This window comes from Aethina tumida, chromosome 5 (assembly GCF_024364675.1).
Source record: "Aethina tumida isolate Nest 87 chromosome 5, icAetTumi1.1, whole genome shotgun sequence".
Classification (NCBI taxonomy): domain Eukaryota; kingdom Metazoa; phylum Arthropoda; class Insecta; order Coleoptera; family Nitidulidae; genus Aethina; species Aethina tumida.
In genome coordinates this window covers 4,603,492-4,675,580 of record NC_065439.1, presented here as the reverse complement: position 1 = coordinate 4,675,580, position 72,089 = coordinate 4,603,492, and the positions used below count along the sequence as shown (strand labels likewise).

Below are 72,089 nucleotides of genomic sequence, written 5' to 3'. Positions count from 1 at the left end.
GTATCTGAAAACACTGGTTGATGAATATCTCAAAAATTGTAAATAAGAAAGTGGACGATTAGCTAAAGCCATGACGATACTTCAATAGTCCGTTTCGGTAAAAGAAACCTGATACCCCTTTGTATTTTTATTCGTAACATGTGTAACATGACGCTCAACTGGTTGAATGGAAGTAGAACGAAAAATATCTACAGACCGACCTACTCTCTTCTCTGGCAACTGAGACACTTCTGATTGACGATCCTCTGATTTCTTTGGTGGATTTAACCTCTCTATTAACTTAGCCTTCTACACGTTTGACTCTGAACCACCTCCCTAAGCTGTGACACCATCTCATCTTGTATTCCACGACTCTCTCGAGTGTCCAAGAAACCATGATAGGACTCTATGACTGCATGATCATCATGTTGAGAATCAGCCATACTAACTAGAACATGTAATAACAAAAAGGGAAAGCAGGAACTATCCTTAATTACTCAATATACATATTAATTATTTGTAGAAAACCTCAACTATACAGTTCTTTTAAAACACATCCTCCTATCACAACAACAATCTGTGCTCCTGACAAAAATCAATTAATCTTGAAAATAATTGTTAATCGTGGTCACAGCACCAATCTGTAATGGTACCAACAGGGGTACCCTTATAATTTACTGTATCTAATAATGATGAATCATAACTTGTTTCATGAAGGCAATTTTCATTTTGAACTGTTCTGAAAAGATGGTCAATCTAAAGCGAAAGTCTCGCTTTATCAGCACGTATCCTTCTATGTCCACACTAACAAAGCTCTTACACTTTCTTACACTTTTATTATCCACTTTGTATAGAATATCTTTTATTGACAATTTAACACTATGTATGTCTCCGAGGAAGTCAGATTCGAAGGTCGGTTTCAACGTTGTATCAACACATTTCACGTTATTCATTTTACCTTTGACCTCTTTAATTATTAACAGTAAATTAAGTCCAATTACGGAATGCGGTGGTAATTAGCAAAATATTTTGTTTCTGTCACCTAGAGTCTCCCACTTTGACCCTAAATAAGCGGCCTCTCAAGTACGATGGCACGAGTCCGACCATACCAGAGCTAAACCCAGCCTTCGTCATCTTCCAGAGCAGGCCGTCATGCCAAACCCTGTCAAATGCGCTGGCCAGGTCCAGGAACATCGCCCCCGTGCTTGTTCCCTCATTCCTTCCCTTCAGCATGTGCTCCACCACCTTGACAAGTTGCAGTTCCGTTGATAATCCTTTTCCAAATTCGAACTGTTCTGGTTGGATCAGATTCACTCTGTCCAGTTCCCTTTCCAGTCTTATTATTTTATTTTTTTATTAACCGCATTAACCACTTAAGGGTTATTAGCGAATATGTATATGTATATACAGTTATACATTTGAATATCTTTTAGGTATTAGGGGGCTGGCATCTTTGTCAGTCCCACGTCTTCTGGTTCAGCATACCCCGTATATGCAAATATACGTTCCTTTCCCCCATGTATGATTTATCATACATGGTAACCACAATGGCCATGATCTCTCTTTGTCCCCCAAACAAAAAAAAAGTCAGTTAGATGCGGGTATATTTGGTTTAACATGTCCAGTAGGTATTCAGTGCTATTTGTATATTGTTTAGAACAGCTTAGGGGGTCCGTTGAACCTTTAGCATTTTCAAGAAAATCTAGAATTTGCTTGTAATTTAAAATGAATTTTCCTTTATTTATAAAGGTTTTCGCAGCTTCAAGCATTTTCTCCAGTTCGCTCTCTTTTTTTGGCTTTCTATTTATTGTTTGGGGTTTAATAAATGGGATTTGAGAATATTCATTGTTGTGAGATGATTCTTGAATAGGAGGTGTAAGTATTGAGTCAATTGATCTTTTTGATTTTTGTGGACATGTTTATATTGGGTGAATTGGTGGCAGCTATTGGGGCTTCTTCAGCCTTGCTATCTTTGGAGTTATTTGGGGAGGTTATTGATTTAATCTTTGCTGTTTGCTGATTTTCTGTTTCTGGTTCTGTAGTTTCCATTTGTGTGTTTATATTCGGAATTGTCTGATAGACGTTTTTGGTGCAGCAGCTTGCGTTGTGTCCAGGTTCTTTGCAATTGCGACACGACTGTGTATCAGTTGACAGGAATATTCTGTATGGTGTGTTCTCAAAAGAAATTAGAATTGATTCTGGGAGATTGTTAGATCCTTCTGCTGCGATGAATACTTGCCTATGGAAGCTGAGTATGTGGTTATACTCAGGATTAGAGATACCGGCTTTTAAGCAGCTAAATGATGACAGTAGTTTGATTCCCATATTTTTTAATTCTCTTTCTAGTATGTTGTGTGGTATTGATGGGCAAACATTGGAGTGGACTAGCCTTTCAGAAGGCGTTATTAGTCTTCTTCCTTGTAGAGTAGTATTGTTGACGATGATTGTTTGTATTTCATTTATGAATAGATCTACGGTTGCCTTGTTAGCAAGATACATACATATTCTGCCGTTTGGATTTTGGAACCCAGTGCAACCACATAATCTTCTAGTTTAAAATTTTCCTGTACGTTGAATACGATTGCCTGATGTTGGGATGGATGGTTTGATTTATTTTGTTGTGCAACGGTTGAATAGGATGTTGTGGTAGGTGGATTGTATGTGGTGTTCATTTTGTTAATTTTGAATATTTTAAGTATGGGACTGGTGTAGGATCTTCTCTTTCCAGTATTGTTTTCGTGATTTTTTCGGTTATCTTTGCCAGAGTAGGGAGCAGTGACATTGGTTCATAATTTGTCCTAAAGACAGGATCCTTTCCGGATTTGTGGATCATCTAGATCTCCGGGTAGTGTCTCATCCGAAACACATCATTAATGAGAGCCACCAATCTCCTTATCGTGCTGCCTGGTAATTTTTTGTGGGCTACGTTAGATATATTCCCGGGGGAGAAGGTATCCTCCAGGGGCCTATAACCCAAGCCCTACAAGTCCTAGAATTGTAAGAATATATTTTATTCTTGTAGCTTTTTCGTAACATAACTCAACTTGTAACTACCCGTGCGGCACCAATAATTACGGAAGAATTTTTACATATGTGTACTTAATCTGTAATACAAAATCAAAACAACCCTGGTTAAATATTCAATACTGCGACTGTTTCCGTACCGTAAACACATATCTGTCTTTAATATGTGGTCAAGTGATTCAGAAAGTGACTATGAAGATCTGTCTAGAATATATCGGCTTAATATAAGGAATGACTTCACTTTTATTACTGATATTGAATTCAACGAACGGTTTTGCCAGAGCCGCTACCAATTTGAAAATCTTCTTCGGGATATTGGATCAATGCTACAAAATAGAACAATGTGATTGTATGGAAGACATTAATTGCTCTGGACTCTGCCATAGTGGGTGTGCAACACAAATCATACAATTGTAACAGGTCTACAAGTTACAAGTAATGTGGCTTTAGCTACAAGTTCTACTTAATTCGGTATCACAAAGCAAATCGCTAAAATTGTGGAAACTAAATAATTTTGTACACATGTACTATGTAATGCAGATGATTCTGTTAATTTGTTTTAATTTGCAATCTATAAAAAGACAAACCAAAATAATTATTTTAAATATTAACTTATTATTTTTTTAATAAAAATGTATCCCTATAAAAAATAAAATAAATAAAAACAATCTAAGAACAATTAAATAAGATGTTCTTGTATGCTAATGCCACGTTTACACTCAGTCCAAGTTGGAAGGAAAGTGAAAACATACCTGCGCCTTTAATACTTGCGGAGACAGAACAAAGAGATCCCCACCAATCAGTGGGCCGGCCCACATACATCTTTCTTTGTTGTTTCAATCTTCGAGTAACATTTTAATAGTTTATGTATAACCTATTATTTATATTAACTTGCGACTTGTTTTGAATGTAAAATGAAATTTTTACCAAAGATTAGAGAAAATAAGGATATTCTCTTCGGAGCATTCTCAGACAAATTAAAAAAGCAGGATAAAGTGCAAAAATGGAAGGAAATCGAGACGATTGCCCAAAGTATTTGTTTACTTCCTACGGATAAAGATTGGACCTACGTAAGGGATACGATATGGCAGTATTTGAAAAAACTGCCATGGTGAGTACTAGTGTAATTTGCATTTGTTGTTATTGACTTGTTTCTAGGTTAAAATTGATAATGCGAAGAAGACTGGGACTGGTGGAATGGGCATGTTAACCGAAGTTGATAAAATTGTTTTAGAAATCATAGGGAAAGAATCTCCTGTAATTTGCGCGCTTGGAGTTCCTGAGTCGTTTGAAGAACTTCAGGAGCAGTCATGTGAAACAGCCTTTGAGAGTGACACTAAAAGTTCACTGCAGATCTAATATCAAAAATTAAAAAATTATAAAACTAAATTGGAAATTCTAAAATTAGAAAGAGAATTAAAACTGCCCATGTCCGAATTTGCAATTAGCTTACAACATAATTGTGAAACTGAAAATAAAAATAATTAATAATTATTCTTGTGTTATTTTTCTGAATAAAAAACTTATTAATTTATAATATAAAATTTTGTATTTTATAAAAGGTAATAAATTTTTAATACACGTTTTAATTTCAATAAAGTTAATTTCTTCCAAAAAAATTGATAAGTTCTAGTATCTAGCTTGGGCCCCGACAAGAGGTGCATCATCATCGAGATTTTCATAATTTTCTTCATTTAGGGCATCTTGGGAATGCCCCCGAAGTTACACTCGTTTTCTAAAATTGATATTTTGTTTATAATGTTGATATTTAACTAGATTTGTTCGTTAATTTTTTGACCAATAGCTATGCAGTATTTAAATATGGCGCGGGCTTCTATCCGAAGTGCCAGGATGATGGAATGGAACTAATGAATAAAATGGTTTAAAATTTTTAGGTAAGTTATTTCTTATATTTCTTAATAGATAAAATCATACTCGGATACTATGCTTTGTAATTCAATAATTTAGTACTTAAGATGTTTACTTTACATTACAATCACATTAGAAATAAAATAACCTCAAATTTGAATAAGATGCTTTATATATTAATATACTTTTTCTTATCTGTTGAATAAATTATTGTTATTTTGTAGGTTAAATAGTCTACCGGACCATTGATTTAACTAGAATAGACTCGGCACTTTTTAGGTATGTTAATCTTATATATATTATTAAAAGTGTAAAAATATAGAATTTTTTTCTGATTTTATTTTATAATTTTATCAAATTCAGCCATGAGTTCTCAGCCTCAATATCTGTCTGGTTTCTGTGTCAAAATGTATATATATATATATATATATATATATATATATATATATATATATATATATATATATATATATATATAATATATATAATATTAAATTTCAATATATATTATAGTGATGTTCATAATCCTAATTTTAAAAATAAATCGATATTTAAGCCACCTTCCGATTCTAAATTAAATTTGGTTTGGCGTTCAATTTGTCAATTTGTAATATTAATCCTTCTAGAAGACTATTTCTCTCCATCAGATTTCACTATAACAAAAAAATTCGTCGCCTTAAACCTAAAACAGTTTCTTTGCCACCATTACTTTTTCATTCTCATATTCCTTCCACTTCCAGGGAACTTAATTTTAATGTTTTTGAAAATTCATTGTCTAATTTGAATTCTAGTCGATCTATTTCTTTCACTTCCAGAGATCTTAATTTTAATGTGTTTGAAAGTGTATTGTCTAATTTGAATTCTAATTCGAATTAATTATTTTTATGTTGTTTGTTGATGGAGAAATTTATTGTGTTGTATTTGTATTTATTTATTTATTTTTGTTATATATAATATGTAGTATACAGAAGACTGATGTATTTTTTATAATGTACAATAAATAATTTGTAATAAAAATGTTTTAATTCCATAGCTTGTTTTATTTTTCATAATTCACCCTATAATATACCAATTAATTTGAATTAGAAACTATTCCCGCCAATTTTGTCAAATGTCAAATACAGAAAACTATAAAGGCAACATCTTTTGAATAATTTGAATACTACAAATCAATTTATCGTCCAGTGTTGTTTGTCATTTTTAGTAAGAGATTGGTACCTTTTGGGTGTTCTGTGATTTTACTGTTACCCAAAAGCCGTTTAAACAAATTAATCTCAACCCACAACAGGTTATGGGCCCAGATAAATACGATCCGGTTTATTTGAGACCAACATCGTAAAATTGTCGACCGTAATTCGACGATTTATTCTCAATAATTTGGGTAAGAAAAAGTTAAGACATAACCTCATTTTTTTTGTACTCATTGTGGCAACATAACTATGTCCACAAGTACGATCCAAAGGGAAAATTTCGGCAATTAGAAATTTGCAATGCAAGACAGATGATGATACCAAGGCCAAAGCGAAAATCATTTTGTCAATCGACCCGATAAATTGCGTGAACATACAAGGTGCTACTACATCCAAAGGGGCCTGGGACAAATTGCAGAACGCATTCGAAGATTCAGGATTAACCCGTAGGGTAAGACTTCTCCATACTTTAATCACTACTCAATTGATCAATATGTTACACAATAATAACTATCGCAAATAAACTGAACGGTCCCACATTCGAAGTCGAAGACGAATGGGTTGGGATACTATTGCTTGCTGGTTTGCCTGAAGAATATCGGGCTATGATCATGGGAATTGAGAGCTCGAGGATTGCAATTACCGCGGATTCGATAAATCTAACAAACCTCGCTGTTTTAATATAAACAAATTTGGACACATTATTAAATTTTGCCGCAATAAGAAGAGATTTGGACCGAACCAAGATGGAAGACAATCGACCCTTTTTAGCCTGCTTTGCACACATTACTCATGAGCAGGATCTATTATAGGAGAATACTCGACCCTGCACAACCGAAATTTTCACAGCAAATAAAGCAACGATGAAGGCGACAAAGGGAGATGCAATAATTCCCATAATAATTCAAAAACAAAGTTTTGAAATCTTTGCTCGAGATGTTTTGTATATACAATGATTCTGCAAATTTACTTTCTGATAGCAGAATTGTCAACCGAAGGAACAAAGTTGAATTGTCAAGAGGCTGCAAGATAACAATCACTGAAGGAAAACTTATGGCAACAGGCAAAGAAGTGGGAAATTTGTGGCACCTTCGTTTGGGTCACATGAGTCGTAAAAACATGGAACTTCTTTGCCGAGGACTTGCAACTGGCTGCCTTTTCCGTAGGCCGGGGAGTACACTATGCGAGTGTTAAAGTATGCAATAAAATAGAATCAAGTCAGAGCATCAAAACAAACAAACTTTAACTGACAAATGAAGGTGACCGAGGTTACCTTAGAGAACAAGTAAACAGTTTAATTTAGTTTCAGAGAAGAAGTTCAAAAGCTCAGTAGTAGCATCTTTTTGTTGATTCATCTGTTGTATTCTAATCAGTTTGACTACACAAATACTTTCATTCATATTCTCTGAGCGAGGACTGCATCAAGGATAAACAACAGAGAGCCATTTTTAAAAAAAATAAAAGTGGTATTACTAAGATAATTAAAGAGTTTAAAATTCTTAATGAGAATCAAAATGGGAGAATGAATTAGAAGATTTTTTAAAAAAAACAAGGTGTCAAATATCAATTAACTATGGCATATTCTCCTCCACAAAATAGCGTCGTTGAGAAGATGAATAGAAGGATTGTTGAAAAGGTCAGAGCCATGCTGTTCAATGCTGGACTTACAAAGAAATATTGGGCCCAGGCCGTAGCCACAGCAGTTTACCACATCAACAGGACGCCGACGAATAATGTTTCGAAAACGACGCCTGAAGAAGCGTGGAATGGATCGGAACCTGATATCAGCCATCTTTGAATTTTTGGTTGCAAAGCAATGGCTTATGTTCCGTAAAAAAAAACGTCTCAAATGGGACTCGAAATACACTTTTGAGGGGAACTGCGAAAATATGAAAGCATATCGTTTGCTAGATAAAAAAACGAAACAATGAAGAGAGGGAAGAAAAAACGATTGACAGCGAAGACCATAAAGATTTCGAAAAAGCAAGCGGGGTTGCAGAGGAATTTCCTGAAATGGAAATCGAACATCAACAATTGAGACGTTCGGCAAGACTCCCAAAAGAAAGGTTTTCGAGGATTTTGTGCCCTTTACAGAAAAAAACAACCTTGTGGAACCAATAGATGTTCAAGAAACTTTATCACGGCCAGACTCAGATTGTTGGAAAAAAGCTACGCAAGAAGAATATGATGCCATGATTAAGAATGAAACATGGACTCTGGTTGATCCCCCTCTGAGAAGAAAGTTTTAAATACGAAATGGGTATTCAAAGTCAAAACTGGAAACAACAATGAAAAGAAATTCAAGGCTCGACTTGTAACCAAAGGATGTTTCCAAATTGAAGGAATTGACTTTCAAGAACTTTATGCCCCCGTAGTCAGGACCAACACAATAGACGTTCTTCACTTAGCAGTCAAAACGAACTTGGAGATGTTGGTGCGCAATGTTTTGTGAAATGATACTCTGGCTGCTCCATAAAAATGTCCTCATCCAAATCACCATTGAGGAACGCAGTGGTCACATCGATGTGCTCCATTTCCAGATCAAGTTGAGCTGCCAGAAAAAACAATTAATTTCACTACAGGTGCATAAGTTTGAGTAAAGTCCCTGCCCGAAATCTGAGTAAACTCTTTTACGACCAGTCCGGCCTTACACCGTGAGTCTCCATATATTCCTCTCCCAATTTTGTATACTCATTTACATTTAACAATATTTGTATTGGATGAGTTCCATTTTTTATGATCTGATCTTGTGCATGCATCCTCATAACCAATAGGGTCTCCTGTGGTATTAACAGTGTTGGAGTGATATTTATTAGGTAAATTGCTGTGTTCATAGCCTCTGCCAAATATTTTTTACTCAGACCAGAATCAAAAAGCATACATTTCACCCTCTCTGACAAACTTCCATTTGTTCTCTCAGCCACACCATTTTGTTGGGGTGTAAACGGAACTGTGAGCTGATGACGTATACACCATGATCTGATAGAATCTATTCAAATTGTTTACTCGCATACTCGCCATCATTGTCAGACCCCTGAGACATTTTATGGTCTTACCGGTTTGATTTTCTACCAAGATTTTAAATAGTTTAAATTTATCAAAAACTTCATCTTTGGTTTTCAGTATATAACCAAAAGTTATTCTGGTAAAGTTACTTCCATAGGACTTTGAACATCTGAGTGGATTAATGGCAACACTTCTCCAGCCCTTTTGCCTAACTTTGGAAATGGAGCTACCGTTTGCTTGCCTTTTAAGGATACCACACATGGAGCACCAGAATCTATAACCCATCCTGTTTACGGCGCCCTCGCGACCATAGCAGAAGTCGCTATCATGGTAGACTTTGAAGTAGTAGTGGTCCTCGACTGTTGGCGAGAAAAACACGGCCATCCACCGCCGCCTCCTCTTGGGCCGCCTCTATTGCCGTCATTTGTCGACTGTGCCTTCTTCCGCTAGGCACATTCTGGACGGTGATGACCTCGTTTCTTGCATTCGTAGCACTCGATGTTTTTGTCCATCTTCGGCATTGTTTTCTTCCTCCTCCCTCCTGTCTTGATTAGGAGAGTTGTGCCGCCGGACTCGGCGAACCCTTGACTCTTCTCCTGTCAGCCTTGTTGAGGAGGGCAAGTTTCACCTCCTCTGAAGAAATCTTTTCAATCTCCTTTTTAGAACGATTGAGTGGGAACATTATTAGTTCAAATGAACCGGTGGTTGCCCAGCTTTACGGCCACAAACCCATATTCTAAACATACCAACTACTATAGCGCCTCCATACCAAGAAGAACACCATTCCAACTCGAACTCACCAAAAAATAGCGGTTCATCGCCTCCAAAATAGCAAGTTCCTCAGCCGCATTCATATCAATCACCCCCCTAAGCTTCTTACAAACTACTACAAAATCAACATCCTCCCTCACTACTAGTTTTCTCTCACCCTCATCATTAACTTTTAAAACGATCTCTCTTTTAATATTAAACTTCTTCGGTACAACCCAATTATTTTCTACACTTTTAACAGTAACATCTTTCTTATTTGACATATTACTAAATAATACCTCTTCCTTTATAACTTTCTTATCTTCTATCTTCTTCATTTTCTCATTATTGACAATAAATTCCTCCCTCTTAAAATTACCCTCACCCTTCTGTTTTCTCAATGTAGATGATTTATCTACCTGTGCAGATTTCTTTTTCAACTACTTTCTTATTTTCTATTCTACCACTAATTTTATCCAAATTTTTCTTACCCCACCAAACATCCAAAATATTCAACAATTCCTCTTTCTGTTCAGCTTTCCCTTCTAATTTCTCCTCCAATTTACTAATTCTGAATGCTAACTTTGTAACGTTGTCACCAATACTTTTTACCGCTTTCAAAACACACGATTGATCACTAGTATTGAACTGTATTTTACCATTATTTTTCCTTGATACAGCATATTCAATTTTCTCCTTACAATCCAAAATGAGATCTAACCATACATCACTATTCTTCTTATCATCTCCAAGCTCCAAATTGACATCATTTACTTTGACATCCTTTTCATCTTTGCCGACTACGTTGCCAACAACAATTTTTTCCATCGGAATATTACTAACCTTTTTAGTTTTAAAATAAAACGCCTCATCCCAATCTATATCACTTTCCTGCGAATTCAATTCTACCCACGAAGTCGAATCTTTATCATCCATAACACTAAATGACATTTATAGGTTATTTAAAGTACTAATATTGTATTTTCTTCTGAGAAACTTCTTCTGAACAACCTTTAACTGGTTTTTCAGCTTCCCTGAACTGTTAACTAGTCTATACACAGCTCCAACACATTAAAAGCCTCCTATAACAATAAGAAACGCAATATTTTAACGGAGCAAAATTAACGCATACATCATATTGACATTGAGATAGTAACAGTCTCCATCCCTGAAGGGGAGGTCTCTTGGAGGGATAGTTGGACAACACTTACCGTGTCATCGGGGACAAAGGAGTCCAGACGCCGCTGGAGACTGACGACTAATGCCACCTACTCCCTAAAAGCATCTTCTAGCTCGCGGATCCTGCTTTTGAGCTGGGATTTCTTTGTCGACCGGGCTGGCGAAGCCGGCGGAGAGTCACTAGGGAGCCGGGCCCGAAGCAGACGGAGAGCACTTTATACTTTAAACAACAAGTGTAAATGACGATCTCTGTTGTGTAAATTATATTAAAATTATTATATTATTGGGTATATTATAGGTACATAATTTGTTGTCAAACATAAGGTTTATAACCTGTTGCTCCACAAACATTGGGGTTGTTAATTTGACAATTATTTCATGTATCCAACAAAAACGAGGTGGTTTGTTTGCTGTGATATCAGTACAGGTATGACTAGGGTATTATCAGGTTCTATATTTTTTCCTATATCTCGTAGAATCTTAAATACTCCCTCACAATTCGTACTCGATTGTAGACCAATCGGGGAAGATCGGAGATCTTCCTGGGAATGGATTGAAATTGCGGTTGGATCCGTTAACTTCCCACTGCCACTGGTTTGTGGAGTGATACTGAGCTCCAGGACTACGACAAGGAGGATCCATCCTGGGGCTCCAAATTCGTATTGACCTATCAGTAAATACTTCAAATTTGCTTTCATCTCTAAACATCATATTATTCCACATTTCATGCCACAATTCTCTTCTATTATGGTTGGTTGGTACCGCTAGAGTCTATAATTAGTCGGCGGCCAGATACTGTCTGTATCTCATGCATGCTCTTTATTTTAAAATTTTCAATCTCATTCAACATATATAAAAGTCCACAGAAGTAAAAACAAAAGGTATGACAAATAAGTATAAGCAAGTAAGATATGCAAACATTTATCCACCTTTACGTCGTCCTGTTTCCGTTGGTCACTATGCTGCTTCATTAATCGTGTCATTACTCAGTAAACGCCATATCCCATTAATAGGCAACATCTTATGATAAGCACTCATTTATCCACCTAGTCCATTTCGCCGCCAATAAGGACTAACAAATCCAAATTTGTTCATCGTCAGGTTTCCCTCACCAATAGGTTTTGAATCAGCTAAACCAAACTTCATAGCCAAACGCTTCAAATAGCCCTCTTGAGAAATAAATATATCATGATTCTTGCGATTGCGTCGAATTTCCATTCCAACAAAGCAACCATTATCGGCAATTGTGATATCAAACTGATCTTCATACAATTGATTACATCATTAATTGCTTCCTTCGACTGAAACATTAGCAACCCATCATCTACGTATAGAGCTAACAAAACTTCCTTTTCGAGAATTTCACCATGGTAACACATCTGTCGGCCAAACTAGGTTTAAACGAATACTTTGTCAGAAAGTCATTAAATCGTTTATTCCACTGACCATTTACTTTTAATTAGTTTTTGGCCACTTACAGGTTTTACCACCTGCCAAGTATCATTTTTTTGAAGTGGCGCTAGCTCTCCTTTTATAGCTATCTTCCATTTATCAGGATCAGATGCAGTCTTGACTTCTTCAAAAGTTATTGGTTCATGCATTTCAAATACATCAACCATGTTTGCCTCTAACTCGTAACGATTTGGTACCATCCTTCACATCCAACAAACATTCGCTTTTTGGTTTTTGCATCAAACTTCACGTGCGTTTTAGAACTGGAACATGTTCGTAAGTTACTGATTCAAACACTCTCATGTGCATGGGATCTTAACGGACGTTTAAATGGTCGCCGCTTGGACCCTCAGGTAATTTGATGTCTTTCATTAATCCAAGTTTGGCTGTCACTCTCATGACAGTCAGACTAATATGGCCAAGTCACTCGTGCCATTTATTTATTAAAATAATATTTTTAAAATAATATTTTTAATAAAAAACTCAGACTATTTAATATACATTTTTTATTTTTTCATTTTTAAACATTTAGTAAAAGCTTTAATTGCTAAATTGTCTAAATTCTTATACCTACTGTCTTTTCGGTATAATAAATTATTTATAATTTTTATACAACAAAATAAACAAATATTTATTACAATTTTATAAAAAAACAATTTTAAATTTTTATGCTTCGCACAAAATAAGGTTTCAACTTCTGAATTTCTTGTTTGAACACATTTTAATACAATTTTATTTAAATTAATTTTATGAATGATGCTTGGAAGGATGTTAAAAACTACAGAAGAAATATTGTGAAAAATATTCGTAAACTCACTTGTTGGTTCAGAAAGCAATCTACGAAGATAATGTTTTCGCCTAATGAGCCTATTTTGCGGAAGATTTTTTTAGTTACCATTAACTTTCTGCAATTAACATGATAGTTTTTTAAATATTTTTTAATAACGGCACCAGCTACATAATGGGGTATTTTAAACTATCCAATGCCCCAGTCGATAAGTCCTCCTCACAGTTAAAACTTGTGGAGTGTGATGACATAAAATTGATTACTATTAAGGCTTTGGTTGAGGAGATAAAGGAGGTGCAAGTTGGATTGACATTTCTCACTCCATGACTTCTTATTTGACCGAAGAAGTTTTCAAGAGGGTCTTGGTTAAAAGACCTGGGACTAACGAATTTAAATCCCATGTTTAATAACTTTTTGGGCAAATATAAAAAGCCACGAAGTGTAAAATGCCAGTTTTTAGTGATGGTATGACAATTTGATGGGAAGGAGAGGAATTAAAATACATTGAATTTACAATTGAAAGGGATTGTTGCCAAAACATGAAATGTCTAGATTTGAATGTCACCACACTTCTTAAATCTTTTTCTACAGGAGAATTTATCGCACTGCCATTAACACTATCAAAGAGTTGGTCAAAAAATAGTAAAAGATCTGATGTTTCTGTTGCCTTAGGGTCCACAAAATATTGAGAAGTTGGTGTTAGTTCCTTACTGATTTCAGCTCTAATTTTTAGAGCTGTAGCAACACTTGTGAACAGTTTTTTACCCTCATTTTTTTATTTTGTGAAGACATGTTCGTCTGTCAACTTTGAAAACTGTCTAAAATTCCCCATTTTCTGATCAATTTTATAAATATCTATAATATGTGACCAAGAAGCAACTTTATCCAACCCATCTTGCTTAAAATATAATAATTTCATAGTTATAAAATTAAAATAAACCGATAAATAAAACGGAAGCTAACACAAACAACACAAATAACACAATAGAGAGGGGAAAATCCTTAAAAAACGCACTTTTGATGGAAGTAAGCAATGCTGAACAAAGATTGTCCAAACCCACTCTAACGACAGAGAGAAAAGAGAGTTTTTGATTGGTGGAAATTTAAATGATTGTAATGGACACTCCCGATAGATAGCAGTAAAAATTCATGAACCATTTTACCCATTAGAATTTCCTAGCCCTGAGCATAGTTAGTCGTATACAGCCGACCAATCTTGTAAGAGAGACAATATACCGTTTTACTGAGTACCTTGCATTTTCATTTTATGTCGCCTTATAAGCAGCCATATTATAATAGGTTATGGGTCCAGCACACATATAAGGTCGATTGTGGATGAAACAATCAGAACTCGATATGACTATCTGTGGGACAAGAATTGAATTTCTATCCAAAGAAAATTTCTACATGCGGCGGATTCAGGTCGAGCCGTTACTTACTAAAATCGATGTCTGGGGTTTTGTTAATGGTGAAGTACCAAAGCCAGTTATATGTCAGGGTGACACAAAAAGCGAATCAGCACTCAAAACATGGATGTCCAACGATAAGAAGGTAAAAGTGGACATAATTCTATCCATAAGCCCATCGGAACTCAAGAGTATCAAAGGATGCGAGATATCCAGAGATGTATGGCTTAAATTGGAGTCAATCCATTCTTCAAAGGGACCGACTCGTAAGGCTACTCTATTGAAACAATTAACAATGCAAGGTACTCAGTAAAACGGTATATTGACTATCTTACAAGATTGGTCGGCTGGATGTGACTAACTATGCTCATACGACTCAACTCTGTTTCTACGACTACACTCCGCTTTTGTTTTCTATTCTCCGTTGTCATCACAACCGTAATACACGATGTCTAGATATTCTAACATCTTCTCTCAGCGTGTATTAGAGATCCCAAGTATCAAGACTTTGCATGCCTTGGCATGGGTAGAGCTTTCGTGAAAATGTCTGCAACCATATCTTGCGTGGGTATGTATGTAATTTTCACCCTTCCATTCTGCACAGATTCTCGAACAAAATGATATATCAATATGTTTCGTTCGATTATGAACTCGTGAACTCTCTGACAACGATTTTGTCCCAATATCATCGCAAAATATTGTTTTGTTACTTAGGCTATCAAAACCTATTTCCTTTAGGAATTGACTTAAGTAAACGCTTTGCTTTACTGCTTCTGTCAATACCATGCATTCGGTTTCGGTGCTGGACGTTGCCACAGTAGCTTTGTTTCTTTGCCTTCCAGCTAATGGCAGTTCCATTCACTAAGAATACGTACCCAGTGTAGGATTTTCTGTCTGTCAAGTCACTTCTCCAATCTGCATCCACATAACCTGTCAATTTCTGTTGTCCTTTTTAAGTATCTTTGACCTTCAATTTCTCAGCTAATTCTCTCTTAATTTGATTAAACAGTTTATCAGAGTTTGTCGTCGTCTACGTACACTGTGATCAGAATTATCTTTCCATCCCCCTTTGCTTGGAACACGCATCCGTCCGAGGTTGTCTGTAATAATCCTATTTCTTCTACAACCTCTGTTAATTTCTTGTACCACAATCTCCCATATTGTTTTAGCCCATAAATTGCCTTTTGGATTTTGCATTCGCAGTTTCCATCCTTTAATGCTTCAAGAATTTCTATTGCTCTTTGATGGGTAATGGAGTCTTTAGTAAACTTTATAACTTCTTTAATATATTCGTCTAACCTCTCCGAGCATTGCACATACAGTTCTTCATCGATATCACTGTTGAGATACGCTGTCTTTACGTCCAACAAACAGAATTGCAAAATTTCCAAACGTAACAGGATGCATTGACTGTACCCACGTCCCTATATAAAACCCAGGGGGACCCCATGCAGAACTCTTTCGCAACAGAAAACGCACTTTTTCGATTAACGTCCAAATAGTAGGTGGACCTAATTTGGAGGTTTACAATATTGTCGCTCGGTATCAATTAAGTTACCACGACAGTCACATTTTTAATAGGAGTTATGTTAAAGGTATGTTTCAGAGAAGAGAACACCCTGGGTATTTATTGGGAGACGGGGGGATATCCTTGTTTACCGTATCTGTTGACGCTCTCTCTCCCAAAAAATTAGGTAACAAAATATTGACGTTTTGCTCTATTATTGTTGCATGTGCAGTCTTGTATAATATAGCAATTATTCATCAGCGTGATGTTATTGACGATTTGGATGACATGAATGATATACATAATGATGATATAGACGTCAGAGAATATGCAAGGAAGTGCAGTAATTTATACAACCAATTATTTGAAACACAAAAGATGAATCAAAAAAAAGACAGCTGCTACTGAGTTCTTGAGCTGTTTCTCTCAAACTAAACTCTCACTGTTTTTGATCACCAAGGTAACCTCGGTCGCCTTCATTTGTTAGTTGTTGTTGTTTTAACATACTTAATTCTATTTTATTGTTTATATTAACAAGACGTACCTATGACCGTACCAAACGATGGTTTAGGTAATTTATTTAGACAAAATGTTGTAAATAATTACTTTAACTAGAACTTTTAATTCTAGTGAATTAAAATAATTTGTTCAATCAATTACTTAGAAAATAAAATACATATTAATTTTAAATTTTATTTTGGTAATTTACTAATTTTTATCTAGCCTACGTTTTGCCTCCTACAAAGTTAACCTCGTCTTCTCCATTCTAAACGTTGCCTCCTCTAGTAACATTTTTTTTATATTTTTTGCTTCCTGAAAACTGTATGAGGCCTCCTCTGCTTTTGTCTTTGTCTCCTCCAACCTGTACTTGGCCTCGCTCAACCGTACTTTATTTAATTCTTGAAGTTCTTCATTCTCCAGTACAATGATCTTCATTCGTTCATTTGTTAAAAGTTGATAACATTTTGGGTTCTCCGCGTTTCAGGAACTGAAAAAACAATTTATTTAAAATTTACCCAAAAACAATGAATTTATTAATAAATTACCTCTATGTTTCCTACTGTATGATCCAACACCACTGCCCGTTGATGTTTCACACTCCTTGGAAACTTCTCTGCAAGTTGTCCCATCTTCTATATAATTTAATGATTAAATATAAATAATTTACATACCATACGAAATTTGACTTAAAACTAAGCCATCGGAATCATATGGATTTGAAATTTCGAAATCCATATGAGAGGAGATTGTCAATTTCTGGCTGAGGTTTCGGAGACAATGATGCTCCTCCACCGCCTGTAGCCATTAATTCCCTCCTTTCCTCCGCCAATTCACTCTTTCATTTCCTCTTAACTTTTCTTGTTCAATTTTTGCCCATGCCTTTTTTTCTTTCAATATTAAATTGATCGGTTTTTTTATCCTCAATAATGGGATGACTCACCAAAATCTGGAGAAACAGATCTTTGTCGTGAACTGAATATTTCGTTTACATTTTAAAACTTTATTTTTTATAATTTACACTGCTTAGATGTTAATTTCTCAAAAATTGAGAGACAGAATATAATTAATTTTGGCCGACTGATTCAAGGGGGTTTATATTTAATAAATCCACCCCAAAGTTGATTTTCTTTATTGATGATTTGGAGTGTTTGATTCACGCAGCCATTTTAACTGTCTTAATTGCAAAAAGGCCGACACATTTTTCGGGGTCATTGTCTATGCTCTCATTGGCTGCTGGCCACGTGCTCTTGTACAGCTGTACCGGCAGTACTTCGTATACAACGTATAATATTTTTCTCTGTTGTTGTGAGCACATGTTATAAAAATTTATTTAAATTGTTCGTGTGTATTAATTATAACAATTATTAGTTACAGAATGTATGGTAAAAATGTATTACAGCGGCCTAAGATTAAGTTGGCAATTCTGGAACCTCGAAATTGGACTTAACGTTGCCGCTGTGAATTTTTATATTTTCATTCAATATTTCATTTCTAACCTGTGTTCGTGTTTGGTATTATATTAAATTTGTTGGTAAGTAAAAAATTAATTTAATTATATATTATATTATTAATCTTATTTCAACTATTTCCGATTGTGCTATAGCTTTAGTTTAGTATTTTTAAGTATTCATATTTTTATTTTAATTATAATATTAGCTATGAATAATAATTTTGATATGAAATTGTTTAGATTTGAATATAATGGCGCCAACAGAAATTGTTGACGAAGTCCTCACTATTGAGGAAATTAAAATTGAAAATCATAGTTTAATCATAGGTTTAATAAAAAAACAGTTCACTTGCGATGTGTGTGACATTCCTGTCTCTTAACAAATATTCAGGTGGAATAGACGGTTTTCGGTGGAAATGCCGATTATGTACAACCCGAAAATCGATAAGGTAAAACTGGATTTTTTTTACTGAATCTTATTGTAAATTATTAATAATTTTTATTTAGATATGGCTCATTTTTTGCTAACAGCAAACTTAGTTTGCTGCAATCAATGATTATCATTTATTGTTGGAGCATAGGAATGCCACACGAAGACAATAAGAGGGAGGCACACCTTGGATCAAATTCCACCCACACGATAGTGGACTGGTGTTCGTTTTGCCGGGAAATTTGTGACGTAGATCTCATAAATAATCCGGATGTTATTGGGGGTTTTGATGAGGAAACACTCGAACCCAAAACGGTGGAAATTGATTAATCTAAGTTTTTCCACCGCAAATATAATAGAGGTCGGTGGATTGACGGAAAGAGAGGGGGTATTTGGAGGAATTGAAAGAGGGACAGGGAAATGCTTCTTTGTTGAAATTCCTGATAGGACAACTGCAACCCTCCACGAAATGATTCAGAGGTTTGAATGTATTTCTGATTAGGGCTTTGGAAATAGCTTAAAATTGATGAATGCATGCTCATTTCCAAATAAATCGCAGATTTTCCATGGAACTTTCTCGATTTATAAGGAAAATTGCACTGTAGTTACTATTTTTAGACAAAACAAAACAATTTATGATAAGTGATGTTTTAAACAAATATAAATATTGAGTTTATTTTATTATTATCTTACAGAATACCTTTTGAGTTATTTTTATTTATAGTTTCCTTTTTAAAATTAAAAGTGTCATGATTTAATAGGTATATTTTACCTGGATCCCATATAATATTAGATGGATGGAGGGCATACAATGGGGTAGATACAAGCAGGGATGAGATCTACACTCATGATATAATCATTTATGTGAGAAATTTTGTGGATCCTGACGATGCCACCATCTATACACAAAACATCGAAAACATGTGGATGAGGGCAAATAGAAAGTTACGCCGCCAATTTGGAACATCAGAAACCTTGTTTGTTTCCCACCTCCATGAATTTGTGTGGCGGAATAAATATAGAAGAAGTGGAAATCTTTTTAGTTCAATTTTAGTTTGCCTTAGGACACAATATATTTTTAATAAGAGTGTTTTATTTTATATTTATTTTATGAAAATATTTTTCTATATTATATGCCTATTTTTTAAAATTTTATTAAAAACCCACATTTTCATTTCTTATATTTTTCTAAATGTTCTATTTTTATTCGTAATGAGAAACTTGTGTTGGTCAATTGAAAAAAATCAGAAATTTTTAGAGAAAAATTAATTTTAAATTTGAACAATACTTAATATAAATAAATCTCGTAAACTTTCAGTAAAAATCGATAATAAATATAATCTGTGATGGTAAAATTGGTACGTTTACATATTTGATTTTTTTTTTTAATCAAAATTTTTCTAAAATTATTGAAAATATAAATTTAAAAAAAATTAGGTGACGTTATAATGTACATTTTCTGCTCGTCGGAATGTCACAAAATATCTCACTAAGTCACGAAGTATAGATATAAGGAGTCCGAACGGTATAGGCTCTTCCGCAGTATTCCTGGTATACAATATTAAACCCAGATCATAGTTCTCTTTTCTGCCACTGGCTGCGCAAATGTTCAGGACGTACCAATGTTATTATTATTATCACACGTAAATACGCGCTGGCTGTAATTTCGTACATTGCGGGATATGTGGCCCGTAAAGTGAGTCGATTCGCCAAATGTTTTGAGTGCTCGGAATCTTTACAGTCAAATGGATTTAAGGCTCGTGACAAATTTATACGATACATGGATAAAGGCGCTTTAATTTATCCAAGCGATCAATTATTTAATTTAATTACAAGTTTAGAAGAAATTGTACTAATGGTAGTTGGCACAAAGACAGTGTATATTGATACAATGTTTGAGATATTAGATGACGTATCTAAAATAAATATCTCAATTTTTGTTGGCTGTGATGAGCATAAAAAAGAATTAACGAAAAAAATAATTAACAATTTCTTAATAATGCGGCGCCACTTTCTTGTAAAATGTTTTAATAAAAGTGCGACGGCGAGAAAAGTTAAATCAAAAAAAGCTAGAAAGAATTCCAAATTACTGTAACTTACGTTTATCATTAAAAGAAAAAAATAATCACCTTAACTTAAATGATAATTTAAACTTTCTTACTGCGAAGAGAAATTTCCACAAGTGTACTTGTCAAATCTAAATTGTTTAGTATTTAAATGTTAAATCTTTTATTTATAACTAATACGATTATTAAATACTGAAATTAATAGGCATTTAACCATTTTAGATTTTATATTCACTACTTAATTTACAGAAACTATTTTTAATTTCTTGACTTTACTTATAATTTGTTTAATAATTTTACACGTAGAGACAAAAAATAAACTATAATTTTAATTCTTAAAAACCTGTTGATAACATTAATTTATTTTTTTAATAATATAGTTTGGTTTTCCACTCACAGTTGCTTGTTGTCTCTGCACGCAAGAAGAAACCGGATGAGACGTATATGGAATACTTCCGTGACGTGGTCAGCTTGTGCCAGTCGATAGGGGCTGATAATAAACAAACAGTGTTTTAACTGCCAGGAGGTAGGTCACATCGGACGCAACTGCCCACGATCCAGAACCAACACTGTCTGTCGTCTTTGCAAGAAACGGAGATATTATGATGTGAGGTGTCCCAAGAGGAGAGACGTTTAACCGCGATTCGATGTACAACGAATCAACGTTCTCCAAATGTCTGTGACTGGCTACCGCAAATGGGGCGTTACACCAGAAGGAAACGGGCTATCCGTGTACCTAGACACTGGTAGCGAGTGTAACGTCATCTCGTCGGAATGCGTGAAGAGAATAGGTCTTCAAACGAAACCTATACAAGCGACATTGCAGCTGGCGGTGACTGTCGACCGATGCCAACTGACGGTGGATACAGTTCTTGTGTCCATACACCTCCTAGATGTGGATTTGTTAATCGGTCAACCTGTGTTGAACGTTGGGCATACCCCTATGGAGGTGAAAGGCCAGGAAGTGACCTTGTCTTGTTCCACAGACCAGGGGACGCAGGAGGAAATGGTCATCCAACTAGAGCGAGAGCTTCGCCTCGGACCAGGTGCCACGCGGATGACGTTAGTTCGCTTGCTTGGACGCCATCAAGGAGAAACCACAATTCTTGTCAGGATCCTAGATGATCACCGTCAACCACTGGCCATGTTCAATGTCAAGTTCCACCCAGACAGCGACCAGGCTACGGTGCGCTTGACTAACTTATCGCAGAGTGAGGTCACCATCACCGAAGGAACCAGTCTGACCAAGGTACACCGGAGAGAGGTGCCCGAGAACAACGAAGTTGAGGTGAGAGATCGAGTAGTTGTAGAGGGCGTAGATGAAGGGGTGATGGTAGTTTAGATGATGTCGACCGCAAAAAGCTGGGCGACTTGCTCGTAGAACTTGCAGACTGTTTCACAGAAGGTACAAGCGACGTCGGAGCCAGTTCGTTAGCGACTATGGAGATAATACTTACCACAAACACGACGACGAACGATGCTGAACCAAGGCGACTATCCGGCTCGGATCTCAGACGGTGTCTTAACTGCCAGGAGGTAGGTCACATCGGACGCAACTGCCCACGGTCCAGGACCAAGGATGTCTGTTGCCTTTGCAAGGAACGGGGACATTATGCAGAGAGGTGTCCCAAGAGGAGAGACATTAAACCACGATTCGATGTACAGCGAATCAACGTTCTCCAAATGTCTGTGCCTGGGTACCACAAATGGGGCGTTACACCAGAAGGAAACGAGCTATCCGTGTACCTAGACACTGGTAGCGAGTGTAACGTCATCTCACCGGAATGCGTAAAGAGGATAGACCTTCAAACGAAACCTATACAAGCGACATTGTCAAGATTTGGGGGCGGCAGGACAGATGCAAACAGACAGACTCTGCTGGCGGTGACTGTCGACCGATGCCAACTGACGGTGTATGCAGTTATTGCGTCCATACACTAAGAAGGACAGAGACATCAGACTTTGCGTTAAGATAAAGCTATCAACAAAACAAAATATAATCTATCTATGGTTGATGTTTTACGGTTAATTTATTTTTCTATATGTTTAACATCTATGAAATGGAATTTGTGTTCAAGTGGTGGAAAATTAGAGGAATTGGACATTGTTTGTCATCTGTTACTTAACATGTCTTCAAAATACAATAATGTAACTGCAATTGACACACTAACTTGTGACAATTTAACACTTGCCTTTGTGAAAAACAGACTCTTGGACGAAGAATCAAAAATAAACGATAAAAAGTAATACTTTACTCCTGAATTACTGAATTATCTCCTCAACAGCATTTACTTCTTAGAAAGGTCAAAGAAAAACAACACAAAGATTTCCTTACAATTGTAAAAACTAAAAAAACCAGGCCACAAATAGATTGATTGTAAGAAAAGGATAAATAACGAGAAAAACAAGAATCCTCAGAGTACCAAGACATTTACACAACAACTTAAAGATGTAATGGAAAAAGTTGTTGAGAGCGTAAACATGATAATATATTTCTTCACGAAATCGGTGAAAATGAAAAAATTTATTATTAGCAGTCGCATACCTATGAGAACATTGACTGATTCCACCTCTCAACCGCCTCTCCACAAACAACACAGTATCGACATTTTGAATTAATTCCAACGAACATCTAGTATAATATAACATAGCATCCCAGGAATATCCTGGTAATATATAATAGTGTGCAGGATCCAATTTATAATTTTTATGACAATTATTGCGAAACTCTTCAAATACATCCGTTAATAATAGTACGTCAGTTTTTAAATATCCGAATATCCGAATACTCCCTAAATTTTTAATGTTAAGTGCACGCCAAACGTTTTGACAATGTAGATAATCCTCATTGCTAAATCTACTACAATCGTTTAAGTGGTTTGTAAAATGTTCGATGGATGGTAAATATTTCATCGACAATTTATTATATGAATCCAAATAGTCATATGGAAAATAACCCTTTTTGTATAACAAATATAAATTTTCATCAGATACATTCGCAAATTCCGTATCTAGAATGGGTTTCGTTTCTAAATTTGATGCCAACTTTGCCAAATTTGTTAACATAAATCTAAATGAATCGATAAATCTAAATCTAATGTTTGTATTCTCATCAACACAGTTATTTTATCAAAATTTGCCATTTCTTTTATTATAAAATGCCCATGTAACCGGATAAGTTGTGAAAGACAACTGGAATCATAAATTTGGTTTTATAATTTAAATTACAATGTTGATGAGCCACACCGCGAAATTTTCCTGTAAAATGACAATGATCTCGAACAACAATTGAATGTTGCATAAAGGAAACTTGACAAATGTGACAAATAGAAGATGATGATGATGATGATGATGATAAATTATAATTATCGATCATGGGTTCAATATGAATCATTTTTTCCTTTACAAATTGAGAAATTATTTTCAGTTGGTTATTAAACCAGAGCATACAATAATCACTCTTGCTACGATAACTTTTATAAAATGATAAACTATCATCATATGAGTACTTAACATAAAATCCTACATTAAACAACTCATGCTTTTGATTACGTCTAGTATTAATCAAATTTTCATCGTCATCATTAAATGGTGACAGAATTGTTTCGAAATCAGCATAAATAATGAATGGAACTTTCTCCTTATTAATATAATTTCTAAAACTTATATATTTATAATCTGGAAAACTTATTTTATATTTGTTTTTTTTATTACAATATTCAATGTGGTCTTTTAATTTATTTGTATTACTAAAATAATTTAGACATCAATCGCAAATGTGCACTTGATTGTGACTATTGGATAATGCTATCGTAAATTATCATCATCATCATCATTATCAATTTCAGATTGATTGTATTTTTTGTGAAATATTAATAGATTAACATGTCTATATAATTTTTCTTCAGTCAGACGACACGGAACCACCATCATGGAACTATTTTTGTTTTTACCACCCCCATCCTCTTCTAAAGTATATACATTAATAGATATTTTATTCATTTTTTCAAATTTTCCAATGGCTCTCATTGAAATTGGAAACTTAATGTTAAATTTAAAACTTCATTAAAATGTGGATATGAGGATGTTCTATATGGTTTACCTCGAGGTGGAAACAGAGCTGAAACTGTTGACCATGCGAAACAAAATTCATATGAATTTTGAACATTAATACAAGCTTTTCTATTTTTTATGAATTTAGGTAGTTGCAAAAAGGATGAACCACCATTTCCCATTTCATATTTATTCACATTTATTTCAAGGTTTAAAATCCTTTGTAAAGCCCATCCACTATCACGTTCTTGATACTCTTCTAATTTATTCAAAATTTTATCTACAATATGTTCAACAAACCATTTTTTTAAGTCAGACCCTAAATCCAAAATCTCATATTTAGTATTGAAAAATTTAATTTCACTTTCCCCACTAGATTTAACAAATGCGCCGCTAAAACAGGAATTTAATTTCATTACTTTATGTGTTTTAAACAATTTTTTAATATTACGTCTAAATAAAAGAAAGCTGTCATTGAAAAAATGAATAATATCTTTATGTTGCAAATTAATAATTATACCTGTTAGTATGCGAGAATTAAAGCATGTATTTAACATTTGCCAACAAATACGATTTTCTTTTTCTTTTTTATCGCATCTCGTGGTATCATGTTGTTTAAATATCAATTGTTTTTTATATGTTTTCGTTAAGTTTATATTGGATTATAATTTTCGTTTTGTGCCAATACTTAAATCTTCTTGTCTTATAGTTTGCAATATTAGTTTAATGTTGCCATCAATTAATTTTTTTTCATTTTTCAATTAGTGATTTACTCATTATATTTACTGCATGATTAATTGTTTTAACTATTTCATTGCAAACATTTTTTTTTAATATTTTTATATTTACAGTGTGTGGTGGGGAGGAAACAAAAGTTCAACGAATTCAATAAATGCATGATGTTTTATTGATTTTTTTCTCATTGTGTTTTTGATGTATCCTACTACTACTACTACTACATTAGGGAATATTAAGAAAACTTCAACAAGACATTAATTTATATGCACTGAAACGTAAGTAGTTGATGAAATTAAGAAACTTAAAATAATACATTTGAATGATGAAGCAACATCATGGAAACAGTGAGTGAAACGATTCGTAAAATAGAACAACTATTAACGGAGAAAGAAAAATCATTGTGTTACTGTATTAAAAATAAACTGCTTTATATTAGAAAACAGCCGGAACATTGTTATGATGATGGGGAGTCATCGGAGCAACAGCAACACTCTTGGGTAGCGGTACCGGGGCCAGGATAACCGGAAACAGACAATCGAACATCTGATTGTCGATCTGAATCCTGTTAACTTTGACGTGCAGCTGCATCTGATTGGGACTGGTCTTCAGGTTAAGCCACAATCCGGTTTGGTAGCAACGTCTGATGCTCCTCCTGCCCGGCTTGTAGTACTCCATGGTTTCGAAGTCGATTTCCGTCCTGCCGTCGACCGAGACTCGATGCGGTGGCTTGTCGCCAGTCATCACACGGTTTTGGTACAACTGGGAGGCCTCCTCGATGTGTTCGGTGTCCTTGCTGGGCAACTGCACAGAGAGAATTAACGTCAGAGGTTTGATTAATGATTTGATGGTTTAATTAATTAGTACCGGCTTGAATCGTTTGGATTTGAGCTTGCCGTTCTCCCAGATGATGCCCGAGCTGGCGATGGCCACGTACAATATTTCCTGTCTGATGGTGTTGTTCACCAGGGACACACCAATGCCTTGGATCTGTACGTTGATGTCTTGTTGGATGAGCTCCATCATGCTCGACGACTGGGCCTGCTCTGCTATAGTCTTATCACCGGTGAACAGCAGCACCCTTTGCATCCCATCAATATTAAACTAAGGAATAACAATAACACAACAAACTTGGAAGATATAAGTAAAGCAATTGAGTGGGCAGAAGAAGTTATAGAAGATGAATATACAGATAACAATGACTAGAGTCAACACAGCACACGCTAACTTTTGGAGTGCGGAGATGGGATGGGTTCCCTTGACAGGGTTTCGATAGATAAAGGAGATAAATCAATTCACTTTACTGGATGTTGCTGGTCCACTCCAGACGCCACCGACGGTCCCGACACGTGCAATTGTTTTCACATAAGGATATGTATTCAAAAAGCCAATGAACTTATAAATGTAATGAAGTAGTAGTAAAAAAAAGGACAAGAAATAAAAGTATACTTATAATATTGAAGTCAATTTGTTCTTGGTGTCTTTTCTTGATCATTGCTCTTAATAAACAGGTTTGCATAAGAAGATAAAAATTACAAACACGCAAACCGGTATGTTCTAAAGTAATAATTGCATTCGCAGTCAAATATTCACAGCGACAACAACAACAGATTATCTTTTAAATTTGGCACTGTACTGTTCTTGTGGTTGTGGCCAATTATTAGATACTTGCCAGAAATATAATAATAATAATAATAATTATGATTATGTACCTTACATTAGTAATGTTGGATTAGTTAATTTTAAAGAATTAATAGACATAAGTGATAGGATTTGGGATAAATATGCAGATTTTTTATGTCAAAGGAAGCATTGAAGGTTGTGTGTAATTAATAATAATTGAAATAAATGTATTTAAATAATTATAATCGAATCCGGACCTCTGATTCATCCAGGCGGAAATCCAATTTCAAGTGCACCGCGTCACTTCGGACAATTCGCGCTACAACGCAGTAGTGATAGCCCTGGATATTGAAAGCATCCAGGAGGTGTCTGACTTAATTCGCGCACCACCCGAGTCCGGTAGATACGAAACTCTGAAGCAAGCTGTACTGGCGCGTTTTCTGGACTCTCCTGACGCGCAACTCCATGAACTCATCACGAGAATTGAGCTTGGGGACAAAAAGCCGTCACAACTGTTGCGCGAGATGCGCAGCCTCGCCGGTGACTGCGTCGGAGATCAGGTGCTGCGCGTAAGATGGCAAAACCTGTTGCCGGCGCAAACGCGACGCATGCTGCTTCTCTTCAAAATGAAGTCGCTGGACGAGCTCGCAGAACTCGCGGACCATCTCCACACCATCGGCCCAACCGTTTGCTCGACCACCTGGGCAACCACGGCTGAGCAGTCCTTGCACGTAGCCGCCGTCGGATCGGGAAAGCAACCTGCTGCGAAAATTTTTTTAATGGTAGGTATCATCTGGGGGGATGCAGTTATAAATTGACCACATTTTAGAAATGAATCAGTTCGAAGAGAAAGAAATATCCATCGACAACAATTTTGCAATTGTCTGTGTCTGAGTTTATATCTGTCTGTGTCTCTTTAGTTACAATAAATATTTGTAGAACAATGAACATAAACGCAATTAATTCGAAGGTTCAATTGAAGAAATATTCACCAATAAGAAGTTTGGAAAAACAAAAAAAATATATGATAAGCAATATGCATATAGTGGACAGTAAATATGGAAAAACAGTACAAGTCGAATTGGATGAGAAAATGATATATCTGCCCAAAAGGCTAGTTCCCATTGTAGAGGCTGAAATTTCCAAATTTAAACCTGACAAATATTCGCTTATATATAAAGCAGAACTGCCTCACAATACGGTTGACATTGAAATAATTGAAAATTAATTTATTTTATTGTAAAAATATAATATCCAATAATTGTAATAATAATAATAATATCTGTGAAATTAGTAATGTTTGCGATGAAATAGTTAAAACAATTAATCATGCAGTAAATATAATGAGTAAATCACAAATTGAAAAATGGAAAAAAATAATTGATGGCAACATTAAACTAATATTGCAAACGATAAGACAAGAAGATTTAAGTGGTACAAAATGAAAATTATATTCCAATATAAACTTAATGAAAACATAAAAAACAATTGATATTTAAACAACATGATGCCACGAGATGCGATAAAAAAAGATAATCGTGTTTGTTGGCAAATGTTAAATACATGCTTTAATTCTCGCATACTAACAGGTATAATTATTAATTTGCAACATAAAGATATTATTCATTTTTTTAATGACAGCTTTCTTTTATTTGGAAGAATGCTGGGGCTGTCAACGGATCATTCCATTGATATTGAAAAGATTTTAAGAATATGGTAATCATGATACGAAACGATCCCAGGAGAGAAAATTGTACGAGAAACAACAAGAACTAACTCAGTCTATCAAGTCGTACTACTTCGAACTATAAGAGCTATTTGCCGAATATGACCAGCAGTTCAGGGTAGAAGAATTCAGGAAGTTCTTCGAAACCGGAATGGCCAAAGAATTTTGCAACAACTATAGATTAATCATAGACGAAGATATGAGCTGGGAAAAACTGAAAATGATAGTCAACATGCAAGACGATGTGGTACAACGCAAACCTGCAAAAGAAGCCAAGCATTCCAAGCTGCTTCAATCAAGTCCAGCATGGAAAATATTTGTGTGCCACAATAAATTGTAAATTTAAAATTTGCTGTCACTGAGTCTTCTGGCCAAGTTCCTCAACACGGTTTCTTTAATACTAAACCAACATGCCACTAATTTATTGCAGCTCTAAAAACAGTAGTTCTAAATAAATTAAGTCTTCCTATAATAGTTAATAATAATTCAAAAGATGATGGTGGTGATTCTTTAGGGGCATTTTCCAAATTTATTTCAGATTCCGTAAACTCTGTTTCGAACCCGAATGTTTGTATTTTCGAGTCAGATTTAATAAATGTTGAAAATTATTTAATTGTAGTAGTTCCTTTCAAGGTGTTGCTTATGTAGCTGGGTATTTATTTAAAAAAATTCAAATTCCACAATACGATTCAGTAAAAACCCGAAACAGGTATGATTCGCTGAAGGCGGGCATTATTGAGGTGGACACGGTATCTGAAAGCATCGGCAACGACAATGACAACAGGGCAATGACAAAATTGGGGGAATTAGCGCAACAAAGAAAACCACGAGAATTTCTTCCATCATTCTCCAGGCAACCACGACCAGGGAATGATAGAACTGAAGAGGCACTTCACAAAGGGTTTTACCATAAAGTACACAAAGAATAACATCCATGTCCTTGCCAGAGACATAACGGAATACACTAAATATGTGGATGGACTTAGGGAGAGCGATAAGGCCTTCCACACATACACAACACCATCAAACAAAATCCACACGTTCTTGATGTGACGGTTCGACGCCGAACTCGAACCAAGAGAAATGGGGGAAGGACTCGCCGAAGAGCACAGAATTAAAATACACAACATATACAAAATGAAAACTCAGTTCCGACCCCGAGATCACACTAAAATGGACGAACCAAAACCTTAGACACATCCTGAATACCAGAATATTCTGGGAAAGAAGGAAATCGGAACGAAGCGTCATCCAATGCCATCGATGCCAGGCATGGGGCCACGCCACTTCCAACTGCAACAGACAATACGCACACCTGTACCAAGTCGAGGGACCTACCGGCTAGATGCGTGAACTGTCAAACTAAGCTTAAAAAAGGTTCTATTACAAAAATATTGATTCCTCTTATAAAACGCCTAGGAGTTAAAAGTAATGAACCAGACAGTGAAGATTTTGATCTTGAAGATGAAGATACACCAGTTACATCTCTCTCCGCTATTAATACTGCAACTGTTTCATTAATAAACAAATTAGAGAATGTGATTAACAAAGTAATGACGAATGTTCCAACCCAAAGAAACAAAACAAAAGATTAAAAATAGGACATAAATTTAAAAAACAATTACAATTATAGCAAGTAAATATTATTTTTGTGTACATTTTTTAAAATATTACTAATAGCGGTATTTTGTGAATGAGGTCAGATGCATGTCTGAGTCATGTATTGTTACTTACATAACTAAGGAAAGTAGTCAGCAGGACAATGCAGAACCACACACAACAAGAATCACCCAGAAAACTATTGTGCGACTACAATGGGAAGTTCTATATCACCTTCCGTACTCACCAGACCTTGCCACAGGTGACTACCACCTGGTTTTGGTCTCGGACAACCACCTCAGCACCAACGTTTCCAAAGCGAAATCGAAAAGAGGAAATTTCGAAGTTAGAAATAAACATAGTAAATAAGATAAAAAAGAAGTAAAATACAAGGGAATAATGAGTGTCTCATATGTTAAACCAAAAACATTTTAAAGAGGAATTCTTGAATCCTTATTAAGGTAAATAGAAAATATCTTAAATCCAACAGACACATAAGAGATGTATAAACCATAACAACTGTAATGGATAACCTTTATATTTTAAACTAAAATCAGCCTTTAGGTACTTGTTATAATTGTCAATTCATCAACTCCAATGTTCAAAGAGCAGCAGGTTATAAACCTTAGTTGAGACAAATGAACAAGTATACAAGTAAGTGGATATGTACTATTGAAGGAATAAATTACATTGTTACAAATTTGCAAACTAAATACATAAAATTACTTATGAAAGTACACAACTGGGGCAGCACCTTGTCGTTATGTCAATATCCAAATTAAAATAGACTTTATTAATGTTCTAAGAGTTCGAACCCGAGATCTCCCAATTATTTTGCTGTGCAAGTACATTGACATAATCAATTGGTTCGAGTGGCTGAAGAAAGTAAAATCGATGAGTAGTTTCCGAGTAAATGATCCTAATACCTAAAACACAAAAAGATCACAAACGTTAGAACATATTTTAACTATATACTTATTGATATATTGTCAAAATTCAAAATTTTAAGTAGTTAACAAAACGTTTTGGGATAGATACACAAATAACCATTTTTAACCAATTTTAAATTTCTTTGTGATTCTGGAGAGAAATGATAACATGAGTCAAAGACAACCTGAAATATCAAGTCTATAACAAACTCTCTTCAAGTTACAATTATGACTCCTAAATGTTTAAAGAGGAAGTCACTGTAGAGAGAATGTCTTAATTCTTAATCTTAATCAAAATTGGTGTATCAAAAATTAATATTAAAAATAAAATAATAAACCTGAATTATTGTTTTCAAATTTACTAAAAAACATAAAAAATAAAATCATAACACACTGAAAACTTTAGAACCAGTTAGTTCTTAGTCACTGAGTATAATTTGTTATAATATTTTAAGATGATTAATTTTAATTATATTTTCAATACTAATTTTTAAAAGGGAAAATAAAAAGACTTATTTAAAAGTCATGGGGAACTACTCGAAGGTAGTCGCAATGAAATATTTTCTTCGCAGGATGTATTTTCATAATCTAAAATTTTTATTATATATTATTATAGTTAACAGTAGTATTAAAAGAAGTATAAATAATTTTTTTATGATATAAACTAAATATTAATTTAGACATTTTCAGTCTTATTTAGTATTTTTGAAATTAACTCAACTTAACAATTCATAGAAATTAATTAATATATCTTTCTAAATAAATGTATTTGAGAAAGTATACAAAATGTTTAAAGATAATTTTTAAAGGTAAATTTAAAAATATAAATTTATTAAATTTTAATGTTAATTAATATTTTTATGTTAGAAGTAATTAAACAATTAATAGAAATTAATGTAAAATTTTGTAAAATTACAAAGTAAAATAAGACAAATTTTACTTTGTAATTTTACAATTTAAAGTCAAAAATCATTGAAAAATCTTTGAAAATATTCATATTACTTAAAAAATATATTAAAATTTGTTAAAAACATAACTACATTACACAAAATTTGATATACAATAAGAAAATTTTAAATTAGTAAAATTTTCAACTTCAACTACGAAAATAAAGATAAAAATGAAACAACATCAATTAATTATATAAACAAAAATTATCAAATTTCAGCAAATAATGTTTGAAACTAAACAAATTTGAAAATTTACAATTTTAAGCCAAAAATAACTAGAAGAACATTGAAAAAATTTAAATTACTTGGAAAATATCTTTAAGTTTTGTTAAAATGTTTTAAAATTAGATATTCAATATGAAAATTTTAAATTGGTGTAATTTTTCAACATAATCCGATAATAAAAGTGAAAATGTAAGAAATTTAATTGATTATATAAACAAAAATCATCAAACTAGACAAATTTGAAAATTATATAGCGTAATTTGAGAATTTTAAGCTGAAATGAAGAAATTCAATTATTCCGTTTGAAATAAGTCTGTAGAAAAGGATATCAAAATATGGCAATTAAACTATTAAATCACTTGACCCCGGAGTAAATTCTTCTCTACTTAATCTGGAAATAATTGTGACAGTTAAAATACTTAAAAAATTTACTAAAACAGTTGCTCTACATATTTTCATTACAATTTTTTTCATTAAACTTATAGATAATCAATTTTCTAAAAGAATTAAAATTGTTATTTGAAATATTAAAAAAATAAAATTAAAACAAAATTATAAAATTTAAAATATTAAGCTTAAAAAATTAAAAATGGTCAGTTAAATTGTAATTTTAAAAACACACAATCAGCATAATAACTAGCAAAATCGGGGCAGTTTTTAAGAAAAAAACAGGGTAGTTAAGCTTTAGATGTCGAGAGTTAATGTACGTTTGTTGTAATAAAGTGTATTATTGTGAATTTGTTTTAATCAAACCAAAACGACAGATTAACAGTCGCTAATCTATCATTTATATAATAGATACATTGAAAAAATATATTATAATTTATATATAGGGTAAAAATTTGTAATATTGGCTTAAATATGACAAGATAAAATTTTAAAATTGTTGCGCTATATGTCCAATATCTTTATATCCATATATTATTCATATATTAATCAAAATTTATTTCTACAATACGAATCTGGACGATTGTAATTGCGCTTCTTAAAACACACGATGAATATAATATTACACAAAAGAAGTTAATAGTAAATGTGAAACTGACCTTTTATATTTGTGTTTCTAATTCATTTAATTTTCTCTCTTGCTAAAATTTCAAGTTACATTTAAGTTAAAAAATACAGAATATTAATATTCTAGATTGTAAAGGTTGAGGCTTTTGTGACCATAGTTTTCATATATATAATAGTTGTTCAGGTTTATTGGTCAAAGTTTGTTGAAATTAGTTCCTGTAGATTGATACAAATTGTGACAAGACACCTTGGTGATAAATGATCGTATTTAAATAGTCAAAAATAATTGCCCACCATACATATTTAAATTAAACACTTGCACAACAATTGTGAACAGATAAAATTTGTAAGATAACTTTAAGTACAATAAGGTAAAATTTAAAATTTATTAGTTTATATGTCCAACATTTACTTATCTATATCTTATCCATATATTAATGAAAATTTATATTTTTACAACTGAATGGTTATAATTGTACTTTTAAAAACACACAACCAGTATGATACTATGTAAAATTAGTTTATAGTAAATGTGGGACTGACCTTATAACTTATATTTGTGATTCATTTCATTTCCTATCTTCATAAAATAACATGCCAGTTCAATTTTTTATTTGTCCTAAGGAAGTTACAACTTGGTGGGAAGCTTTTTAGTTTCTTGGTTAAATGCTGAAAACATATTAGTTATTCAATTTATTAAAATAATTTTGTATAAGTTAAAAATATAGTATAATATAATTTATATTCTAAATTATTGTGAGTGACAAATATTGTTGAACAATATACACAGAAAAGATACCTTGGAAGTAACTTATTTAAATAGCCAAAAATAATTGTCCTGCATACATATTTATACCAAACACGTACACAACAATTTCAAACAGTTAAAATTTGTAAGGTATCTTTTAGTACGATACAATAAAATTTAATTTTTTAAATTTATATTACACTATATAGTGTAACATGCATATGAGCATATGCTCAATATTTGCTTATCCACATATTAATGAAAATTTATATTTCCACAATACAAAATTGAACAGTTGTAATTGTACTTATAAAAACACATAATCAGTATCATAATATGCAATTAGTTTATAGAAAATATGAAACTGACCTTTTATATTTACTTTTCTGATTCATTTCATTTCCTTTTCTCATAAAATAACATGACAGTTTAAAACTTGGTGGACAGTTTTTTCTTGGTTAAATACTGAAAACAAAATATTGAAATTAGTTATCCAATTTATTAAAATAATATTAGATAATAGTTAAGTTAAAAGATATAGTGTATTATAATTTATATACTAACTTATTGTGAGTGAAAAATATTGTAGATACCAATTATGACAACATTTAAAACAGAAAAAACACTTTGGAGGTAACTTGTGATAACTGATCAAATTTAAATAATCAAAAATAATTGCTCTGCATACATATTTGTATTAAACACATGCACAACAATTTTGAACAATTAAAATTTGTAAGATAACCTTAAGTACAATAAGATAAAATTTAAAGTTTTTTACACTATATATCCAACACTTACTTAACCATATATTAATGAAAATTTATATTTTTATAATACAAAACTGAACAATTGTAATTGAGCTTTTAAAAACACACAATTGGTATGATACTATGGAAAATTTGTTTATACCAAATGTAAGGCCTACCTTATATATTTACATTTCTGACTCATTTTATATCATTTCCTAATAAAATAGTATGCTAGTTTAGTTTTTCATTTGTACTAAGGAACTTCCAACTTGGTAGGAAGCTTTTTAGTTTCTTGGTTAAATGCTGAAAACCAAAAATTGATATGTTATTCAGTTTAATTTGAAATATTAGTTAGTTACACATTAGATTATATGTTTATCATTTACTTATCTACATATTAATGGAAATTTATGTTTTTGCAATACAAAACTGAACAATTGTAATTGCGCTTTTAAAAACACAATCAGTATGATACTGTGCAAAATTTGTTTATAGTAAATGTGAGACTCACCTTATATATTTACATTTCTGATACATTCCATGTAATTTCCTCATAAAATGATATGGCAGTTTAGTTTTTCATTTGTACTAAGGAACTTTCAACATGGTAGGAAGCTTTTTAGTTTCTCGGTTAAATGCTAAAAACCAAAAATTGATATTATTCAATTTTATTTTAAATATTAGTTAATTATGCATTAGATTATATGTTCATCAGTTACTTATCTACATATTAATGAAAATTTATATTTTCACAATACAAAATTGAACAGTTGGAATTATACTTATAAAAACACACAATCAGTATCATACAAAGCAAAATTAGTTTATAGTAAATATGAGACTGACCTTTTATATTTACGTTTCTGATTATTTTCATTTCCTTTCTTCGTAAAAATTCATGCCAGTTTAATTTCTCCTTTGTCCCAAGAAACTTACAATTAGTCGAGAGCTTCTTCCTTTCTGTTATGTTATAATTAAAAATTCAGTACTGGTTATTTAATATAATAATATTGGTGTCATTAAAAGTACCTTATACTTTATACACATGGTTTATTATGAATAACTGAACAAAGCACAAGCGGACGACCAAAAACGCCATTTTATATCTTCCCTGATGAGCACGCCACCCGTATGACATCGAAGTGTTTCGCTTGCAAACTGAATGGACAATAATATTGTTAACAATTAATCTTTTAAAAATGAAAATAATCTGGAAAGTAAAATACATTAAATGACCATACCAATAAATTAAGAATATAATTACCAGAAGAATAAGAATAATATATTGTTTTTAGAAACACCACAGGAATATAATCTGTAATGTAAAATATTTTAATTAATGAATCATTAAATTAGGAGAAGGAATATACTTACTAAAAAAAAAAACAAAAAAAATTAATACACTATTCTAACAATTATTCAATCACAAAGAACACAAAACTTTTACAAAGAACAAATCGAATATTTTCAGCGTTACAAAGCGACAACACTGCACTGTAAACTATTCAAGAAGCGCGAAACCATTACCGCATGCGCCAGAAAATGTTCCTTAAAATCGCGGATTCTAGAAGGTTATTGGTATAATTATGCTTGGTTAACACTAAATTTCAAACTAAAATCTGTATGTAGTCAAACAAGAAAATGTTTACTAAATATTCTTCTGAATATTCAATAAAGGGTAGACGAGAGACCTGTTCAGTGTAACAAAAATCAGTAAGTAACTACTTGGTAAAAATAGTTTAATTGTGACACCAGATAAAAATCTGTGTAGCCTTTGGAAGATTCGTGAAATGTGTAATATATGTACAGACAAATTTTTTGACCCATGGCCAGTAAATGAAAGTGCTGGCCATTCGTCATTTTATAATTGCTGAACATGTACTCCGTTATCCAGGTTGATAAAATTTATGATTCATCTGCTGTATGATTTGCGAATTTGTAACAAGATAATTTTTGTAGAATGATTTATAGGTTCGTTAATTATTGTTTGCTCTTCCATATTGTGTTATATTTAATGTATACTGTGTAAAACATCACAAATATAACATATAAAAAATCAAATTGATTTACTTTTTAAATTTTGGGGTTGTCAAATAGATATATTTCGATTATATTCCTAATTTTTATGTTTTAGATGTCAGTATTTGAGAAACCTAGGACCAATCAATGCAATTGTTATTCGATATTCAAATGAGTCAGGAGTCAAAATATTAGATGAGTAACTACATCGATTTTACTACATATGTGACTTAACAGGATATTTGAGGTAAGTTATAGGAAACTATATCAAAGTATAATAATACTTAATAATTCACACTAATCTACTCTTACACAACAATATGTGGTTACATTGGTGTTCTACAATAACATATATATGTCTCAACTATATCAAAGTATAATAATAATAATTCACACTAAACTACTCTTACACTATAATGTGTGGTTAATTTGGTGTTCTACAATAACCTATATATGTCTCAACAATATATAATAATTTATTGCTGTGAATTGAGTGGTAAAATTTATTTCCTATTTATTATAATTGAACTAATTAAAATAAAATCTTAATTAAATATTCTATTCGCCAATGTTCTCACTTGTTCCAAATTGTTTATAGTTTTTAAATATTTATTTACTTTTATACATGAAAAAGAACTGTAACTGTAATAAATTTTAAATAAGAAAGTTTTTACAAATATTTTGATTTAGTTCTTACAATCAGCTGAAACATGATATTACAAATGAATAATTTTTTTTGTTTATACAAAATATTAACTGTACACTTCCTTTTTCGTTTCTAGTTGAGAAATGGCAATGTTTCAAACGATTAGATCTTGTACAATCAGACTTGCGAAAACGTTATTGATTTATAATATATATATATATATATATATATATATATATATATATATATAGACGTATAGGCGGTCATTGTGTAGCCCGTTCTATATACAAATAGCACTTTGTGTAGCCCAAAATGACGTTGTTCAGCCCAGAACCGGGCTAAACAACGTTTTACGTGTATTTTGTCGCTAATCGATGAATAACGATACAAGATGCCCCCCCTCAAAATTTTTCGTGGGCTTAATATGGACATATATAGTACTGTTTTTATACAAATTAGTTTTTTAAAGTCACCAGTTGGTGGCGCGCTGTAGTAAGTGTATATAGATCGGATACTCTATGTATTTTACTGTTCTTGTGAAGCCCGATATTTGGCAACAGCTCAACCATAGTAATAACAAAGAGTAAGGAACTTGCTACATATTTACTGTCTTTTAACTTGCTACTTTCTTCTCAGGGGCGTAAATAAAATGGATCCAGAGTATTCAATAACAGAAGTCAAAGAAAGTGGCAGATTTTGAGATAATGGAAAAAATAGCTCGTTTCGCTTAAAGTACCATAATACGATATTTGTATTTATTAAAATATCATTTAATGCTTTTATAGAATTTATTTTTTTATCTAAGCTATACAAACAAATTTTTAAATTTACTTCGGCGAACATTTTTGCAAGCGCAGTTAACCAGGTACTGTTCTAAAATTCTACTGGAAGTGTCGAGAACTTCTAATTGGCTTACTCCGGACTCTGCAGGATATAATTTTCTAAATACTTTCGTACTTCTGTAATCAGTCTTGTAGACGTTACCTTCTCGTTTAAAACTCCCAATTCATTGATGAAGGTTTTTGCTTGCAATAAATTAAAAGAAGAACGAATTTTTTTATTAACGAAACAACATAATTAACTTTAAATAAATAAAAAACATTCAGTTAAATGTATAAATTTTACAATTTAATAAAAGTAATACATATTATAGTACTACTCAAGTACTACATTTGATCAAGTTTGATGTGCTTAATAAAAAATGGACACTAACTACAATTTTAACTGTTAAAATTCTTTATGTTTAAGATCTAGATTTACTTGAAGTTTTATTATTATACACTTTTGCTTTATTGTGAAAGTTTAAATTTTTAATTGAATGAAAATTATGAGCCTATTTAACACGTTTGCAGATTGATTCATTATTAACTACGCTACTGAAGGGAACTGCCTGTCTGCATTTACATATATAAAGAATCGGTTGTCAGTGTGAACTCCCAGTTAAGCGAATCAAAATTGAACGAAAAATGTGGTACATATTAACAGTTTTAATTTTGTTAGTCCATTCGGTATTAACAATTGATTTATTACTATGTACGGATGAAGTCAACCCAGCCGAGATGGCGTTGGCACGGCGATTGCTAGAACAATCTACACCACCTGGATATAGATTAATCAAAGTAGAACCTATTAGTCAAACATGTACTTATATTGTATTAATAATATTTACACATATTTTTTAATGTATATTTTTTTCATAAATGTACTTTAATTTATTCTAAGTTATTAAGTTAATTCTAGTGGTTGATAAAAATGAAATTTTATGAAAATTTGGATTTTCACAATATTTATAAAAATATAACTATTTCTAGCCTTATAATATTTAATAAAATCTTAGTTCGTTCTTGTTTTAATTTAATGCAGGCAGGAACCCTCATCGATGGATAGGGCATTTTGAACGTCTAGATGACGTTTACAATACTGATTGTCATTACCTGAGTGCAGCGCGATCGGCATTCAGACAATTGTGTCCCCTAGGATCTGAAATTAGCCAAATTGGAGTTTGCCGTGACCCCCAGAAAAGAGCCATATTAGTACAGTATCTAGTGAACTGCCCTTGCAGAAAGATTATCCGAAGAAGTACTAGATCAACAATTCAATATGTAAGAGAAAGATCCACATGTTCGGGAATATCAAATTATCATTCGTATAAATATTAAATAAATATTATTAAAATGAATATTATTAAAATAAATATTATTTATTTACTTACCTTATAGTTATATAATAATAGCTTTTAATAGACTTTTTGACAGGATAAAAAGGCAACAGATAAAATTAATAAAAGTATAAATTTCTGTATTACTCATTTATAACAGTTATAAACAAAAGCTTTTATTTTTACCCAATTTCTTTCATTAAAAAGTCCTTTATGTTTCTTTAAGAAATTCTCCGTTTCTTCTTTTTTAGGTGCAATTTTATTTTTAATATGATTTTTAAAATTATCTTTAATTAGAATTTTCTGGTCTTCTGTCCATCTTATCCTCATTATGCTCTTCTTCTTTCTCAACTGGTTAATATGATTTTTTCCTAAAATTAAAATATTTAAGAAAAAACTTTTAATTATATTAAAAACTTACTTTTATTATTAATCACGTTACAATCTGTTAGTGAAATTGATCCTTGTGTAACATCCTCTTGTGTAGAATTCTCTTCTTTATCTAAAGTTTCTTCTTCCGGATCTGAATCCATGTCTATATCTGACAAATTAATTTCGTCCAAATGTTTGCCCTTGTATAAGGAACCCTTGCCACTATTAATTGCAAGCAATAATTTTGAAACCTTGGCAGTTTGATAGATGTCTTGTGGGGGCCTTAAAAATATATATTAGGCAAGTATAATTAAAGTAAATATTTTGTAACCTAGAAAAATGTTGTATAATTATTCATGCATGCTTTATTTAAAATGTTTTAGTACTTCTTTTAAATAAATTTGGTCACCTGTAAAATGATTCATGTGTTTTACGTGTATGACCCATAAACCCTGCCAACTGTTCCATTTATTCTTCCTTCAAATTTAAAACTTGGACAATTGTGGCAATCTGTTTTCTTAATCTTGTGGATGTAAATAGGCTTGCGTTTTCAACATTTGATTCTTGGGCTAACTTTTTCAAAGTATGATAACCACTTAGCGATTTATTTGTTGTATTGGGATTGGCAAATAAATATTCATTTGACTCTTTTACACAAAACTGCCTTTGATTAATTAAAACCTCAATAAATTTTTGTAAGTCTATAGGAAATAAAATAGGGACGGGTTTACTGCCTTTGCCTTCAGTAATTACTCTTCTAAACTTCTTTAATAAAATTTTTTCTGTGTTTGAAAGTGAATCTAAAAATTCATCATGTTGGTTTTGAAAAACGGTCTCATTATATCGGTTAAGTTTTAAATATTCAATTTCTCCAATACGTTTTCGATTTAAAAGTAGTGTTAATGACAAAACGCATTCTGATAATCTTCTGTAAGAGACTTTTATTTGAAGGTTTGCCTGTAATGCTTTGCATGATTTTTGTGCTTCTTCACGTAAAAATTTTTGAAATTTCATAACATCTTGCGTCAAAGGTAATAATTTGGCTTTAATATGTCTGTTTTCATTTAGATTTTTCAAAGCCAAACTAGAAATTTCCCAGTTCCAATTAGTTTCAATAAGTTTTTTTAATTGTTTGATTTCTTTTAAAGTATCTTCTTGTTCAGAACAACTAAATAGAGAACTTTTTTTTATCACCATTTTTGTGGCTAAATCGCAAATTTGTTTAAGGGTAGTTCCCATGTGCAAAGGCAAACTACTTGTTTTAAAAGTGAAGGTTTCTGGATCATAGCCACTTATTACTTTGGTAGCAGCTATGAAATTGTCAAAAAATTGAGGTTTTAAAAAGTCAAATAATTTTTGAAGACCAGTCATATTTTTTAAACACAATAATAATCGGCCACATTCTCGCATTTTGTTAGATATTGAATTTCTAATTTGAGGGCGTTTATGTCTTCTTAACAAATTATCGGCATAACAGCAAATAAGTATGTCGTTCATTGCCAGTTTAGCAATTTCGTCGTTTCTCATTATTGGAAATACCTCATTTTTTAATCTTAAAGAGGAATAAAAATCATTATATGCCCCAGAGCACACAGAAAATAATTGAGCACTTGACAAGTGCTGTTCTCGATCCGACTCAGGATTCTGAACTGATCTCAATGAGCATCTCTTTCGATGGCGTCTTAAATAATTTCGTTTAAAGTAGCCTAAACAATCTTTGCATACGACATACTTTTCTTTTAAATTTTGCATGTTTTCATCATTTTCATCACCTGTTTTTGGTCTTCGTACGGGCCGAATACAATTCGATTTAGAATTTAAAACGAAGTTTCCTTGACGACGAATGGCATTTAAGAGTCCTTTTCGTTTTGGATTTTTTAAAGATAAAGCAAACAATTCTTTAACCGCGCCTGCTTGATTGTGGTTTCTCTTTAGGTGGCGTGGAAAGTGAGTTACCTCTTGGAAACAATATGGACATGCAGTTAGTTTTGTCCATGGTCTAGAATTGGAAAACTGTTCTATTTTCTCAGAAGATTTTTGGACAAACTTTCCAAAAGATATCACAACTCCATCGACATTACTTTCGGGTTGTAAATTGTTATTTGCTATAATATAAATGGAATAACGATTTATTTTTCTAACTTTAAAAATATAATATACCACTCGAAGTTGAAGGAACATTTGATGGCCCAGACTTTGCATAATTAATACTCTGTTCTAATTCTTCTGTTTCATAAAAATCCTCTTGTTTTTCATATTCCTCAGATTCGCAATCAGTTGTATCTGGAATATACTCGCTTCCAGAAGAACATGGTTCTTCTAAATCACTTACATCATATTTTTTTTATCTTTATTATTATTTTGATTATCATCATCAAATTGTAACGAAGTTGAAGATAATGGTTCTTCAAAAACACGATTTGAAATATTATTGTGTGCTTCTTTCTGAAACAATTTCTTTTCAAATATTTGTACATCTTCTTCAACACATGGATCTATTTTTTCACTTTGTATAATGCATACATCATGAATTAAAATTTTATTATTGTTTAAAATTTTATCTCTATCTTCTACTGTTGTACCTTTGGTAGTTTCGTATTTCGGAAGGTCCAGTAAATTTTTGTCTTTGCTACATACCAAAGATAATATTCGTTGTGATCGTTTCATAATTTACACTAAAATTAAATTAAATTACCGTTACTCATGTACAAATAATAAAAGAGCTGAAGTTTTCCCTCTCAACTCCTACCACTCTTATTCTTTCATTATCTTGTCAATTAAAATTTAAAACTTTATTTTGTATCATTCAAATATTAATAATTTTTAATTTAATATTAAGTCACTGCATTATTTTTATTTATAATTTATCGATTCAATTATATAATAAACTTTACTTACCAGTTTTTGGCACATCTAAAGGGACACACAACGATCGTAAAACATAAACCAACACTAATATAAAATATAAAGAAAATCGCCAAACGTTTGTGGCGAGCTGCTTAACTTGAACGTGACTTTAACATAAACAATTGTCTTTACAAATTGGCAACACAGCGGGCTGAAGAAGATACGAAATATATATTTTAATATACGCTAGGGCTGCATAAAGTAGCGAATGTATATTGCGGGCCAAACAACGTCTGATAAATGTATAAATCATTTATAGAATCAATTATCTTACCCCTCTTAAGGTGCTCGAAATAAAATAATTTTTAGAATCAACTTAAAAGCAAATGTTTTTCTTTATACACACTTTAGATAATGGGTGGAATAACGCCCCAAAAGTATAGTGGGCTTAATAAAGTACTATTTATACGTATATATATATATATGATAGATTAGCGACTGTTAATCTGTCTTTTTAGTTTGATTAAAACACTAAATTCACAATAATACGCTTTATTACAACAAACGTACTTTAACCCTCGACATCTAAAGCTTGACTGCCCGGTTCTTTCTTAAAAACTGCCCCGATTATCAAATATAAACAAATCCTTCAGATTTGTTTACATAACAAAATAGTCTAAATAGATGTGAGCCCGCCGCATCGGTCCATCGGTGAAGATGATGACGTAAGCTAACACGGCCTTCCTGACATTGGGGCGTCCTCGCACCTTGCGCAGTTTTTTCAAAGATTCACCTGACACCGGTAATCTGTAAACATTATAACAGCAGTACAAGCTCAAAATATATTCGAAGAACTAAGCCTAAACCTTATTTCATTTAACAAAATAGACTGTTATGTGGCACAGTTAACAACCACTAGAAGCACAGAGGCGGCTCAACCATCAACAGGTCTGTTACACCCATGTCTCTCAAGTGCTATCAAAAGATACCATATTCTAGCCAGGAGCTCAGAGGCGGTTCAACCACTACCAGGTCTATTATCCGCTTGTCTCACAGACCCAGAACACAACAATCTAAGCCTGCAGAGCAGGGACCTTAAAAATAGCCTGCCGAGCAGGGACCTTTAAACATAGCCTGCAAAGTAGGGACCTTAAACATAGCCTGCGACGCAGGGACCTTAAAAATAGCCTGCCGAGCAGGGACCTTAATCATAGCCTACTAAGCAGGGACCTTTACACATAGCCTGATACACAGGGACCTTAAACAGCCTACTATGCAGGGACCTTTACACACATTCACACATCAATCTTATTAAATAAATCTATATCCATCATACCTTATAGAATTTCTGTATCTGGCCAGGTTCGTAACTGTTCATGCGCTGCTGTTGTAGTTCTACCTCGGCTGCCAATCCTTCGGAGTGCGTACCTCTCATTAGGTAAACAATGCGTTACCTCAAAGGGTCCGTGATACTTTGGTTTCAACTTTCCTCTATTCGACAGCTAACAGCGACATCTAATCCTAACGAACTTGCTTCTGTATGTAGTTCGGTTGACAATTCCAGATCAAAAATGTTGAAAATCGGATAAGAAGTCAATCGCACATTTTCACATTTACATGTCCATTCAAAAGATTTTCCCTCACGTAACAGTGTAAATATCGGTGCTGTTAAAGTTCCAAAGTTTTTCACAAGATGTCTAAAATATCCAGTCAGTCCTTTTTCGATCACACCTAAATATTTCACAGATGTTTGGAAAAAGTTACATTTTTGTATATTTAAGGGCGTCAATGTCCTTTCTTAAGTTCTTAAGACATTCTTGAATGGGTCGAGAGGGCACAACACATCATCAACATAAACAAACGCAATATCGTCTTTAAGTGGTCCAAGGGCTTTAACGATGGCGCTCTGATAATTTGATGAAGAGTTTATGAGATCAAACGGCATTCGGTTGTTCTTTTATTTCTTTCGTAACCCACTCGTCCATTCCTGACAAATTCAAATCATATTCCTCAAATGCAATTTCTAAATCTTACAAGTCGAAACTGCGCTGCAGCCACACTTAAACCTTCTGCGCAGCCATCTTCAATGTTGCTTGAGTAGTTTGGGCGTTGGCCATTGTCGATAAAATTTCCATGTTTTGTTTTTGGAATCTGTTGTTACTTTCTTGCTACTAATCTCTCTCCGATGCACTTTTGGTAATGTTCACAACGTTCGGACTCACTGCGCGGTCGCGTTTTTCACTATTGTCTGCCATTGTTCGTTCACAAAGAAACACAAAAAAAAATTTATTTTTTTTTTTAGGTCCTTTCTTCCGGAAATAATTCACGAGAAGATATCCTTTATCCCACTTCTGATGATAGATTAGCGACTGTTAATCTGTCTTTTTAGTTTGATTAAAACACTAAATTCACAATAATACGCTTTATTACAACAAACGTACTTTAACCCTCGACATCTAAAGCTTGACTGCCCGGTTCTTTCTTAAAAACTGCCCCGATTATCAAATATAAACAAATCCTTCAGATTTGTTTACATAACAAAATAGTCTAAATAGATGTGAGCCCGCCGCATCGGTCCATCGGTGAAGATGATGACGTAAGCTAACATATATATATATATATATATATATATATATACGAATCACTACACTTATTTATTTTTTTAAAAACTTTTATTTTAATTATACAATTTGTTATTATATTTAGTTGAACAGAAAGTTAAAATACAAAATACTTATTAAAGATGGAATTGGAATAACAATCAGAATGAAAGTAAGAATAATAATCATTGCGATACAGTATTGTACTCCTATATATAACTTATACTAACAAAGAACAGTATCTTACAAACTAAGGTGTTCTAATTCTAGAGTGTATTCTGCAACTAAGAAATATTCAACAATGCACAAGGAAGTATCATATTTCTAATGCGTAGATAAATAATAGAATATGCTTATCTATCAGATATAACAACTCCCCGTTTTAAAAGAGTTTTATTCTATCGAAGAATAAAAATCAAAATAAAATTATAAAGTTATAAAGGAGTTTTTTTATAATAGTTCAAAAGTTCATAATTTAAACTGGCACAAATTTAACACTATTATTGTCGTTAAATATCACTTCGGAAAGTTCGTTTTGTTCAATGTTAGGATCGCGCACTCGTGAAATGGAGGGACGTCTTCGTTGCGATCTTGAAAGAAGGGGTTGAATCCTTGTTGTTGGTCCAGACGGTGGTGGTGGAGGTTGATTTGAAGAGGTGATTCGATTTATGATGGTCCTTCTTCTTCTTATTTTACAGAATATGTAGATAATTATGATAGTAACAATAATGGTTACTGACAGGTAAGTGAACCATGGCCAATGTTTGGTGATGATGGTTTCGTTAATAAGGTCATCAAGCTGGTCTTGATATTGGTTCAATTTTGTTTCTGTTACTTTAAGTTCATCTAGGTTGAATTTGTTAATTTTCAAAGGTTTTAATTTCGGAAGTTTTTCTTGTTTCGGCAGATGTAGGCAACATTCAAAAGGTATTTGTGGAGTTATTATGACATCTGTATAATTGGATTCTGCTTTTTCATAGTTGGACGAAATTTTGACTTCGCCTATGTATCCGGTACACATTGGTTTTAATTGGATAATGACATTAGTTTTGGTGTATTCAATTTCAGTTGGTGTATTGGCACATGTAATAGTGATAGATATAGGATTACTAGTCACTATTAACCATTTATTAGTATTTAGAGGTTGAACATTGTAGTCTTGGTAGTCAAAGGTTGAAACTACACATGTTTCTGGAATTTTTCTTGGATTCATCAAAATTTGAGCTTCACAAATGGCATTATTATCTACAGGATATAGGACAATGTTTTTACATATTTTCGTCTTTGTGTCTATATTTTGACATTTATCTATGTCATTTGTTACTGCATACTGTCGATTAAAATCGGATGTGATTAGGTATTTATGGGAATTTAAGATAGTATGGAAAAGTTTAGTTCGATCATCTTTTAATGGAAGGGAAAATAAGTGATACAGCTTAAACGAATCTATTTGGACTGTTGGGATATTTAGTACAAAAATTACTTTAGAGTTCGATTGATATGTATCTAATTTAATAATGTTTAAAAATTTTGGAATGTTTTCTTTGGTGTTATCTAAAGGTAAGCTATCTTTTCTTAATTCTGAATTTATCTTTGAGAGTTCATCTAAAAGGTTTAGAGGCTGTATTACAGAAGGATGCACAACATTTATTTTCGCGAAAGTTATACTATTTATAATATCGTCAAGTTCTCCATTGATAAAAATAAAAGATTCTAATAATTGTTCGCAGAGATTGAAAACTTTAATTTTTGCTTCAAGTAGATTCATATTGTCGGTTATGTTAGAGATCATAATATCAATAATTTTTATATCATTGTTAAACGTTTCTTCGTCAATTTGGAGTTTTTGAATAGTATAATTGAAATTTTTAATTGTTGAAGTAGTAATTAGTATTTGATTTTTCATTAAGTTTTCGATATGTTTTTCATCTTTTTTGATTTGGTTAATGCATTTATCATAATATTCACCAACTGATGCGTCTAAGTTTCCTGAGATGGTTTTCCAAACGGCACCAATACCATTAATTAATCCTCTTTTATTTCTTTTCGAATAATGTTCTGTGTCTAATTTAATTTCATTAAATTTGTCTTTAATCTGTTTAATAATTCTATCCAATACAAGAGTGTGAGGTCTAATTTCAGCAACAAAGTATAACATTCGTGCATACTGAGTATCTAAGGAGTCTTTTAAAGTTTGTAAAATTATTTCATTTCTATCAAAAGCATCTTTTATAAAGTCAATATTTCTGTACACAATTAATTTCCATTGATCATTCGAGATCTTAATATTTTGTTCGTAGTGATAATATATTCCTAGAGTATGATTTAATGGGATTATTTTGAAGTTTTCCGTTATTATATTTTGGTATTTTGATAAGAGTATTAGGGCAATCCTGTAACAAAGGTCATTGTTAATTTTCTTTAATTCTTTCGGTATATAATTTTAATCTATCAAAATTGACTTGGGTTTCATATTGATCATTTGATATGACAGCAGAGTTTGGGAGTACAATTCTTTTTATTGTAAATGGACCTAGATATTTATCTTTTAGTTTATTTCCTATCTGGCTCTCTTTTAACCATACTTTTTGATTTACTTCGAAAGTATTAGGATAGTTTACATGTTTATCGAATCTAATTTTTGCTTTTTCCTTTGATCTCTCAATATTTAATCTGGCTTGTTTATTAAGGTAACTAGCTTTATTTTTCAATTCATTCGCATATTTACTTATCAGTTGTGACTCATTGTAATAATTTTCTGGGTTTCGACTACTGGTATGTCCTAGAATTAATTCATATGGCGTAAAGCCAGTTGTTTTCACTTTCGTATTATTATAGGAGATTACAGCATAAGGCAGAGCATTTAAGATATGTTCATCGGGATTTTCTATTTTAAAGATTCTTATCATTTCGATCAAAGTTGAATGGAATCGTTCTAGTGATCCGTTGCTTTGCGGATGTGCCACTGAGCTAAAAGTTAATTTGAAATTGTATAGTTTGGCTAAATCTTTTATGGTGTTATTGTTAAATTCTTTTCCAGCATCACAATGAATTCGGAGAGGAATACCATAGTGTTGAAAATATAGTAACAGTGTTAATGCAATTTGCTTTGCAGACTTGTTCATTAAAGGATATGCTTGTGTGAATTTTGTTAATTCGTCGCGGATAGTTAAGATGTAATTGGATTTTGGGATTTCCAAAATATCTATGTTTAATCTTTCAAAAGCTGTTTTAGGAGTTTCAGTTATCACAAGAGGTTGGTCTGTATTCTGTCGGTTACTTTTAGTTCTGTTACATACTTCGCAAGATTTCACGTAATTCTCGACGTCTTTTTGGATGTTTTTCCAATAATATTTTTCTTTGATTCTTCGCAAGGTTTCATTAATTCCCCTATGAAGATTATTTTTTCCATTATGAAAGTTGTCTAAAATAGTATTACGTTCATCAACGTTTGGTTCTATAATTATATTTTTACAGATTATAAAGTTTATTTCGTCATCGGCAAATATAAAGGAGAGTATTTCTGCTATATTAATTTCATTGAGGTTTTCAAAATAGTACGTTTTATCTTCAGAAAATATATCTTTGTTTTCGTAAAGAATTTTAAAAATTTGTCTTTGTATGTCTTCTTTTTCATTTGTAATTGCAATTATGAAATATCGTCTATTAGGTACTGACGAACTACAGACGGTATTTAGTTTCGTTGTTGAGAAATCTTCATTATAATTTAAGAAATCATCCATTATTTGTTCTTGAAGTTTATTTATATTTCCTTTTTGAAAAAATACTACAACATTTTTATGTTGTTTGTCTAATATCTGATTGTTGGTATATGAAATTTTTGAAAAGTCTATTATAGATTCAGTTTTTGTTATTTCAATAAATCGTTTATATTCTTCTTTTGTTGATTCAGGAGCTATTTCAGTTGTTTCACTGAGATTATCATTTTCATCATTATTGTCCATAGCGTTAATATTTTCAATTTTAATACGAGATAAAGCATCTGCGTTTCGGTTTATTTTTCCTGGTTTGTAAATAATTTCATAATCATATTCTTCTAATTTTAAACGCCAACGAGCTAGTCTTGAACCCGGATCTTTTATTGAGAAAAGCCATGTTAAAGGTCTGTGATCTGTGATAAGTTTGAATTTTCTTCCATAGAGATATGGACGGAAATGTTTTACTGACCAAATTATTGCAAGGAGTTCTCTTTCAATTACAGAATATTTAATTTCTGCGGGACTTAACGTTCTTGATGCGTAAGCGATTGGTAAATCTTTTGATATAGGACCTTGAGAAAGTACTGAGCCTATAGCATATGCAGAAGCATCAGTTGTGAGTATAAATTCTTCTTCAAAGTTTGGATAGCGTAATATTGGAGAAGAGATAAGCAGTTGTTTACATTGATTAAATGAATCAATACATTTTCTGTCGAAATCAAAATTAATATCCTTTTTTAAGAGATTTGTTAAAGGTTTTATAATTTTAGCATAATTAGGAATAAATCTGCGGTAATAACCAGTTAAACCAAGGAATGTTCGAATTTCTTTAACATTAGTAGGTTGAGGAAAGTTTTGAACAGCGTGAATTTTCTCAGGATTTGGTTTTAATCCATCTGAAGTAATAATGTGACCTAAATAACAAACTTCGTTACGAAGAAATTCACATTTATCTGGTTGCAATTTTAAATTATACTTTTGTAATCGTTTAAAAACTTCGTTCAATCTTTGTATATGTTCTTCTAAAGTAGGAGAGTAAATAATAATATCATCCATATAAATTAAACATTTTTCATTTTGAATACCAGACATTATATGATCCATCATTCTTTGAAAAGTAGAAGGAGCGTTCTTTAATCCAAATGGCATACGAACATATTCATAGGGACCATTTTCAACTGTAAATGCTGTTTTAGGAATATCTTCTTTATTTAATTCTATTTGATGAAAACTACTAGCAAGATCTAGAGTTGTAAAATAAGAACATTTACCTAGTTGATCTAAAATATCAGAAATGTTTGGTAAAGGGTAACGATCTGAGACGGTAATTTCGTTTAATTTTCTATAATCAATGACTACACGCCATTTAATTTTTCCACTAGCATCAGGTTTTTTCGGAACTACCCACACTGGAGAGGACCAGGGAGATATAGAGGGTTGAATGATATTTTGGTCAATTTGAGTTTTTACTTCGGTTTTATGGATATGTGGATATCGATACAATTTTGTGTATATTGGTTTTGCATTTCCTGTGTCAATGCAATGTTTAATCTCATTAGTAAATGATAATTTATCACCATCTATATAGAATATGTCGTTATATTTTAAACATAAGTCTTCTATTAAATTTTGTTCCTCTTCGTTTAAATGTTTTAGTCTTAATTGATCAAGAATTTTATCGTTTCTAGATTTAGGTGTTGTAATATTGTTACTGTTTATTTTTTTGATAAGGTTATTAATGTGATTAATATTTGGTAATTCTATAATTTCTATCGGATTGATTTTTGTTTCTATTTCATCTTCACTTGTATTACAAATTGTTGTTAAAAAATGTCCGTTTTCTACTTTAACAATTGCTTCAGCTAATAATAGGTTTTTATTTATGGTTTGTTTTAAACATAGACCTTCTTTAACTTTTGAATTTGTTTTTAATTTTATAATTTGTTCCGTTCTTGGAGAAATTACTACGTTTACTGATTTTTGACAATTTTCGTACGATTCATTATTGTATAAAGGTATTGAATAATCAACTTTCTTAAAGAAGATTTCATTTTCATTAAGATCAATTGTTGCTCCAAAATAGTTTAAGATATCTATTCCAAAAATTCCATCAAATTCTAAATTTAAATCATGAATGTAAACATCGTAGGTGTCATTAAATATATCAAATTCACATTTTTTATCAACTGTAAAAGCACCATTCACACTTGTAACTATTGTGTGCGTTTTTTGAATTGTTGTATCTTTGCTTATGACATAGGGTTTCACAATTGTAATTGTTGAACCGGTGTCAATTAAAAATTTAAAATTTCCATTTAAAAATTTTCCTATTACAAATTTCAAATTATTTTGATCATTATGATTCATCATAGTAGCCTTTTTTATGAGTTTTGGTAAAATTATTTTATTTTCTTTTATATTTAGAACAGCGTATATTTTATTTATATTATCATTTATGATTTTATCATTATATTCGATTTTTAATTCTGAAATATATTTATCTTCACTTTTCTTTAATAGTTCGATTAATTCTTCTTCATTGTATTTAGTTTCATTAGTTGAATATATTTCAGCATTTTTATAAAAATTGGGTTTCATAATTGTTATTTTATAATCTATTGTAATATTATTCCCAGATTTAAATGTTATATAGTAAATGTAAGGTTTATTAATGATTTTATTATACGAATCCTTCTTTAAGGAAACCGTAATATTGGGTATTTCATTCTCATTCAAAGCATTAACATAAGTTGCATCATCATTGTTATTTAAAAAGTTGTCGCTATTTGGCTCATTATTACAGCTTTCATTGATACCTTCAAAATTTTCATAAAAATAGTCAGGTTCAACGTTGTAATATCTTTCACCATAGTATTCATTTTCTACTACGACATTTTTATTATTATATTCATTATTATATTCATTATTATTTATTTGACACTTTTGGTCATAAGATTTATTTATTTGTTCATGATGTCGATAATTTTTTATTTGTTGAGTTTTTTTATGAGAATATATATTATTACGTTCATGGGAATTATTTTTAATATTATAATTATTATGTTTATTTGGATTATTATTATAATGGAAAAGTGTATTTAAAACGTTGTTCTTTCTGTTCTGATTTGATTTGGTTGGGCTTTTGATGTTGAAGGAGTTACATCGCCCATCGTGCACTCCTGTTGTCTGTTTAAAGCATTTGTATTTCTTGAGTAGTTATTGCTCTGATTATTGGAATTAGATTGATTAAATTGAGGTTTTTTATAACTAGGATTAAAATGATTTGAATTATAGTTTGGTTTGTAACGAGCTTGATTATTCGGATTATTTGAGTTATAGGGATTCCTTTGATAATTGTTATTATTATTGTTATAATTATAATTAGAATGCGTTCTATTAATTTGGCTTGTTTGTGAATTATTATTTTTGTTTCTACATTCGTTAATTGAATGACCAGATTTTTTGCAATAATTACAAAATTTAGATTTTGCATTTTTATTTTGTAAATAATTTTGATTCTTGTTAGGTGACTTAGAGGCTTCCAGGTAGTTTAGTTGACATTCGCGTTTTATACGAATTGCTGCTTCAACAAGGTCTTGCGGATTACTTGCACGTATTATTGACCCTAATTTACTATCTAGACCGGTAAGGAGTGTATCAAGGCACATATTGTCAATCATGGTGCATTGACTTTCCTTTTGCTCACGCGAAAGATTTTGAGTGTTTATACAACTATGCAATTTTGCGTTATGTGCATTGATTCTGTGAATAAAACCTAATGGATTTTCATTTGGTCCCTGTCTAATCCTATTTAAATCATGAATTAAAGAGTTTAAATCACGACTGTCACCAAAATGAGTATTTAATAAAATTTTAATTTCTCGCCAATTATTAATGTTTCTAGAGTATATCAGTTGAGAAGCACGACCACGTAATTTATTTTTGATATGGACAGTTAATAAAATATCTTGTTTACCTTCACATAACTCCAAAGCAGTATTACAAGAATTTATGAAAGCACTTAATAAAATTTGATCACCATCATATTCGGGTATAAGAGAAAACAATTCAGTCAATTTATATGTAGGCATTCCTTCACTAGTTGAATCAAGCATTGTTATAGAATTATAATAGAACGAGTTAAATACGAATAAACTATATCAATTATGAGTAAAAATAAGGAATGGTAAGAAAAGGAATCGACTTACAGTATTCTGGACATCTTGTGCGAGATTCGTTGTCTTCAAAGGATTCTTCCACCAAAAGCTGCTTGAGTCGATTACGTATGATCTTCTTCTGGCTATTGTTGAAGATATCCCATCCTCGTCGCCAAATTTGTTGCGAATCACTACACTTATTTATTTTTTTAAAAACTTTTTTAACTATTTTAATTATACAATTTGTTATTATATTTAGTTGAACAGAAAGTTAAAATACAAAATACTTATTAAACATGGAATTGGAATAACAATCAGAATGAGAGTAAGAATAATAATCATTGCGATACAGTATTGTACTCCTATACCGTATCAAAAATGATGAGCGTGTCTACTCGCATATTGAGACGGAACATCAATACCCCTTTGTAAACAAAAAGGAAAGATATACATGCAATTATGTGGGCGGGCCTAACTGACTGGAGGGGATCATTTGGTTTTGCTGCGTTTAGCATGCGGTTCGTCTCCGCAGACGTTGTTTTTAGTATATTTTATTTAATTTTTGGGATACATTTTTATTTTGAAAAAAGTAGTTTATTTTTAGAATACTTATTTTTGTTTTTGATATACCCTCAAAAAATATTTCATTTTACAGATTGAAAATTATACAAAGTTACGGAATTTAAATGGAGCATCCGAAGAACTCGAACTACATCCCTACGCATACGGAGAGTTACTAAATGCATTCGCAAAGATTAATTTACATTGTGCGCCGGCGCGCACCAGCACGGCGCATTGTCTCTGAGAGTAGGGATTCTTACTACCGGGCAAAACTTTTCTCTCTTTGTCGTGCATCCATCTCTTACAACATCCAGACACGAAGAGCATTTTTCGTACGGTATATAACTTATACTAACAAAGAACAATATCTTACAAACTAAGGTATTCTACTCAGAAATATTCAACAATGCATAAAGAAGTATCATATTTCTAATGCGTAGATAAACAATAGAATATGCTTATCTATCAGATATAACATATATATTATATATATATATATATATATATATATATATATATATATAATATATTGTAATATTGTTCATTCTAAATCATTTTAATTTTCAAAAAATTTAAATTCAAAAATTTATAAAACTCTATTAAAGCAAATAAACGTATTTGTAAACTTATAGTAAGATTTAAAACACTGGTGGCAATAATTGACAAAATAAGCTGGTGCTTAAATTTAGGATTCCTTAGAACCTCTATTTGTGTTTATCCATATTCCAACGAGTCTGAAATCAAAATATTAGGTCAGTATAAATTCATCTTACAATATGTGGAGTTATTGATTAAGATGTAACTTACAACAACCATCAAAATAGGATATATGATATAAAAGTGAAATATAGTATACAATCAATAATTCTCATTAATCTGCTCTTAAGGTACAATGTATTAAACTTGTGTTCAGTCCCAACTTTACACTAGATCCACAATAATTTTTGTGAGTACTGCAAGAGGTTATCATTTAGTTTTATGCCATGTGTAACCACTATAAATAACAATTTATAAGAATTTATTGGTGTTAAACTGGGTGATATATTATTTCATATTTATAAAATACGATGCATCATATTAAACTATGACTTAAATATATTAATGTGATAATTTATTGTGTATAGTATTGGTGACTTCAATAAACAAATCTTTTTCTTTTTCTCTTCAGTACATTTTGTTTAATTAATAATTAAATTGCCTAATATTATTTGTGATGCATGATTTTTGTTCACTAATTTCTTATGTAAAATTATGAAAATCATATTTAAAAAGTGGTACCATACTTTTCAAGACAATTTAGTGATTTGATTTTCCTCCTTTCTTTATTATTATTAATTTTTAATTATTTATAGGTCTTTTATGTTACTTTAAGCATGTTTAAATGTAAATTTTTGATACTGATTTCTTCACGGTTAACTTAAACGAATATTATTTAGGAATATTTATCACAAGCAACTCATACAGGTCTCTTCAAAACAAAGGTCAAAGTAAAAAGCATAATTAATGAAATATTATTTTATTTTATTTTATTTTCATTGTTTATGGTAATAATTATTAAATAATTTATTATAATCCAAATGCTTTACAGAAAATCAGAACACGACCAAATTATAATTAAAAATTAATTTATAAAATACCAGGTAGTTTAGATATTTTTCAATAATTTTTGAACAACATGTTCAAAATTTTAAACAAAGATTCCAAATTAATGGAATTTTGAAAGTCTCAAATTTTAATACTTATTTAACCATATTTAAAAAATATATAAATTTCAATTAATCTAATATTTTTAAATTTATTCATATATTTTTCAAAATTAATAACTTAATTTCTAAATTAGCTTCACAATATCAATAATATTTTTGTAAACGTACCTATTTTTAACTTAAGGATTATGCTGTTTAAAAATATTGTGCCTTTATCATACAGGATGTAAAAAATAGAATTAATGTGTTATGTCTAATTCGTCCCTGTCAAACTAAATAGGCCGAATGTAATTTAGGCTGCCCATGTTAAGGAGACTTACTTAGTTACAATCATATTAAAAATTATTCTATTCCACCTATTATCACACTTCAAGTTATTTAAAAACAAACGGAAGGAAGGTCGTAGGAAAAAATTGTGGGAACTTGTCCTATTATTTTTATGTGTTCTATCTGAATCCAGAAGATTGCCCACATATTCTGGGAAACCCTGTAGAACTTGTTAAATTTGAATCCTATTGTGTGAACCTGCACTAGTAGAAAATAAAATCTAATAGTGGTCACGTGCAAATCACGAAAATCAAATTAAAATAGTCTAAACTATTTTATTATTATTTTGTGATTTCTGAATTACTAAACAAAATATTCAATGAGGACCAAAATATCTCCCACACAAAATATTGACTGAAGATTATTTAATTTTGTCTCAGGTGTGGTGTGGCATGTGGTCTGACATCCAAGGATTCTTTCAATTCTCTTCATCTATAGTTCTAACTTTAGTTAACTGAAGAATTTTTGTACAATAATATACGATAAAAAGTTCGCATCCATCTGAAGAATGTTCAATGAGATGAATATTTAAAACTGAACATACTGGACCTGTGGAAACATGAAATTCCATGAACCTCAACAAGTGAATATCGTTGCAGCAATTGAGATCTACAAATACAGAAATAATATCATCAGAATAGAAAATAAGTAACCATAAAACTTTATAAAGTTTGGACACCATTTCTTAAAAACATAAAAATCTGCTAAGCAGATAAGAAGTTGTCAGTTTTGTTTTTTAAATCATAAATCGCATAATTTGCAACAGTGATAATTTAAGGTTTATAACCTGCTGCTCCTCAAACATTGGAGTATGTTATTACTGGGTGCATTAATATACGTGCAATGGTTTTTGGTTTCAGTTTATTCAAACAGTTGCAGTGATGGTTGTTAATTTGTTATAGCATTTCCTTCATATTTCAAAATTGCCAAATGAATTGATCTTCTTAAACTATTGATGTTTACTGATTGGACATATAATTTAGGCAATTTGTTTCATGAAAACAAACACTGACGTTATTTATAACGCATGCTACGTTCTCGTTCCTCGATCTGGGTGGACTTCTTCAGTTCTTTGAAAGCCTCCTTTTTTCCCAGTCAAGAAAACGTTAATTTACATAAGTCGAATTATAGTTAAACTAATGTATGAAATAACGAGATTTATTGCTAATCAAATGATGACAAAAATTACACAAATAGAAATTAAAATAGACGAACTTTTCGACTTTTGGCCTCACTGAACTTTTTCACCATTATGTCATAGCTAACACTAGCCGCTATTTCAGCTTCAATTTATAGAACTGATAACGCAGATAGTCCCTCTTGACTCATCGTGTTTCTCAAGTATGTCTTAATCAATTTTAACATTGAGAAGCTTCTCTCAGCGGAAGCTGTACTGACGGGAACTGTGAGCATGATTCTAATTGTTATATAAACATTTGAATATATTTCTTTCAAATTATTTTCTAAAATGTACTGAATGAGTTGTTTCGCGTCGTTGATAGAGTCTAGTGAATTCGTTTTTAAAAGTTGGAGTTCTTCATATAGTTCGAAAGGCTGTTGTCTATTGTACCTAATCATTACAATACTTGAGAAGGTCTTTTGATATAGAATTTAAATAACTGATATCATAAATAAAACCAAATTGTTCAAAATATTCATTGAGCACTTTAAATCGATATTCGGTGTCGAAAATAATAGCATCAATCATTGTGTTATAAAAGTGAACTCTGCATTTCAAAAGACTGAATAGGTTCATCAATATGTTCATAATCGAACCATTCGTTTTTTTCTGACTGTTCTTTTTTCTTTAAATTGAGACTCAATTTTGAAAGCACTTTTGCCAAATCTTGTATCCGTCACAGTCACATTCATACACAATTATTGTTAGAGAAAAATATTGTAGATTGTAAAGGTTGAAGCTGTCGTGATTATAGTTTTCATATATATAGTTGTTCGGGTTTATTGGTCGACGTTTGTTGGAATTAGTTCCTGTCTATATGTCCATTTAGTTATCTATATATTAACCATATATTAATGAAAATTTATATTTTTACAATACAAAACAAAATGGTTTTAATTGTGCCTTTAAAAACACACAATCGGTATCATACTATGCAAAATTTGTTTATAGTAAATGTGGGACTGACCTTTTATATTTACATTTCTGATTCAATTAATTTTCTTTCTTCAGTTCTTCAGTTTCTTGGTTAAGTACTGAAAACATATTAGTTTTTCAATTTATTAAAATAATTTTGTATAATAGTTAAGTTAAAAATATAGTATAATATAAATTATGTTCTAACTTATTGTGAGTGGCAAATATTGTAGATTGATACAAATTATGACAACATTTAAACAGAAAAGGTACCTTGGAAGTAAAAATATACCCAAAAATAATTGTCCAGTAAGATTTGTGAGATATATTTTAGTACGATAAAATAAAATTTAACATTTGCTCAATATTTGCTTACCCACATATTAATGACAATTTATATTTTTATAATACAAAATTGAACAGTTGTAATTGTACCAAAAACACACAGTCGGTATGATACCATGCAAAATTAGTTTATAGTAAATGTGAAACTGACCTTTTATATTTATTTTCTTTTCCTCATAAAATAACATGACAGTTTAAAATTTGGTGGAAAGTTTTTTCTTGATTAAATGCTGAAAACAAAAAATTGAAATTCGTTATCCTATATAGTGTTGTGTTCGACCTCCTGTGATGAATCGGATTTGAAGCTAATGCTTGAGCACTCCGACGAGGACGGTTTAGCCCTGCTAGTTTCTCGGTCTCTTAATCCATCGATGAATGCTATACTATACTCCAAATGTGTTTGCCCAAATCTCATTTCTAACCGGTTCACCAAGTGTACGTAATTTGTTCTTTCCAAGGCAGACATTTGCAATAGCACATCGGCAGCATCTCCCCGCAGTGCCAGAATTAGCTGCGTTGTCTTTTCAACGTCATTCCAACCATTTGCCAGGGCTGCCGCTTCAAACTGTAAAAGAAATGTTGCCCATGGAAATTTACCTTTAAATGTTGGTGGTTCAACAGGTTTCTTCTCAACATCAATTCTCTTAAGTGTTCAGGTTGTTTCCTGATGACAACGTTGTTTGTCATGTAATGGTCGTGCCTCAATTTTATTATCCTTGTTGTTCTAACTGTTGAGTGATTTCCTCCAACCTTTGTTGCAAATATCGAACATCCTCGTTTACTTGCTGAGAACGTTCTCGTATATTTCTCTCCATTAGATCAGTCTTTATATTACTAGTGTCTTCCATTAGTCTCTCTTTCATACTCTCCAGTAATTTTTCTTCTAGGTTACTGAAATTTTCCCATAATTTCTTAAGCCCGGCTTGGCACCTATCTACGAATCGAACTCTTCTGTTCGATCTGCGTAAACTTGTTCCTGTTGGTACTGGTAACGCATGTTGTTGATTTGGTTCCTGTCGTGTGTCTTGACTGGAATCGGGCTGTATCACTGTATCCTTGTTCCTCTTGGAATTGTCACTGGACGGGCCTGGTTGGACCGTAGTGTCCAATGTTGCTGGTCTATCTGGTACAAAAATATACGTATTTCCCACATCGGTATGCAAATATTCCTCTGGGATATTCTCTGAGAGAGTATGTGCTGGTTTAAGACGATCTACATTCACCGTGACATGACGTCCGCGGATGTCCAAGGTGAATGTCTGTTTGTTCCGATCAATCACCTTGTACGGTCCCTCATATGGCGGTTGTAATGGTGCTTTAGGACCATCATTGCGCAGGAACACTTGGTCTGCCGTGTGGAGATCCTTAAAGACGAAAATCTTCGTATTACCATGACGGCTTCCACTCGTTGGTCTAAGGTTACGCATATGTTGGCTCAATTCCTTTATATAGACGGCGGCGTTTTCAGTGTTTCCCTTCTGGAAGTTTCCTAGGAACTCTCGTGGTAGACGTAACGACTGTACATAGACTAAAGCGACTGCAGTACCTTTAAGACCGCGAATCGTTGAGTTACCAGCTTAACCGTGGCCTTGATTCCGGGATGCGACAATCGGTGAACTGTTCGTGATGAAGGAACTTGCTGTCCGTGTCGACACATCGCAACATACTGTGGCCGTTGAATTAGGAATGTTCATAATCGAAGATACTATGAACTTCCTCTACTCGCGAGAACGTATCCGCGACAACATTGTATTCTCCAGTGTCCAGGTGACGAAATTGACGTGGCGAGCACTGGTGATCCTTTTTTCTGAATGCGAAAGTGATTGGTTTGTGGTCAGTATGGATTGAGAATTCTCTTCCTTCGACCATGTGGCGAAAATAGCTTACGGCTTGGTAGCAATTCTCGATTGTAGGCTTCGTATTTCATTTCAGCAGGGCTCAACTTCTTCGAGAAGAATTCTAGCGGTTGCCAGTCACCATCGATTTTTTGTTGCAAGGACGCACCAATCGCAAAGTCCGATGCATCAGTGAATATTGTCAACAGTGCACCCAATGTAGGATGAGCAAGGAGTGTAGCTTGCGCTAGGCACCCCTTTGTAGCTTCAAAAGCCTGGACAGCCTCTGGTGTCCACTTAACAGGCGTCTTTCCTCTTTCGATACCTTTGTAGAAGTTGATTTAGCGGTGCTTGAATATGTGCCACTTCTGTAAAAGTTTGTCATGCCGTTGAACTGCCGAAGTTGCTTCACGGTGTGTGGCTGCGGGAAGCTACGAATTGCGCTAACCTTTTCGGGTAATGGACGAGTGCCCGTGTTTGATACTAGGTAGCCGAGGAATTTCACCTCGGATTTACCGAATACACACTTTCCTGGATTTATCACCACTCTTTAGGCATTTGAATAAAATCACCAGGTGTCGTAGGTTCTCCTCATGAGATGATGACGCCACAAGAATGTCATCAATATAGGCGAAACAAAACTCGAGACCTTGGAGTACTTCGTCGATGAAACGCTGAAACGTCTGAGCTCCATTACGTAGTCCAAACGTCATAAATTTGAATTCAAACAGTCCAAACGATGTGGTGATGGCGGTCTTCGGAATATCTTCTTCCGCGACTGGTATCTGGTTGAACGCTCGCACAAGATCAATGGTTGAAAAAATAGACTTGCCGCTGAGTGTTTGAGCGTAATCTTGGATGTTATATTTGCCATGAAGACCATAAACTTCTCTGCGGATGACTGGTCCTTGCGGAGACGTCGAAGACCCCCCGAGTTTGACCTTTCCGCTCAGCTGGCCGAACTCTGAAAAGATATTTATTAGATCATTTTGAACCACACCAGGTTGGGCGATTGGCTTAGCCGGTTCGATGATTCCGTTCTCCTCTCTCCTCGTCGGCAAGGGTGGGAAGTTCTCGGGTGTGAGTCGCTGCTCTTGGTGCTCCTGGTTTTGTACTGTTGTCTTGGAGGCCATCCTCTTCTGCCAGTAGTTCTCCTGTGGCTGTGGTTGGACTCCGGTCGGGCGCTGTTGTTGTGTCCGCCTCTCCACCTGGGACATCCTCCTTGATCCTTGATTTGGTGCAGGTGTGCGTGGGATGTGGGTCTGCACACTTCAGCACCCGACATTTTTTTCTGTGCCCCATAAATATGATTTTTTAAAATAGCAAAGACAGGTTACACAAGGATAATATTCATTTTCAGAATGTCTTCTTCTTTATTCAATTCAAATAAATGTCTTGAAAAATGCCCAACTTCCATATAATATATAAGATAATTTTCAAGGTTTCTTCATTTTTATATTTGATTTGTGAGTCGTTTGAGGTATCTGATGGTACATATTCATCAGCAGAATATCTAGAATATTTGAAGATGAGTAAGAGCAGGAGTCAGATGTTCTAGATTCAGTATCAATCTCGGTTTCAATATTCATCTCATAATTTTTTAAGATCTCTTCTCTGTCGATGTCTACATTCAATATTTTAGATACAGCTAACACCGTATTAAAATTATCGATAGAAACGTCATCGATAATTTTCTCAGGATCAAAAATTTTTAATTTTGCCAAAAAGTCATCACTGTCGCTTAGTGTGTCTAAATGTGACAAAATCGCTATAGCAGCTGAAATGTAAAATTTCAAACAATTCGACTGAATCTCTTTTCCTAATTTTCGTTGTTCTTCAGAACTAATAAGCAAATTATTGACGATGTTGTTACTTTCTTCACCACAATCGATATTTTCTTAATGATTGGTGAAAACATCGAGTTTTATTTGTGTTATACAGTCGAAATGCCTTAATAAACCAGATTTGAGGAAACGTCGCAGGATTGAGATCAGCAACATTTCTGTGAAACTGTACAGTAAATGAATCCTTGGTTACGTTGACTGAAAAAAGGCATTGTGCATATTAAAATAATTTAAAATAAATTTCAAAAAGTACACATAGGCTTTAGTGTCGTGAGAAATAATAATTGTAAACCAGTCTTGCAATGTTCTCTGAGAATTTTGTTTTACTCTAGGGTCAATGTTATTTGTAATTTGTATTTTTGTTTCTCCTTTTTTGCTTGTCATATCAGATAAATAAGCTACTATGGTTGGCCAGCACAACAACAAACGTTCAATAGCTTGATGTTGAGTTAACCATCTTTATTAATTTGCACTCGAGCCTTTGCAAACTTATCAAAAAAAACTCAAATTCTGCCTCCCGTTTCGGACTGTTGTGTTCTGGCATCTAAGTGGACTGTATTTCTTTTTGTTTAGGTCGATGCTGCTGACACACACAGATTTGTTGATATTTAATGGATTTATTTGCATAAACAAGGAATTATATGTAACATTCGTGCACCTCGCACGCATGTCTACAGGCAGACTCGCTGTTGCACGCCGGCAGAGGTACCTCTTGCGCCTTTTCCGTGCGCATAAACACAAATGGGTTACATTACATTAAACTAAATACAATTTTTGTGTATATAAGGCATTTTGGCCTTAACACGGACTATTACGCACAAATTTAATTAGGAACGTTACTACTTCATGAATCCACGATGGCATTTGTTTACAAGCAGTTTTTACAATTAAATTGCATGTATGAGATGGGCAAGGAAGTTTAATCGCGTTAGGACAAGCCTTACTAAGTCGTGAAAAAAATGAATTTTTGCTTCCAATCATCACCGACGAACTATCGGAAGACAGTGAGGAGATATTGGAAAATAAAATAAACTAAAAACAATTAAATAAGGTGTTCAAAAACGTCTCCATACGCAGTGGTACAATACCCCAACCTGTCATAAAAATTTTCACGGACGTTTGCCAGAGTGTCAGAAGTAATATTTTCCAATAAATTAATTATGCGGTCTCTTAATTCATTGATAATATTAGCCCTGTTCCCCTGGAAAGTGTATAATTTGGACTTCAGGTAACCGCACAGAAAAAAATCGCAAGGTGCAAGTTCTGGTGATCTAGCTGGCCAAAAAATACTTCCGTAACCACTAATGACGCGTTCGTCAAAAATGGTACGTAAATATTCTCTAAGACGAACCGTATTGTGAGCAGGGCAACCATCCTGTTGAAACCATACATTTCCAGGTTTAATTCTAAACGGCAGACTACCAGGACAATTTGGTTTTGCAGAAGATCGAGGTATTTTTGCCCAGTGAGATTACCTTCTATAAAAAAGGACCCACTATGTTATCTCCAAAAATACCAGCCCAAACATTTAGTTTTTGGGGGTACTGGGAACGGGCAGCACAAAATTTTCGTAATTTTACCCTTGACCAATACCGCGTAACCATGGGATTGTGCCGCCCGTGTAAAGGAAATTACAAATCATCAGTAAAAAGTATTTTACTGATAAAATTGTTGTCGCCATTTGCCTTTTCCGTTATGGACTCACAAAATGCCAAGCGGCGGTATTTATCGGCAGGTAAATTTTCATTCCCACATTTCAATTTGTAGGAGGGTATTCATTAGATTTCAGTATATTTCGTATTTGAGCACTTGAAAGATTAAAGTCCAGTGCAACCTGGCTAATCGGCTGATTTAGCTTGTTTTCAATACTTGCACAAATCAAAGTGCCCCGTGCCTCACGTTCAAAATTTCAGGTCTGGGCGGACGTTCGATCCTGTGATTGCTGAGATTTATACAACCGTGCGTGAGAAAATTATTTACAACTCGTTGAATAGAGTTTCTGTTAGGAATCGGTATGTTTTGAAAAATCTCCGAAAATTGATGGCGAATGCGATAACTGGAACTTCCAGTTCAGGTGCCACGTAACAAACTGAATTTTTTCTTGCAGCGTATACATTTTTATTATTGAAAATGAGCTTATTTAAAGAAAACCTACCTCTGTTGTCAATACACCGACTCGTCTGCGGAGATCTGATCTAATTTTTTTACATAGCATGATACCAGACCAATTAAACTTTAACGACATACATTTAAGATATAAGATATATAAACAAGGGCAACAGAACTTATCGATGAAATAGAAATATTTTTCATGTTATTATATAATAAAATTTACAAATATTTTTTATGTTATTATTAGATACAAAAGTTTAGAAATATTTTTATTATTATATGAAGTTTACAATTATTTTTTAATATGAAAAAAAAATCGTATTTGCACACTGTTCTCCCACATTTGAACCATCAAACCCCAAAGAATTTCAATAGGATTGAGGTCTGGGGATCGTGGAGGTCATGGAAGTCGATTTATTTCGGGGTGCTAATTAACCATTTAATGCGAGGGTTTTTCTTTGAAATGAGGTCAAAAAAACAGATTTTTTTTTATTTATAATATTGATAAAGTAGAAATCATAATATAAACTTAAAGTCTAATATTGGAATGAATTAAAGTGAATAATATACAGTAAGCTACTCTTATTTATAACTTAATTTAACAAAGGAAAATATATTTTACAGACTAAGATGTTCTAATTCTAGAGTATGATTTTGTGATAATCATCTAAATTGCAATTAAGAAATATTTAACAATATACAAAGGAGTATAGTATATTCTACTGCGTAAATAAACAATATAACTGCTTAGCTATCTGATATAATAACCCCGTTTTAGAAGAGCCTTATTCTAACAAAGAATAAAAATCATAAAAAAAAATATAAAGTTTATAATAGTTCATAGTCTAAACTGGCACAAATTTAACAGTCATTAAATATCACTTCTGACAGTTCATTTTCTTCGATATTAGGATCGCACACTTGCGAAATAGAGAGACGTCTTCGTTGTGATCTCAAAAGAAGGGGTTGAATCCTCGCTGCTGGTCCAGACGGTGGTGGAGGTTGACTTGAAGAGGTTATTCGGTTGATGATGATCCTTCTTCTTATTTTGCAGCATCTATAAATAACTATGATGGTAATGACAATAGTTACTGATAAGTAAGTAAACCATGGCCAATGTTTTGTGATGACTGTTTCATTGATTAGGTCGTCAAGTTGGTCTTGGTATTGATTTAATTTTGTCTTTGCCAGTTTAAGTTCATCCAAGTTGAATTTATTGAATTTTAAAGGTTTTAGTTTTGAAAGTTGTTCTTCAAAAGGTATCTGTGGTGTTGTTATAATATCTGAGTAATTAGATTATGCTCTTTCATAGTTAGATGAAATTCTAGCTGAATGTTGTAATCTTGACAATCGAATGTTGAGACTCCACACATTTCCGGGATTTTTGTTGGGTTCATTAGGATTTTAGCCTCACAAATGGCATTGTTATCCACAGGATATAAAACGATATCTTTGCATATTTTTGTCTTTTTGTCCAAATTTTGACATTTGTCTATGTAGTTTACCACTGCGTATTTGTCGATTAAAATCGGAGGTGATTAAATATTTATGGGAATTCCGAATGGTGTGAAAGAGTTTGGTTCGGGAATCTTTTAAAGGAAGGGAAAATAAATGATATAGCTTAAACGAATCAATTTGGACTGTCGGAATGTTTAATACAAATATTATTTTAGAATTTGATTAGTATGCATCTAGTTTGATTATTTTGTTGTAATATAATTAATATTACAATATTGTTGTAATATTATTATGGAATATTGTCTTTAGTATTATCTAAAGGTAAGTTGTCCTTTTTAAGTTCTGAGTTTATTTCCAAAAGTTCGTCTGTGGTGCATTATCTAAGAAGACAAAAATTTAAGCGAATTATGAGGTACTAGGCGGTAAAACACTTTTTAAAAATGCACAAAGATTGAGGTTATTATGTGAACGACTACTCTAGTACTGCATTAGGCAGCGTTACAAGCCTACGCTTTACTGGAAGGTTCGTGCTAATTGAACAAAACACAGAAGTGCAACACATGCATAAAAAACAAGGAGGTTATTGTTTATATATTCGGTAATTCCTCACTCCTTAAAACGATGCTCAAGGGATGAAAACCGTGGACATCGAGATTGCTTCTTCCCTAGGTGTGGTATATCGTTGGCACATGAAAACTCGGGTACGTAACACTTTACAAAGTTTATACAACAACCACAGTCCTATGATAGCACACAACAACCATGTAACAATCGTCCAAATCTTGATGGGTCGTTGAAAATCTAATGTGTCTATGTAATCGAATTTTTCAGATAATGCAGGTAGTTCTTTGGTTTTTGTTTTAAAATAATCGGCATGAATATAGACCTTCATGGGGAGGACTTTCGGCCTATTTATTTGAAATTGCAACAATTCGTGGTTTCCACCAAATATCCTCTTTTCGGTTGAGACAACTTCATTTGGCGTGAAAATATAATAGTTCTTTGGCAACGTCATTAAGTAAGCTCCTTGGACCAGTTGGGTAGATTTTTGTAGGTTATATTGAAGTTTTATTGAAGTTTCTTGATTAATTAATTTGCAATATTGGTTTGTGGATCTCATGGTTAGTATTGAGATTTCGCAATTGTTTTCTAGTTTAGGGAACTGTTTTATGGCTGCGTTGTTGCAGAAGTACGTTTCTTTTAAATTTTCACATTGAGGATCGTATGCGAAGTACAAATTTGAAAACAGAATCGTATTGGAAGTTGGCAGAATTGTAGAGAACATTAGTGAACTGGAATTAATTTTAGGAACGGGTATTGTTTGGTAAAATATAAATTCTATCACGTGAGTGACTGGTATGAAGAGAATAAAAGTAACACGATTATTGTAAATGTAGGATTCTACATTGATAACTTTCTCTAATTGAGAACCTATAGCATTGACTAATCCTCGTTTTGATCTATTATTGTAAATATTTTCTATTGGTAGAATTTCATAAATTTTGTCTTCTACATTTAGTTTTATTATATTGAGGATTTTGATATAAATTGGATAAATTTTTTGTTTAGAGATATTGTTGTACAGGTTTTGCACTTGTGAATTTAATTTTCTTGTTTCGGATAATAACGGATTAAGGTCTTTGTATTTTTTTGTTATATTGTTGCAGTTTCGCCGGACCGAATTTGTTCAGAAACAATCCGGTGGTTTCGTCCAACTTAGTGACCAGTTAATAAACCTGAAATTAAAGTTTAACTTTAACTATTTTGGGTAGACATTTAATCTTGGAGATATATATTTGTTTGTTATCTTTGTTAATTACTATTTTATTATTAGGGTCATAATCTTTAACTTGGTCAGATGGTTTGAATTTATTAGACCCTTTGTTTCTTTGAAAGTTGTTTTCATTGAACGGCTGATTTTGAATATTTTCTATTTCTTCACGGTTCTTATTAGCTTTGGATATTACTTTTAAATATGCATATAAATTCTTTGTTATGTCTATGTTTTTGTATAAAGTCGTTTAATTCCGATTGTTTTAAGTTAATTTGGGGAGGTTATTTCATCTCTGTGATGAGTGGTTGTAAGTTAGTGTGTTCCAATAATAAAGGTTTTCCTAGATAGGTGTCATTGAATATCAACGGTTGTTCATTAACAAAGAGGTCGCAATTGTTCTGATGATTAAAAAGGAATGTCTTTTGTATTTTACTTCGAGACAATTTTTCTAAGCAATGTAAATTCCCAGGAATACACTCCAGAGTTTCTTGCTTCTTTAACTGGGAATATGGGCAATTACCAAAATTATTATTTTTTAAATTGTCGGATTGACAAGTGGTATTTATGTCACTCGTAAAATGCTTATGGCACAAATACTGGTTATCCATATGATCACAGATGCTAGAAAGGGGTATTAAGTCGGAATTAAGATATATTTTGAAGGACGAATGATTGTTTGAAATTTTAAATTTGGAATAGGCAAAAAGTAATAAAGTTGGGGTACTACTAAAAAGAGGTAACGTGAGAAAATTGTTGAGTTCTTTAATTAGTTAAACTTTGTAAATTATATTCGGGTGAATAGAATTAAGATTACAAAAAGATAAAGAATTCTCAATATCCTGAAACATATTCAAAACAATGTTAAATAAGTGAATAAGCTGATTTAGTGTATTTCCCGCCTATAAAACATCTATATGTTCCTGAGAACCATTTAATAATTTTTGTATTAAATATATATTTTTTACAATAGATTTTTCATTATGTTGAATATCTTCAACAGTGCGGTTGAACTTACGAATGATTTCAATGTTAACTGAAAATTGGTTATTAATTTGATGTACTATATTTTCTTGATTTTGTTTTATGTGATCGACAATATTTGTTATTCTTCGGTTATCTTCTGCATTCATATTTCCAGTAATTTGTTTTAGTATAGATCCTAGTCCATTTATTAAACCTCTTTTAGTTCTGTCTGAGTTTCTAAATAGAATTATCTTTTCGTCTAAGGTAACTTAAAACTTTAGTATATTTTTCGAGTATATTTTTGTATTTAGTACTATTATTGATCAACATTTCTGTTTACTCGTAATAATTCAATAATTTTTTGTAATTTTCTATGATTATAGAAGTACGTAATAATATAGAAAAGTATGAGAAAAGTTTTGCAATTTGGATGTTCCTAAATTTATTGAGAATATGGTTGTCCATTGGATGATGATGGACCTGTAATCAGAAATGTCTCATTTTTATATTGCTATATATCCCGGGATTTTTTTTTATTATTGGGTCAAAGAGGGGTAAATCTACAAGACGCCTTCTGGTGGAAGGCAGTGTCGGACTAACCGACTAAAAACCCCTCTCCGGGCACCGATCCGAAGATCATGGCCTAACGTATAACTATATAGGTTTATATCCCGGGATGGAGGACTGCGAGTCTAGCAGAATAGCAGAACTGACCGGTCCTGACCTGAAGAATATTGCAGGATTGGCAGGAGAGACAGAAAAAATAGCCTATCTCACCAGAGCAACTACAATAATGGAAGTTAAGAGGGGTGAGCAATACATATCTGCAATGCCACAAGTAGAAGTCAGGAAAGGTTGGTTCGAAGCATTAAGGGACCTTGCGCCTGCAGTGGTCTGCAGCGAGAGACAAAGTATAGTAAAAATACCCACAAAAGGTAATAAATGGGGTATTCTTAGGAAAGCGACAGAATATATATGTGGCGAGAAAAACATAAGGGCGACAATTTATGTTAGCCAAAAAAGATCAATTGAGATGGTAACCACAAATGCAGAGGAGGGGGAACCGTTAAGGAATCTGGGGAAAACTACTAAAATACATAAAACGTATGCCCTTGTGGTTCAGAAGAAAGATGCGGACTATGAGAAAACTTTAAAAGCGGTAAAGAGTAGTCTAAGTACGACCGAGGGGAGAAAGGCGGTGCAAACGATGAGGAGCACAAGACATGGCAGGCTCCTCATCACAATGGAAAAGAACGACAGAAAGGCTCGAAGGGGAGGTAACCAATCACATCAATGTCGTACTGGCGGGAGACCTGAACGCCAAATCCAGGAGTGGGGATCGAGGGTAGAGGACCGCAGGGGACCCATGTTGGCGGAGTGGCTGGCCATGCACGATCTGATGGTGCAGAATAGGGGGTGCGTCCCTACCTATGTTCATGTAGATAGGAACTTGGTGATTGACGTTACGGCCAGTTCAGGTGATCTGGCAGATACAAATAGACAATGGCGGGTGAAGGGGGAAAAATCACTTAGCCTTCATCGATACGTAATATTTGACGTGATGAACGGGAGACAGGAAACCCCAAGAATCAACAAAGGGGTGGAACGTGCGACAATTGAACCAAGTACTGTTGAGGGAATGTGTGGAAAAAGACCTCAGAGATAAAACCCTGACGCGTGGCCAGCTTATCCAGCTTGTATGAGAAACTTGCGATAAGGTAATGCCAAGAAAGGGCATACAGGGAAGATACAAGCCTAAATATTGGAATAGGAAATAGCGGAGGCAAGAAGGGATTGCGTAAGGAAAAGGAGGGATGCAAGCAGAGCGGCTGGAAGACCAAACCAACTACTAAAGCGGCATGAATACCGAAATTCGAAAAAAATGTTGAGGAAACTCATCCATAAACTGGATCCGGAATTCTGAAGACATGGAGTTGGGGATAGACGTGACGGCGGAGGAAATAAGAAGAACCTCAGCAAAGATGGAAACGGGGAAAGCTCCTGGACCCGATGGAGTGCTTGCAGAGATTGTGAAGTTTATAGCGCAGGAGCAGGCTGACAGCCTAGGGGAGCCACATTGATGGCCATTAATAGGGTGAAGGAGCTGACCTTAGGAGAGATGGGGAAGACCCGAGGGCTTTGTGCGCTGGTCACACTAGACATAAGAAATGCCTTCAGGGCAATAGTCAGAGAACTGAGGAGAAGAAAAATCTCTGAGAGCCTGGTGCGTGTTGTGGCGAACTACCTCTCGAACAGGAGGACAGTGGACGAAGGTGGAGAAATCAGGGAGTTCATGATGGGGGTGCCGAATGGAATCTATATGATTGCGTATGCTGGCGGTGGTAGGAATAAATCGAGATGGAGCCAGAGTCGTGGAAGCTGTGAACGAGACCATCCGGATGGTGTGCGAGTGGCTTCGGAGCGTGGACCTCCAGATTGCGCCTGAGAAAACAGAAGCAGTTCTGCTCTCCGGAAGAAAATATATATATAAGGATATAAGGTTCCGTGTAGAGGAGACCGAAATAGTGCCGCGCCGCCAGGTGAGATACTTGGGCGTGGTTTTTGGCAAATGTATGTCCTTCACGGGACACATCCGGAGTGTGGTGGACAAGGCGATGGAAACTGCCGGCGCACTGGCCAAGATAACTCCAAGGATGGGGGGGCCTGTGAACAACAGAGGAGGGTCCTCTTCTCTGTAGCTGTTTGACAGGTGATGTATGCAGCCCCTGTGTGGGCTGGCAGCCTATCATGAGGGAGAAATCGCGCGTTGTTGGATGGAGCACAGAGGAGATGGGCCCTCAGAATTTGTAGAAGGTACCGGACGATATCCGGAGAGGCGGCCATGGCTGGAACGATACCGCTAAAGGCTGCTGATGCGGGAGGCGGCCGAAATCATGGAAAGCGAATTCAAATTTAAAGTTCATGAATACCACAGATCTAGTGGCATCTTATTGGCAGATTCCATTATATCCCGATTCTACTAAATATACTGGTTTTATGTATAATCATAGAACGTATGTAAGTAGATACACATCTGAATAGGCATACAGTTGTGACGTCACGACATTGGCGCCGCCCCTCTGTTTGGGCAGGTTTATGACCTTTTGTCTACACGGTATATTCGGACTGGTTTATGACCTTTGTCTGTATGATGATTGCACATATAAATAAAAAATCTATGTACATTACAATTATTTGTTTTTATTCATATCACAACAAATTACAGTTCCTTTTCATGCATGTTATGTATAATTTTTTTTATTATTATTTCGGAGCAATTTCAAATGTGGCAAGCGGAATGGAGTAGCCAGAAATGCGCTGTTGACCTTGTGAACTGCTATTTCTTGAGCAACATTTCCCTTATAAAGCCCAATATTTCAATTGTACATGTCAAAAGTTTATCGAGTCTCTTGGGTTTACTTAAAAATTGTAGACATGGCGCTGGATTTGTGGCCGTCGAAGAATCGGACATCGATGATAAGTACGGTGAAGATATGGTCACGTGTGAGGAAATCTCCGTGTCTAAACTCATAAATTTATTGCTTTTGTGCACTGCATGGAATATGTAAAAACATTCACAAGTATCGGGTCCCTCAACTGT

At 33.1% G+C, this 72,089-nt stretch overlaps 2 protein-coding genes and 3 long non-coding RNA genes across 9 annotated transcripts; 1 reads left to right on the top strand and 4 right to left on the bottom strand.

The window, feature by feature from the left end:
- Window positions 1–22,068: 22,068 nt before the first annotated feature.
- LOC126265740 (uncharacterized) lies at window positions 22,069–36,125 on the bottom strand. The gene is made up of 7 exons (XR_007548197.1): window positions 35,797–36,125; window positions 35,462–35,588; window positions 35,127–35,253; window positions 34,568–34,663; window positions 33,994–34,119; window positions 31,087–31,258; window positions 22,069–22,533 (listed from the first exon to the last, which is right to left on the bottom strand). It is a non-coding gene; the product is annotated as an uncharacterized LOC126265740 (long non-coding RNA).
- LOC126265734 (intermembrane lipid transfer protein Vps13-like) lies at window positions 25,534–30,446 on the bottom strand. The gene is made up of 3 exons (XM_049968194.1): window positions 27,670–30,446; window positions 26,252–27,591; window positions 25,534–26,188 (listed from the first exon to the last, which is right to left on the bottom strand). Exons 2-3 carry the CDS (start codon window positions 26,471–26,473, stop codon window positions 25,820–25,822), a joined length of 591 nt encoding a protein of 196 aa, XP_049824151.1. The 5' UTR covers window positions 26,474–27,591; window positions 27,670–30,446; the 3' UTR covers window positions 25,534–25,819.
- Window positions 36,126–36,463: 338 nt separating the features above from the next.
- LOC126265747 (uncharacterized) lies at window positions 36,464–46,003 on the top strand. 4 transcript variants are annotated; one of them, XR_007548215.1, is made up of 4 exons: window positions 36,464–36,663; window positions 37,085–37,216; window positions 37,752–38,198; window positions 38,252–38,402. It is a non-coding gene; the product is annotated as an uncharacterized LOC126265747 (long non-coding RNA). The 4 variants fall into 4 exon arrangements; XR_007548217.1 differs by lacking the exons at window positions 37,752–38,198; window positions 38,252–38,402 and adding an exon at window positions 45,863–46,003 and having other exon boundaries at window positions 36,473–36,663; XR_007548214.1 differs by lacking the exons at window positions 37,752–38,198; window positions 38,252–38,402 and adding an exon at window positions 39,479–39,882 and having other exon boundaries at window positions 36,473–36,663.
- On the bottom strand, window positions 39,920–42,057 carry LOC126265727 (uncharacterized). Of its 2 annotated transcripts, XM_049968181.1 has the most exons (3): window positions 40,555–42,057; window positions 40,195–40,427; window positions 39,920–40,144 (listed from the first exon to the last, which is right to left on the bottom strand). In XM_049968181.1, exon 1 carries the CDS (start codon window positions 41,895–41,897, stop codon window positions 40,614–40,616), a length of 1,284 nt encoding a protein of 427 aa, XP_049824138.1. In that variant the 5' UTR covers window positions 41,898–42,057; the 3' UTR covers window positions 39,920–40,144; window positions 40,195–40,427; window positions 40,555–40,613. The 2 variants fall into 2 exon arrangements, with proteins under 2 accessions (XP_049824138.1, XP_049824137.1); XM_049968180.1 differs by having other exon boundaries at window positions 40,195–42,057.
- Window positions 43,529–45,593, bottom strand: LOC126265743 (uncharacterized). The gene is made up of 2 exons (XR_007548200.1): window positions 44,223–45,593; window positions 43,529–44,113 (listed from the first exon to the last, which is right to left on the bottom strand). It is a non-coding gene; the product is annotated as an uncharacterized LOC126265743 (long non-coding RNA).
- Window positions 46,004–72,089: the final 26,086 nt, after the last annotated feature.

Excerpts from the sequence above, each read along its gene's own strand:
- LOC126265734 (XM_049968194.1), bottom strand. The coding sequence starts at position 26,473 with ATGCAAAGGGTGCTGCTGTTCACCGGTGATAAGACTATAGCAGAGCAG. Across the intron at positions 26,189-26,251 it reads AATCCAAACGATTCAAGCCG|TTGCCCAGCAAGGACACCGA; the intron begins GTACTAATTAAT and ends CTCTCTGTGCAG.
- LOC126265727 (XM_049968180.1), bottom strand. The coding sequence starts at position 41,897 with ATGCAAAATTTAAAAGAAAAGTATGTCGTATGCAAAGATTGTTTAGGC.